Below are 71,838 nucleotides of genomic sequence, written 5' to 3'. Positions count from 1 at the left end.
TTATGTTTTCATTAATTAATTTCTGCAAACAGTCTGGGATAGCAAAGCTTGTTGACATGTCATATAGTTTATTGCTCCCAACTTGTCTCAAAGCAAGTTCTGAGATGAGATCTTCTTGGTATTCTAAAACACATAATTCTTAATTTTACTCTTCTCCCCAGCCCATGGCAACCATTTGGGTGTCCTTTATACACTCGTACTTGGTTAATATGATGTCGCTACTTAATTATGGTAAGAATTTTGATTTTTTATGTACATACCCTCATAAATATTGAAATTTACGTAAATATCCTTTCAAAATTGATACTTGCATGTAGACTATCATAAATTATTATTTTGTATGTATATTCTTCTTTTCTTTTTTTTTTTTACATATCTACCCATGCTATCTAACGCTATTAACAAGTTAGCAGTTTAAAATTGAAATGACGAAAATACCGTTAATGGGTAAACATGCAAAAAGAAACGTTTATAAGGGTATATATGCAAATAGCAACCTAAGAAGGTATTCATGCAATTTCATATATTTAGGAGGTATGCACGTAAAAAAATTCTTAAATTTTTGCATAAATATCCTTCTAAATATAAGAATTTACATGAATGCCCTCCAAATTGATATTTACGTGTAAGCCCTCTGAAAACACTGTTTTTGTATGAATATTTTTGACATAGCGACTCAGCTACCGTAATTAGCTAAAATTATATTTATTTAAATTAAAAATTAATTAAAATTATGAAAGTATCTTTTTATTTTTGAAGCGAGTAACAGGTTAACATGTCTTACTGGAAACTAATATCTCTATCTCCTTGAAGAAATTTTTCGATCTCTCTCGATCCTCTTTTTTACTTCTCTGTTTAAAATCAAAATTATTTCCTCAACTTCCTTCTTCACCATAGACAACCATTCATTGTTTTCTTTTCTATATGAAGATGGTTAGATCCTCTTTTTAGTTTGATAACTTATTTTTAAAAAAGCACTGTGAGAGATTTGCAATATTTATCTTTTAGAGTTAAAAATTTTTTCATATGCAGGCTGGTGGCTGATTTAAAATTACAGGACAAGATGACTGCCATACATCAGATCTTTTCTTCTTCTGAAAATTGAAGCTCTAAAGAAAAGTAGGCTTAAGGTACATAATGTAAGGGATGGCCTTCTACCACATGGCCACGGAGGTAATTAATAAGTCTGAAGGGTTTAAAGTCCTTCAATAATTTTATTTCAGATGATTAATATTGTTCTTCCACCCATGAGCATAGCAATAGTAAGAAAGCTTGATCATTGTAATCTAAGAGATTTTAATTATTTTCTATATTGTAATACACACCCTCATATATGCATCTATAATAATAAATATTATAAGCTATATTTCAATGAAATAAGATATAATGGTTGATATAAATGAAGAAGAATAAAGTAGAATAATTTCATGATTACTGAAAGAACTTCCATAACTTTTTTTGTTATCTAATTGTCGAATCAATCTTTTTCTTAAGCAATATTTTTATAAAAAATATTGAGGAGTAGGCAGTAAATAAATATAAGTGTTAAAACAGGTTGAAATAGAAAAAAATAAAATAAAATACTTTTTTTATGTAAACCCTCCTAAATAAATGAAATTGCATGAATACTCTCACAACGTGTTATTTGCATATATACCCTTATCAAATTTTTTTTTTTTGCATATTTACCCATTAAAGATATTTTAATTATTTTTAATTTTAAACCATTAATTTCTTAACAGTGCTAGATGGTATGGACATATATACAAGAAACAAAATGAGGGATATACACGCAATACAAGTATTTTATAAGGGCATGCATGAAAACATCAATTTTGAAACGACATTCATGCAAATTTCAATATTTACATACAAAAAACTCTAAAAATTATTATTTTTTATAAGTAGGGAGGAGACCATCAAATTCTATTAAAATCACAACAAAAAGATCGGCAAATTTTTTGCTTCCGTGAGATCTTGGGTCGGTTAGTCAAGAAAGCTGTGTAATTGATCTAATTGCGGGATCATCAAAATAAAATTTTTCATCAAGAAAGATAGCAAAGATAACTCCAATATTGTTACTAATTGTTGCATTGTTATTTTTCCCAACAAAACACTTTATTAAAAGATGCCGGTTAAAAAGAAGAACACATAAAAGAAGTATACTTTCAGACTCAAAATCATTCTAAACTATTATTCTCCACACCTAAATTTCTTCAGTTCTGCAAAACACACCTCTTTTTCAAATTGGGTGACATGAGTTTGGTGATTGTGTCCCAATCCAATTTGGCCCTTCAATTTTAAGGAAAAATGACCAAGGACTATGAGGTCAATCACAACAAGTTCTCACACACTACCAAGTAAATAAGGAATCAAAATGCAAAACTCAAAATAGAACCACCAACTTGATGCTCCAAGCTCCTGAACAAAGAAAGTCCCACTCCTACTTCTATGTGGGGCTCCACAGTCCCATTTTCCCACCATTCAAAAGTCCCATAAGGTCTTCAAGACCCCATAAAAGCAGACAGAAAGCCTATAAAACCCGCCCCTTTTGGTTTGGTCCATGGCTACCTTTTTGACAGCACGAATTGTGGGATCCCTCGCTCCATGAAACCCCGAGCCTTTTCAACGTCAAACCACCGCAATCCGTGCTTCTTCCCCCCCCCCCCCCCCCCCCCCATGGATTCCTCCCTCCCTTCCATTCCTTCACACCACCCCACATAAGCCAAAAAAAAAAAAAAAAGCGTGCCAGAGATTCTCAATATCCCCTTGGCATAGAAAAGGACTAATTTTGAGGATTAATGGGCATTGAGGTTGCTGCAAAGAACTTGGGGAAAGTCAAATAGAAGGGAAGGCGAAGCTTTGGATTTCAAACAAGTTGGGATTTCTTTAGATTCTCCTCCCGTTTTACCAATACCTCAGCATCTACTCTTACCATCTTATATCACCATTAGAGAGTAAAGACCTTGACATATGTACAAACGCCACCCATTAAATTCCATTTACCCCATCTATGTAGCTGCCCAGCTTTATTATATTGCCTTGCCTTCCCCTCCCCTTGACCCCTATCATAATTGAATTCATTTATTACTCCTTCCATTTGCTGCTATTCCAGTTGGTTCTCCACCCCCATCTCCCCTTCCTCTCCTCCCATTGACCTCGAAAAAAAGAAAAAAAATATCTTCTCCCTCCCCTGGTTGTAGTCCAGTTCCAATCCAGAAATCCCCATCCCTTGCCTGCTCTTCTTGCGTCACATCAGACAAGAGGCTCTTCATCCTTCTTTTTCTCAAAAAGATGGGATTTTGGGGTGCAAACAGGGTCTGGTGAGTCCTAATTTTTCTCATTCTCTCTCTCTCTCTCTCTCTCTCTATCTCTCTGCCTTTGTTTAGGCCAAAACATGGATTTGGTGTTGCATGAAAGGATCAAAGCCGGGGACTTTCTTTCTCCAGTCCCACTCCCATTGCCATACCTCCCACCACCACCTCCTGTTGCGCAGAGTAATTTAGATAACAAGATCAGTCCTAGCGTCCTTCTCATAATTGTCATCCTAGCAATCATCTTCTTCATCTCTGGGCTGCTCCACCTCCTGGTTAGATACCTCTTGAGACCCAGCAACAGGGACCCGGAGGACATGGACAATGTCACGGCCCTCCAAGGCCGGCTCCAGCAGCTGTTCCACCTCCATGATGCCGGGGTGGACCAGTCCTTCATCGATACCCTCCCTGTGTTCCTCTACAAGGCCATCATAGGCCTCAAGGACCCCTTCGACTGCGCCGTGTGTCTCTGCGAGTTCGAGTGCGACGACAAGCTAAGGCTGCTCCCGAAGTGCAGCCATGCCTTCCATATGGAGTGCATCGATACCTGGCTCTTGTCCCACTCTACGTGCCCTCTTTGTCGTGGGAGCCTCCTCCCCGACTTCTCCCCCAGCAACAGTTGCAGCCCTCTAGTCCTTGTTCTCGAGTCCGGGAGTGAGAGCTCCAGGGAGATTGCTCCCGATAGAGGGGAGCCTGGGAGTCATTCCCACCTTGGTTTCCTCGGAGAAGATGACTTCAGGCCTTCGTCGAACGATGCGTCGCTGAAGCAGGGGGCAGCCGTGGAAAAGGAAGAGGTGGCTGTGCCTGTTTTGGAGAATTCGGAGGCGAAGGTGGTTCCGGTGAGGCTCGGAAAGTTTCGGAACGCGGATGCTAATGGTGGCGAGGGTGAAGGTAGTAGCAGCGCTGGTGGCAATAGCAATTTGGATCAAAGGAGGTGTTTTTCCATGGGGTCCTACGAGTATGTGATGGATGAGGGCTCTGTCCTTAAAGTGGCCATCAAGCCACCCAAGAAGAGGCCGACGGTCAAGAAGCCTGGGCAGGGGCTCGCGATGTCCGAATGCGATTGCCATTCGAGGAGAGAGGGGTTTAAAGCATTCGAACCGTCTCAGAGTGTTGAAACCGGTGGTAATGGAGGTGGTATTGCGAGTCTGAACAGAAGAGAGAGCTTCTCTATTTCGAAGATATGGCTGCGTGCGAAGAGAGATCGGCCCGTCAGCGAAGACTGTTCAAGGCGGGCTCTTTCATTCCGATTGCCGTTGCCTCGGGGCGCGAGTGATGAATCAAAGATGAAGAGCAGCACCACCAGCCCGATCACAGTATCGGAATTCAGTGTTTCAGGGTGCGAGAAGAGTGGGAGCGAATTGGATTTTGATGCGGAGTTGGGGAGCTGCAACAATAGCGTAGGGTCTCGCGTGGATGAAACACCTTCGTTCGCGAGGAGGACACTGCTTTGGATAGTGGGGAGACAGAACAGGGTGGGAAACCATCTCTCATATGGATCAAACCCAGGTGTTTCTGTTGTTTAGATTACTTGTTCTTGAGATTCTTATATTTTGAAAGAAAAGATGTAGTGGAAGGGGATAAATAGAAGGCAAAGAATCATTTGAATACAGCAGTCCTTGTGTTTTTCTCTGTCTTTTCTGTTGGTTTGATGAATTCGTTTCCTCAGTTATGTATGTATTTTGGTTGGAAACTATTCCCTTCTTATGTTTTAGCCAATCTTGCATCTAAATTGGGAGAAGAAAAATGAGAAGAGAGAGAGAATCGACTAATTCATCTTGTTCTTATGAGCTAGTTCAGTTCACCACTTACCAGGGGAAATGCCCACTTATTGCTTTCGTACTTGGATCTCTTTGAAGAATATATTTTCCTCTATCTTTCACCCATTGCTTACATTCTTGAATCCCTTGCACAGTAAGATAAAAAGATAAAAAAGAACTGTGCCTGAAGAAAACTCATATAGCAGATTCTATTTTTTTATTATACCTTTTATCCTCTTCTCTTGAATCTTCCTCATTTTAAAAGAGCAAATATTCTTCACATAGCAGCATTCCTCATGCATGAAAAAGATTATCCAAGTTATTCTTTTGATTTTCCAACAATTATTTCCCATGTTTCATATACACACATAAAAATAGATAGGTGAATTGCTTTATAACCCTAAAACAGATGTTATGCTTCCTTAAATTAGACTGACAAGATTACTTGATTACCATTTATTTGCCAATCATTTGCTAAGCTCAAAGACTAAAGAAAATGATGTGAAACTCGAGACTTATATGCGTAATTTGTTTAATTCAAGAATTCTGGTCTGGGATAGATAATTTTTTTATTTTTTTTTTTTTTTCATTTAGGATTTGAGCAATAATCACCTAGGAATGCTACTCTGATACTCAGCTGCAGACTGTATTTTTCACTTCAAACCCCCCTAGAAGATAAGGGCACAAAATCCACTCTCAATTTCGAATGCCCTTTTAGTGCTCCCCTGCCTTCTCCTTATGGGATTGGTACCTGTCACTTTATCTGAAAGCTAATAAAACAGAATTCCTGAAAAAAAAAAGCTTCACCTTGTACTAAAGAGTCTACCTATCCATTGATCATGTGATGCAGAGGTAATCCATAAAAAGTTTTCAAATTCAAATGTTTGGCTCTATTTGCTTGTAGAGTTTGTTATTCTTTTCTGCTAGGGTGGCAGAGGTTGCCAAGCTGAGGCCTTGGTTACAGGCTGTTGGAGTTAATGCCATTGTCCAGAAGGGTGGTGTGTGGAGGGGTGGTCATGAAATCTGAATGGCTTGGAGTGGAGTCCTTCTTTAGTGGGCACTGCTTTATAATTATATTGGGGAGGGTCACAAGAACAGCTAAAAAGGTCTGGTAGTGGGGTTGGGTGCTGTGTGAACCCTTGAATCCCTCACAGCCTAACCTCCTCCTACCTCATGTTATTGTTCTTCCTCCACTCATTTTCTCCTTTTGAGCCACTTTTAAGACCATTTTTTCTTTTTTTTTTTGAAAGGAAAGCCACTCTTAAGACAATACCATGCCTTTTCATGGAACCACACCCTTCTTGTTTGTTTGGCTTCCATTCAGAGGACAATCACATGCATCCCATGTCACATGGGTCCTGTGCATTAAATATAACCATGTAGGTATGAATGTGTGATGGTGATCTCTGGATGCTAGAAGAGGCCAAATGCTGTTGAGGACCAAGTGTCCTCCAAACCAAGAGCCAGTATGGAAGCCTTATCTAAAGTATCATGGATTCAAGTAAATACTCAAGTTGACTACTAAATCTTCCTCTTGGTTGCAAGTTGCAACGTCTGCAAGTCATACTGTAAGAGCAAGTTAAAAAACTTTTTCTTGAATTTAACCCTTTAACTGTGTCGAAGTTTCTGCAGCAGCAGAAGAAACACCACCTACCAGGTGATTATGATCTTAAATGAATGTCTAGTACTCTTGATCTTTGGACTTAATTTTGAGTTGATTTGACCTACTGAAAGTTAATGGCTCATTTTTTTTTGGTTTTGTAACCATGGTGTGTCTGTGGTCCTCGAGTGTTAGCTGACTGTGGGTCATTCTGTGGAAAAAATAGATCACCAGACTTCTAAGTTATCACATGTAATATATAACAAAATGAATAGGTAAATATCTCTACTAGTGATCATATTGGTCCATCCTTATGTATATAAATGTTTTTTTTAGAGATACAATGCAGTTTAAAGGAGTGCAAATAAGACATCTTATTGCCCTCGAGCTTCACATGTGATTGACTTTACTGCTGTTTAGGTGTTGGCTTATTCAAACAACAATGCAGTAAATGAGCCAGCTCATGCTATGATTCAAAGGATAAAATAATGGGGTTTTCGAGGTATCACTTGAGAAACTTCAGTAATGTAGATTGGGTCTGTAGTTTGGATTCGCTCGAATGATTAGCCCAAAGGATTGGTGGTTTGTGGGAGATGCTTCCATGAATAGAAGTTCTTCGATTCTTAGTCCGAATAGGGAAACAAAACTTTGCACAAATCTCTTGTGAATGTAACTTAGTGCAAGGCCTATTCTACGCATCAGGCCAAGGTTATGACCAGTGAAATAGACAAGGTGGGTTCATGAGAGGGATGGAGGTAGGTGTTCGATGGTGGTCTCCTTAAATGATCTGAAAGTGATTAAGAGGACCACGAGGATAAATGTGAGTCAAATCCTTGAACCACCTTACCGTTATCTCGTTTTCAAATAATTCATGCTTTCATACCTTTTAGCAATAGTTGATAATTATCTTGTTGCATATTTGTGGTTCAATCCTTGGAGACTTCATTGTATCAAAAATTGTTACGACAGTGCTACAATTCTAAAGCTAATATGAACGGTCACTCTTCCCAAGTACCATAGCTGATATGAACTAAAGTCTACATCTATAAATAATGATGGTTGTTGAAACCTGTTCTCTTATTATAGATGACAAGTTGCAAATCCTCTACATATCTCTCCCGTCGCATCTGTGTTTTTATCAAATGTTTGGAGCTCTGTTCAGCCAACTATGGTCACATCTCAATTTGGATGGCTTGGGGACCATAAGGCCCATTTTTTGGTGGGCAAATCATGGAAAAGTTAATCAACTTTTTCATTGATCAACTATTTTATGTTCGCGTGCTTCTTTAAATGGGTAAGTTATTTTTCTATAAGTAGTATTTTTATCTATGAAATGATAAAAAAGTTACGTTTTACCTACCTGAAAGATGAATAGGTCTTTTTTCATCAACCGGCGAAGCAATCTTTTTATTTTATTCCTAAAATATACCTAACCCTAATATTATTATATTATATATTATAGTGTTATAGATATAATATATATATATATATAATGCATGTAACATGATACAATACGAATGTATAATAAGTGATCTCTGCTATTTAACAAGAGGGAGACTAAATGGCCAGATAAAACTTGAGGGTATCATTAAACTAGGGTAGGCTCCCTGTTGTTAAATGGCAGGGATCATTTATTAATTATTAGTTGGTGCATCTGTAAGGCCATTAACTGTTGAAGGAAGGTGATGAGTTGAAACAAAGATTTTCAAAACCAGAAGTTGATCAGAAACTTCAGAACTATTACCAGATTCTCTTTGAGCAGTGCAAATGATCCAAGTCTGACGATGTGGAACAGGACATGAGCAAATCCGAAATGCACTGTTACCCCTCGTAACTATCCTTCATCTTCCTTAAGTTATGTAGTACTGTGGTGTTTGTCCTACAAAACCCAAGAAGTTTGTGGTTTTGATTGGAAGCAGTGATGTACAATAATTTAACAGTAATTGATCATAATAGTTGATTCGTGCATAATAATATATGCTATCATAATTCCTGGCCATCATTTGGCCGTTCATCACTTTAAGTATTAGTTAAGAACAAAATACCTATCAATTATCCTACGGTTGTAATCAAATAATCAGAATATTCTTCTCTCTCAAAAATTGTGAAGATCCATGCGGGCATATGTTTAGTCCCACATCGGTAATTTACTAGTTAGATATTAAATATTTATACAAGATCAAGAAATCCAAATAATATATTCTAACTAGTTTTTTTGGATGAAATTCTCGGTTCTTACAAATGGTATTAGAGGGACTGATCATGGTGCTTGCTATTAATTTCCACTTTTGGCAATAATCTATAATCTTCAATAAATGTTTTATTATTTGAGATTTCTTTTTGAAATTCTGTATTTCAAAATTCTCTCTATTGGAAGCGGGGGATTGCGCCTACCCTCCAATTTCCACGGTTAAAAATATTTGGAACCGGCATGCACCTTGCACGATGCCTGGGCCACACAGCATGTGCTCGGGTGGGGCCCAGTACGGGCTCAACATCCAAGTACTGGGCTTGATGGTCCAAATGCTGGCCCACAATTATACTTTCAGGCCAAGACATGAGTCCTCTCTTAACCCAAAAGGAGTGATAAGAAACTCACTAATGGAAGTACTTTATGACTTGGCAAATGGGAACATGTAATGGGTGAAAGTTTTGTCGATGAACTCGGGTCAAATTATAGATGGCCAGTTTTACAAACTAGATTTCCAGCCTTATTACTCAACAACAATCGAAATATAAACACCAACCAGGGGCGGCCCAAGCCTTAGGCGACCTAGGCGGTCGCCCAAGGCCCCGGCTCGGGAGAAGGCCCCGCGACGGCATCCTACGCTCTACGCCTCTACCCTCCCAGCTCACGAAATATAGGTTCTACTAGCTAGCTAGCCGCAGCCCGCAGGATGGCAGGAGCCAATGGCTACCTCGACAAGACGCGGGTCGCCTCATCCTGCAGCTCTACTTCCTCCTCATCCGCATCCTCTGGCTACTTCTGCAGCTCTGCTTCCTCCTCCTCTGCTCCTCATTCCTATTTCCTCAAACCTCTTCTACTCTGTAACTCTGTTCGACTGTTCCGTGAAGGTGTGACCGTGTGACTGCCTGCCGGCTGCCGCCTGGGTCGTCTACTCGTCTCCTCCTCGCCTCCCCCCGCGTGGCCGCGCCTCCGCCAGTCCGCCTCCCCGCCTCCTCGGGCCCCGGCATCCCGCGAGGCCGCGACCGTCCCCGCCTCCCCGGCATCCAGCCATCCAGGCTCCTCGGCTCCTCGGCTCCTTGCCTCCCTCCCGCCTCTCGGGCCCCTGCTCTCGTGAGGCCGTGACCCCGTCGCCCGTCGGCCCGTCCGGCTCAATCCAGCGAGCCGGCGAGGTCGTCTCCTCCGCCTGAGCGCCTCCCAGTCCCCGGACCCCGCCTGTGACACCGTCAGCCGTCAGGCCGTCAGTCCGTGAGCCGTGACCTCCTCCGCTCCTCGCCCGCCCCCGGCCCCGGCTCCCGTGAGGCGTGAGGCCGTGAGCCCGTGAGCCCGTGACGGCACGGCAGACGGCGTGACCTCCTCGCCTCCCTCGCCGGCCCCGGCTCCCGTTGTCCCGTGAAGCAGTAGAGGCCCGGCCGTCCCCTCACCCTCAGCCCTCCCTCCCGTCCGTATCACTGAGAGACTGTCAGTCTGTGACACTGACAGTGACTCAGTGAGTCAGTGGGTTACTGCCTTACTGGGTAGTGGGCCTAGTCACTGTAGCACAAGTGCACAACATATGGTGTGATCCTTCTAACCCCTTTTGTTGTTTGATTATATTTTCAACCTCCAGTGTTTAATTTTTCTAATTTTATTGCAATTTCTATAATTTTGTTACAATTTTTCTCTTCTATTTTTTTTCTTTTATATTTTAATTTGTTTGTAGTAATTATCTTAATTGTTTTGTTTACTAATATAATTTTTATATTCAAATGTCTAATAGAAAATATGAATGTGGATATGAAAAACTTAAAAAAAAAAGAAAAATCGAAAAACTCATTCAATCTCAAAAAGGAGCAGCTATATTATCGATTGAAAATAATATTTTAATGAATCTTGAGTACAAAAGTTTGATTAGTAATTTTGCATCTCAAAAAGCTAGACGGATTATTTTTAAATAATTTTTTAAAGTATTTTATACTTATTAAAAATTTATTATTATTATTATTATTTTAAAAAAGGCCTCATTTAGTGAGTTCGCCCGAGGCCCCCAAATGCATTGGGCCGCCCCTGACACCAACAAACCAACCGTGCTTCTATGCTAAAATTCAACCATAACTCACTCTCATTCTCTTAATCTATGAACAGAACCTCAAACTCAAAATAAAATTTAAGGAAAAAAAAACCTTAATCCCATTGATAAACTCTATCACTCTTTTGTTAGGCTGACACTGAAATTTAGGACTAAACTTGTGCCAATCAGCAAAACATTTATTTTTTGCATAAAGATCATACGTTTTTCTCATTGTTTTTTTTAGCTCTGTTGTAATGGCGATGAGCAGAGTCTATTGGACAATGGACGATGGGTTTGGGAATCGGCCGGGGCGTTACTGGACTGAAATTTAGGAGTCACGTTCATCTCCAGTATCGAACGGCCTTATTGAAGCTCCAGCGCCCTAGAAACGAACCGAAGCCGAACCCCAGAATGACAATGCTCGGATGCTGTCAATTTCTTAACCTTGCTCAGGATCTACTGATATTAACCTGACATCAAATCAATTGCACACGGGCTAGGTTTTTTTTACCAAAGAATAAATAACAGTAATAATTATTAGAGTAAATTACAATTTTTTTTAGATTTATGTTTATTATATTCGATATTTTCGTCCAATTAAACCAACAGTGTTCGTAAAACTGTTTATGTTATGCGAAAAATTGAAATTGCATGTTTTTAATGTCTATGGTTGGTTCTTATATTACTTAATATTATTTGGGTTATTTTTAATTTTTTTAACATTGCATTTGAATTATGTTTAAGGTTAATGATTTAACTAATGTTTTGTTAGATTATGGATCAAAGTGTTGGATAAAAATAAATTTAGAATAAGTATACATTTTTAATTTATTAGACGTAAGTATAATTTATTTCTAATTTTTTTAAAATTATAATTTATTTTTATTATTATTATTAATATTTATTTTAAATTATTATTTGAAATTCTGGACGAGGCCCACCTGGCCTTTTCACGCTGTCTTTGGCTGTCTTTTGCAGCAAAATTAAATAAAAAATAAATATGCCCGGATCTGGCTTGCGAGGCTGCCATACTTCATAATCAAAATCTGTTTTTCGAACGTCGTTTACTTTAATGGGTAAATCACATCTGACTCAAATACCCATGTCGCAACCGTTGGACGGCGGCTTAAGATAAATCAAAGGAAACAATTCCACCAATGATTTCACTATTGATGTGGTAGGTATTTGGCCGCCTGACATCCGTTTCTGATCTTGATATTATTCCAAAAAAAACCACTCGGATTCAGAACTTGAAGAGATTTCCTCCTCTGATTGCTTTTCTTTCTATTATTTTATTTTATTTTATTTTATGCTTTAATGTGCCACATGATGAGTTAGCAGAGAGAAATCCAAGGATACTTTTATATGCCTTTTTGTTTTTTTACAACAATGGATTGTGCTGATCTGGCACGAATATATTCAAAAAAATTTAAAAAAAAAAGAGCTTTCGTAGAGGAAAAAGAGCAGCCTTATGATTCTCTCAGAGAACCCCATCCGACCCAGTCAGCAACCATGTTCATCTTCGGGTAGACATGAGCAGCCCAAAATGCACTATACAACCTCTCGTCAGCATGAAGATGTGCAGCAGCAGCGGGTGTCCATTGCTGGTCCTATGCTGGCTCTGGATCCACTCGATCGGCTCTCAGCTCCGCTCCGGAAATAAACGTGTCAAAAATGCGTCAACCCCTGAAAGCAACTAGTCTGGAATCATGACCCCAGATCACAAAACCAGCTTCTCCCCTGTTGCTATCGTCAGTCACGCTGCCGTCGAAGTTCACCTTGAGAAAGTTCGGAGGTGGGAGCTCCCAAGAGATGAAAACCACCCAGGTCATTTAATGGGAGTTCCTGATGTCCCTTGTCATCACAGGTGCAACCAAAGTAGTTGGTTGAGTGATTTTAGTAGCATGCAGAAGTACCTTGTGCGCCACGATCCTTAGATGCATCCTTTTGTTTTCGAAGATGTGGACATTTTTGTCTAGCCAAATATGGTAGGCCACATAAGCACACTTGACACCCCGAGCTACAATAATGGGGCTCTTCATAGAATCCTTTAGGTAGCCAAGGAAGTCTTCAATCGGGGACGGCAAAAAGCTCGAGACAACCTAGGGCCCCCTCCAAACCTGAAACACACACGGGCAACCAAATAAGACATGGGCGATAGACTCCTCCACCTTTGGGCATCCATCACAGGAAGGACTGATCCTCAACCTCTACCTAGCCAGTATGTTTCTGGTCGGTAAGCAACTCCATGCCACCTTCCAAATGAATAAAGCAATGTGAGGATGAATGCAAAACCTCCAGATCCAACCTCCGTTAATTTGTCGAGTCGCCTCGACACTGACTAAGTCACAAAAGCCTCGAGCACTAACCTTCGACTTGTCGGTCGATCTCCAGACCCTCCTGTCCGCGGTCAACTACATCCCAAATCGGTAGAGCCAAATCTCTCTCGGTCAACTATATCCCAAAGACTCGCCATATGGCATCCTCATCCTATCTTCTCTCCCTCGGGATGAACAAGTCACAAACTTTGCGGCTGACCACGCTCTCCAGATCGATCATGGTTGACCACAGACCAAGTAGTTGCTCCATCAGCCATCTATCATCCATCACATCAATCGATTGACTATCTTCCACAAGCCATTTGATCCTAGGGAGCACCATTGGGTTGTAAGCAAAAATCTCCATCCAAATGAATGAGTTGTGTCGTCCAGTCTGAAAATCGAGTGCCGAGGTCCGCATGTCGTATTTGGCCCTCATCAAGGTACTCCAGAAACTCTCAGGCTCGAGAAGGTATTTAGCAACATGTATGGTAGCAAGGAGCTCTCGCTTCATAAGAAAGGAGTGAATTTCCAGTCCTCCACTACTAAGAGGCTGATAAACCACCTCCCAAGCCACTAGGTAAACTCCACTTCTGTTCTTCCACCTGCCTCAGATGAAGCTTCTAAATATATGCTACAAGATCCTCAATGGTGCCACGAGCACAATAGTGTTGGACAGTGGGTACACCAGAATCAAATTGAGAATAGACCGTACCAAGGTGATTTTGCCCATCATCGAAAGAGCGCCTGACTGCCACCTCTCAAGCCTTTGCCTCATGCTTTGTTCAATGGTAGTGCAATCCGACCTGCAGAGGCATCGACTAGTGATGGGCACCCCCAAATATCTTAAGATACCCTCCTGCTAGCTCACATATAGCAATTTCTAAATGGTGGTCATGAGCCGCGGCTTGATCTTCGAACTGAAGTAGATGATTGACTTAGTTAGATTGATCTGCTGCCCAAAAGCTATGTAGTACTCCTCCAAGATCCTCCAAATCTCTAGTGTAGATTGCCTCGTAGCCCAGGCCAGAAGCATACAATCATCAACAAGTAGGATGTGCGAAATTATGACGAAATCCGGCACAGACCTATAGGCCTCCAGGACCTGAGACACTGAAGTTGTCCGGAGGGCTCTAGACAAAGCATCAGCACAGATGATGAAGAGGAATGGAGAAAGTAGATAACCTTGTCGAAGCCCGATCGAAGACTCGAAGAATAGTATAAGCGTGCTATTCACCAGTATGACGAAGGAAGGAGCCTGAACATAACCCATGGTCTATCTGACCCATGTCTTGTGAAAACCGAAGCTCTCCAAGGAATAAATCAAGAAACACCAACTCATATAATTGTAGGTCGTCTACATATCACGATTGACTCTCATCAAGCTCTTTCGGCATGGGGCTCTCTGGAGATCAAATATGAACTCCTAGGCAATAAGGACATTGTCAGAGATACTGTGACCCCCAAAGAAGGCTCCTTGCTTAAGACTAATGAGCTGGGGTAGGATTTTCCTCAATCTAGATGCCAGGATTTTCCCAATGGCTTTATGCAAAGTGGTGTATAGATTGATCGCTCTATAATGGCCCAGCTCCATAGCATTCTGTTTCTTCGAGATTAGAGTGATAAAGGTCCTCTTCTAGGCCCTAGGCATCAAGGTCGTCCTAAAAAATTGTTGGATGGCTGCAGTCACCTCCTACCGGATAATAAACCAATATCTTCTGAAAAAAAAGGAGAAAATCTATTCGGCCTTAGGGCCTTATCCTCGGCCAAAGACCAAATAGCCAACTAGACTTTCTTAGCTGAAATCGGGTTGACAAGGACAATATTCTCCTTCTTTGACACCTTCTCTATCAATGCTGGCCTGAAAAATGACCAACTACTGCTAAGTCGAGCCATCCATCTCGATCTAAAAAATTGTAGAAGCTCCCTACTGATAGTATTAGAGTCATTTGTCATCTGACCACTGTTATCCTTGAGGCTTCTGATTCCGTTTCTCTATCTCTTAATGATCGTCGATTGGTGAAAAAAATCTGGTGTTTCAATCCCCCTCTGAAATTCACCGTACCTTCGATTTCTACTGCTAAAGGATCTCCTTCTGATGAAGAAGCGAGTGATGCATGGTTAACTATGCCTTGGGCTCCACCAACTCCCCCTCGAACAGGCATCCACTCTGCTCCCCTCTAGATTGGAGGTTGGCAATAGAAGCTTCTTCCTCCTCCATTCTCCTGAAAATATTGCCCATCTCCTGATTCCACTTTCGTAGTTGGCATTTGGTCAGCTTTAGTTTGTGAGTAACTCCATACATGACATCGCCTCGCATGGCCATGTGCCAAGTGTCCCGTACAATATCCCATAACTGCAGATAGGAGAGCCAAATCTTCTCGAACTAAAAAAGACTTCAACATGGGGTAGAGGATGAAGTACTTAACTAGGATGGGGCAATGGTCTGAAGCGATGCATGGAAGGTGACACACATGATAATTCGGAAAGAGCTAAATCCATCTGGCTGAGGTGAGAACTCTATCAATTCTCTCTTAGACCCTCGCTCGGCTCATACGGTTATTGCACTAGGTGAATCTCAGCCCTGTGAATCCAAGATCAACCAGGTTGTTAGCTGTGTTAAATTCATAAAACTCTCTGACCTCAATCTTGCTAATGAAAGGCTTGCCCCTCCCCCTATTTCTCCTGAGGGCCATCTATACAGTTGAAGTCACCTACACTATAGTAGGAAAACCCTGTTGAACCAGGTTGCCACCTCGCCCCATAACATTCGACGCTTCCTACAGTTAGTGCTAGCATAAAAAACAGATAAAATCCAAGGAGGCCCATTTCTTTTAGAAATCATCATGATAATCACCTGTTGGTTACAATTATGAAAGATGTCAACGTTGCAGCTACCTAATCTCCAAATCACAACAATACCACCTGACAAGCCTTGAGACTCCACTACATAGAAGCCCCAAGAGATAGAAAAGGAGCGTTTGACATGTTGAAGACTCCAGCCCGAGAGACAAGTCTCAAATAAGACACACACCTTAGGATCATGCTGATGCACCAGCCTTCAGAAGGCAGTGCTAAAGGAGGCTTTTCCTCCCCCTACAATTCCACATGAAGATCTTCATTCTGCAGAGTGGAGATTGCCTCAGGCCTCTCTGTCAGCCTCCGTCCATGGCTCACCCGCCGCCACATCTTCCCTTGGCTCATCTTCCAAAATTGAGCCCAATACTGCAATCTTTAGCTGGTGGACTGCTAAGCCCTAGTCATCTTGAGTCAGGCCCAACCCATCCCCCATCATTCTTGATATCATCCTCACCCGTTGCCGGTCCACCAGAAATTGCGATGTCTGGGGTGAGATGGCCTTGCACCTCCCCAACTTGGCCGCCCACATCACACGTTGAAGCCTCCCTGTCGGCGACTGAAACTCCTCCGAATGGCTTCGATGTCCTTGATTCAACCGTTGACAATAGAGCAAGAACCAAACTTTGTGATGGAATATCACTAGCTGCGACCTCCTAGTCAGATGCAACACCTCCTCCCAAGGCCCTTGCCTCCTCATGCCTGACCATCTGGGATGGAGGGGTGCACTCATCATTGATGGGGATCGCTATCCCACTTCGATGGTGAGGATCTCACACTCGTGGGTGGGGAGCCGGGCTAGGATTGTGGGATCCCTAACTCCACCGGCCCATTGCACCCATGCATGATAGATAGGCTCCTAGCTCAGTTGAGTGGGCTAGAGCTGGACTTAGCCTCCAACATCACCGCATCGGCCTGCTGCCCTCTAGCTCGGCCCAACAGGCCTCTCCTTGGGCCCGACCCACATCGCTGCATGGCTCGAGGCTTGAATGAGGGATGGTGCTTGGATGACTCACCCTTTCGACGATTTGCACCAAGTCGCCTGCTTGAACCCCCTTCTCTGGTGATCTCCTTCGGGCCACCTTAGTAGGTTTTTGCCAGCCATCTGAATCTAGCGGTGAATTGGGTGAGCTCGGCTTGTTTCGTATGGAACTCGGGCTTGACTGGGAGGAAGCCGGCTTGGATGCCGACTCAGGAATGAACTTAGCCGCCTTCTTCGAGCGCGTCCCGCTCTTGGAAGCCCTAGGTTGCTAGATTCCGGATGTGGCAACTATGGACTAGAAATGGGGCGTTGCTCCCCGCCAACTGCCTCCTCCTTCGCCTGATTCGAGGCCTCTAGAGGAGTCTCCACCACCATCAGGGTTGGAGCCGCCCTCCAACGCCCCCTCCGCCGGTGCTGGCATGAGATGAGGGTGTTGACACTCTTTTTCTTTGTGGCCAATCCTGCCACATAAGTAGCAAAAAATCGACAACTTCTCGTATATGAACATATGCCAGAACATCCAAGATCTTCCTTGATGAAGACCCCTGACTTGAGTGGATCAAGGGCGTTTAACTCCAGCTTAACCCTAGCAAAACTGAGCTTCCATTACTGATCTGTGAAGTCCTCCAAAGCCAATGACCAACTAGCCGCCGCAATGTCTAAGTCCGCCGCAATGTCTAAGTTTGACCCCTCCCAATACTCTAGAGGAAGACATGAGAGGCGGAGCTAGACCACGACCCTGTTCACCACATTCGTGCCCAGGACGAAATCTGGCACCTATTTTTCTATTGCTAGCAATTGGCCTACCACCAGCCAAGGGCCACTGGCCAAGGCCGTATTCCAATCTTCTTCACACTTGAACTGGAATGCATGGTGATCCTATGACATCAAAAATGATTCAACATTGTACTCAAATTTCTTCTTAAACTTCAACTCTCAAGCGACTCACTCCGCTGGAACTCTCTGGGCAAGGTTGTGAACAATGATTGTTGTCGATTTCCCATATCTTTCTAGATGCTTTCATTCTCTCCAACGGTAGTTTGAGAACCTCCGAGAAGTGTCATTGGAGGTCCTCGAGCTCCTCCAAGATCTTATGATTGATCCACACTAGCTGCTAGGAGAATTTTCGAACCACAGTCGACCATGAGAGATTTGTCTCCACTCTTCTTGGAAGGGGCTGATCCTCACTGCCAGTCGATCCTTTGCTAGGTCTCTACCATCGATCCTCACTATTGGAGTAGAGATGATCACGGACCTTCTGGCCCGCCCAGCCGGGTCCGGAATTTTTCGGCCTTGGGCATTAACAAAAAAGCCCATGGGTCGGGCCTGGGCAGGAAAAGCGGCCCGACCAAAAAATCGGACCGGGCCTGGGAACTTTTAAAAATGGCCCGGCCCGTGTTTTATATATAAGGTAGAAAAATGCATACAATTTTAGAGAGCCCAATAGGCTGTTGGGTCATTCTGGTCCATTTCCAGATTCCAAACAAAGAAAAAATCAGACCTATCGGATCGGGCCTGGAACCAGATTTATAAAATTAGGTCGGACCTGGACAAAATTTAAGCCTGACAGTTGGACCGAGCCAGGCCTGGACATAGCCATCGGGCCTAATTTCTGTTGTAAAATCCGACCCGAATTTTGATCAGGTCTATACTGAAGGACCGCACCAGCCACTCTCGTACTCTAATCATGCATCCACCTCCGCTCACCAGCCATTCTAGAAAAAGCCCCAATTACTGCACGAAGATTAAAGCAGAATCCCAGATCGTCGATCGCCTTGGAGAACATACCTTTTCCCATACTATCATGGCTCTTCTATTGATGGTTAAAATCTGTGAACAACAATTTTTCTTTTTATCCCTTTTTCTAACTATCATTTATTTCAGTCCACAATTTATGATCTGCGTACAATATAAGTTATGAAATTATGGACAAGATAGACATAAATTAAGACATATATCGGGATCTAGAAGGAAGACAACATGACTATAATCCCTCAATAAAATGGTTGCACGACCAAGACATATAAAGAATTTTCCCACATAAACAATCAGATAAGATAAAACAAAAACTATTTAAAGCGGACCAATGTTACAGATCCATCATCAGTTCTTATATGCAAAAGTTTTATATTAATACATTCAACGCAAACAACCAGAGTCCAGACAACAACGACCGGTCAAAAAAGCGACCTTTTTTTTCTTCTTTTTTTTTTTTTTTCTTTTTTTTTTCCCTCCGACCAATGCGGTCGGAGATGATGAAAACACTTGTGGAACCCACCACTTCAGGTTGTCGATGGACTTCGCGACGGAACAACGCGGTCCCACCCCCTGAGCATCAACTATGAGGATGATCTCAACCCCTCAGCTCCCAAGGCTGCAGAAATGGGAGCTACACAAGGAAACCAATACCGGCGCTTCCCATCTCTATGACCATCATCAATCATGGCGAGACCCTCCTGTTTTGATTCGATAGAACATATGATAAGGAGTCATCATAAATAACTGAGAAGGGAAAACCCAAAAAAAAAAAAGGACTTGGTCAATCTATCGAAGCAGTGCTCACTTCTAGCAAAGTTTCGAGGGCATCGATTGCACGACCCGAGGGCCAGGAATGTGTCTTCTCGATCTCCTCTACGGTCACATAGCCTTGGGCCTACAAAAGCATATAAATTTCATGACAGCAGCCACAGATGACAGGAGTCCAGCCCATAACATTATTAAATAACAACTTCCTATCAATGCATTACAATCAACCACAAAATGAAGTCAGTTTGAATCTTATCATTAGCGAACAACTAACATAACAATGATTCTAAAGCAAGTATAGAATCAAAATGGAATATTATATGCCAAAAGGTTCCCAATTACTTTCCCTGTAGGCCTGAAGAGGTTTGAGAACAACAAACATCAATAGAAAATGCAAATTAAGTTTTTTTTTTTTTTGAATCATAAGAATCATTAGGTTTGAGAACAAAAGATGCAGAATATGACATTAGATGCCATCTTTAACCTAATTAACCCATTAAAAAAAAAATTCTTAAGGAAGATCCTTGACCATGGATTAGGTGCACAGTACTTATTCTGATGATAGCTTGCAACATGGTACAGAAGCTCGATGCTGCCGTATTGTGCTCGTCGGACCATACTGGTCTGTGTGACAACATCGACATGGACTATGTTTTTTTTAAATGGGTCCTGGCATGACTCTGCACATAATTAACATGGCATGGCATAGCAAGCAAGCATACCATACTCACCTATGACCAGCATGGCTACAATGTTTGATGCTAGATCCTTGAACTTGACTAGAAACTTTTCCAATCACTAGCCTCCTTATAAGGTGTGAAGAGATCAAAAAAATAATAAGGGGCTTTATCCACACTGTATAAAGCTTGGATTTAAAAAAATGGAAAATAGAAAATGAATCAAGATGGTATTTGCATGCATCAGATATACTTGTTATGCATGAAGTAAAAATAACGAAGAAGAATTTTCTAAGAAAATGAACAAAAATAAGGAAAGAAAGAAACTTGTATTAATATAGGATCTAGACTTGTCACATGGACGCAGGATTTAATGCTTATGACTGGACTGAGAAGAATCGGTTCATTACACCAAAGTCCCTGTTGAATTGGAATTTTTGCCATAGGGCACTTCCAAGTATTGGAAATTCATTCTATCAACCTTTTGAACACATCAATCTCTTCCGTGTTAGTTTTCCAGGTAAATTGAATATGTAGAACTTATGAATTAGCGCATGAAGATGTGAAAAATCAACTAGTGCACACCTGCCCATCAACTCTTTCAGTAACGACAATATTGTTTTTAGTAGAGTCTAGTTCAACTTAAACCCAGAAGATCCAGATCTTCTACACATGTAGATGAAAATTCTTACAACATGCCAACATAACATTGCCACAATTCTTCTCTCAAAATGTTGAGGCAATTATAGTAATAAAATATACTGTTATGCTATGCCAGTCAAACTATTTAAAAATTTACAGATAGACATTTTTTTGCCGTAGGAAGTTGAAGAGAGGGCCAATATGGCATTAGTTAAATTCCAACAGATCTTATACCCTAAACTTGTCACTATAAATTTTAAGATAGCGATGATGATAATTTCTCAATTTTGTTTGCTTCAAGGATGATCACATCTGCATTTCTTTCCCATCAATGTTTTCTTTTACCCTTCCTTTTCTTTCATTGCTTCTTTTCTTTTTAGGTAATAAGCAACTTGCTGAAGTCAGTACAAAGAGTAAAATGACTTGAAAGGTTTAAGAACTCCAAGGCCAGAAGGTAAGAAAACTACAAACGACAAAGTCTAGGTTGAGAGGTAGCGTTACAGAGACGTACACAAATGCAACAAAAAGGCATCTCAACATACCCCCCTGAGCCCCATGAAATCCAATTCGTAGCTTTAAGAATATACCACAAGAGTTTAACAGGATAATTATATACCAGCAAGAGTACTTGTAAAACAAAAAACATACCTGAGCCACTTCAAGAATTTCATTATGATCTTTGTTCAACTCAGTAGGAACTGACCGGACAAGCTTTTTCTTCCCAACAGTAATTACTTCAAAACCACTACCGAGGACCTGAAAGTTCATATATCAAGCATCAACACCACCTAATGGGGAAATACATGTCGTGGAAGAAGATTATAAGAATCTACTTTAATTTAAGTTGTAAAAAGTGATACTTAAAAAGAGGGAATTGTTACCCAGTCTCCGAAAAATGCTTCATTACACAGATAGTATAGACATTAAATCTTCTGTTTAATACCTTTAACTTACTTATAGCACGCAAGCAGTCATCCTCCGATACTGCTTCACGAGCGGTTTTTCGCCTCTGACACAGAAGACTGCAGAGCTCCTGCAAGTTGATTAAACCTCCATTGTGTGATCTGGTTGCCAAACAAATCTCAACTATCTGAACCCCTGCCTCATCAAATTGGTTAATTAGAAAAGAAATTGGATGCTAAAAAGTCAAATATGATACACAAGTATGCCACCTTTGTGGTCTGAGATTCACAATAAATAAACAACAAATCTGAATCTACATATGTACAACTTTTGAAGGAAGAAGACATCTGTAGAGTGGAAATTGTATGTGTCAGGAGGTGAGTCATATGCTTATCTTCTCACAACAGATGGAGAGCAACCATATACAATTGAAAGGAAATTGTTCACGTTAGCTTGTTAGGGATCGGGAGATGATGCATTTAGGAGTAAGAAACTCTGCTCAGATGAAAACCTATATCAAGCTGGGGAAAATAATCTAGAATTTTGAATTAAAATGGAGAAGAAATGAAGAGAATTATTCCTGGTAGAATTGCCTTTAGTTGAGGTAGATCCTGGGACCCCAGTGCACAACCAAGTGATTCCCTTTACATGGATAATCCAGATTTGACTTTTCTCTGCCAGAAAATATGATTCAAGTCTATGTTGATACCTTTGAAACCAAGTAGGGTTGCATATAAATACCCAGTATGCATAAATCCCAAGCCAAGTATCATGAGAAACCTTGCAACCAAAGGATATAAGAGGGCAGTTCAAGGTTCTGATGTTTTTCACCAAAACATAGAAGACCATTTATCTAAACTAAAGAATAACAAAGCCTTCTCTTAATCTTCTAAGAAAAAAAAAAGTATTCATCTAACATATGGTAAAAAAGGTTGAATGTCCCTCATCAGTATGGGTCCAATGAAGTTAATTTTGACAATACAGACAACACTATGCATAAAGAAAGCAACACTATGCATAAAGAAAGAGTATGAAAAACTAATATGCAACCTCTCTCTTGTAAAATGAAATCGAAATATATAAACAAAAGCCATCATCAAAAAATGAAGAGCAAAAATGATTAAATTAGAATGAAAACTACGTATAATTAGAATGAAATCTTTTCAAACTTGTATGAATGCTAAAGAAAACAATAATTTCAAGAAATATGAAGATAGGGATTAATACCAACCAAGCTCATAGTAGAAGTCGCCAATCCCTAACAACTCTGCCCAAAATCCTTTGTTAGAAGCTAGGGGATCCACTCCAACTTTAGCACACATCTCATGGAACTGTGTTCTGAACGTAGGGTTTTTACGGATGTCATTCTGCACTGCTCGAATAAATTAGTACATACTTACATACTGACTGCCCGAATAAATTAGTATATATATATATATGTATATAGGAAATCCTGACATCCAATGTAATGCTTTAAGCATTTTCACATTTGAATATATAGCCAACTCTCAAAAGTTCATTCTCCTGAAATAATGGGTATTATATGATCATCAACAATGATAATGCCAGGCTGTGAAAGGCAAAACAAAGCAAGATGAATTATTTTGATCCCAATCATTAACTTGTTAAGTATCATCACAGTATCATTATATTAAATAAAAATTAAATTTACAACTTGTTTGAATTTTTGGCTGTCTCTGCACTTAGTCAGAGCTCTTGCAAGTTCATTCAAACAACTATGTTGATGAAGCCCGTTACCTTGACAAGAAATTTAGAATAAGAATGCCAAAATCCTCGTTTCCAGTTGGCATATTCATGACAGAACATGATTAAAGCATTTATTGTTTATTTTCTCAACCAGTATATACACTATCTAGGTTACAAAATCTCCAAACCTCCTTTGATTGAATATCATCCTTTTACTGCAACTGCCTTGTCTGTTAAGGGAAAGTCTCCCTAAGTGTGGAAGCTTCAGCATGTGATTTTATCCTATCAAAGACAAGGTATATAATGGTCGTAGTACACACTACAAATGTCGAAAATCAGCGAATGTAGCATGCATGGGATAGAAAATGGTGGTGAAACTTTTCAATAAGGCAGGGAAAAGTCAATTGATGGGATGGCACGTGAGGCATAGTCTCCAACCCAACTTCACATTAGGTAAACAGAGTACGATTGATTTGCTGGCAAAATGAAAGTTCCTATTTAAATTAAATGACTGCATCTCCTAGTTGTAAGTTGTCACCCTAACCATAGCCACAGGACCATCGCAGCACACAAATGACACCAACCTAAGATGTAAAAACAAATTTTTTAGGGTCTTAGAACCTTCCAAACGATATACCCCCTTTCTTTGAAGCAACACTGATCACTCTCCAAGCTGCAAATGTGTAAAAGCTTATCCTCACTCTAGGAGCCACCCACACGAAACCAAGCAAATCAGTGCACTACATTATTCCATCTCCAAATTTCAGCATTGCCTTGTTCAGCAAAATAGTTACTTCCCTGTACAAGACAGATCAAGCATTCTCAAGGTTCATAATACAACTAATCAAGGTATGCAATACTGGTACTGGCACCCATTCTAGTTGGCCGGTACGATACTGTGCCATTCCATTCCAGCATGTACCGACAAAGCGAGAGCCAATGAGGAAGGGAAGAGGCAGAATGAGAGAGAAGAAGAGAGAGAGAGAGAGAGAGAGAGAGAGAGAGGAAAGAAGGGAGAGGGGGAGGGCAGGAGGAGGCCTGTCGACTTTACTTAAAAATTGCAAAATAAAAAAAGTCCCTCCCCCCCCAGCCTCTGTTTCATTCGAAACAAGGGAATCTGGAGTAGAAGCCCTCTTTCAATCCTCACGTCCCTCCCTCTCTCCTCTCCTCTCCTTCTCCCTCTCCCCCTCTCTCATCGGCTTTTCGAATTGAGGGGTGAAACCGTGCCGGTCCGCCCTCGGTACACCACGAACTGGGCGGTTCAGGGCGGTACAACAAACCATGCAACTAATACACAATCAATAGTACAATGTAAACCACAACCCATATTATTATGAATGTATATTTAGTTAATTTGATAGTCTAATAAGATGATAGAAGGAATGAATGATGCAATGCACTCTGAAAATTTCCATGACAAGCCAATATTCACTTGCCTAGCTTGCATGATAACAAAGAGAAGCGAGGACCATATACATTTCGGTAAACTTAGCATTATGAATCTCCATTGCGGTCTTCACATTTTATAAGCATTTGTTTCAAAAGATATACAAACAAGTGATAGCACTCCCTCTAAGCATTGAAAAAACTTGTCCATAAGTTCTAGATATGCATAAAATGGAGTGTGCGCATTGTTTATGGTACCCAACCTTCTACCTGCATGATGGACATCATGGCTAAAATCAACTCTACCAAGTGTTGATCATGGAAAAAAAATCATACTATTGTTTCTCTTTCTTGAAATTATATTTATGTCATTAGCATCACAAGGACCACAAAATGGGTTTCAGGTCAGTGTTTCTTAAAGTGCTAAGTGTCAACCAACTCCAATTGTCTTGCAAGGAAAATTATTATTTGTTTTGTTTCTTCATACACATCTCCTAACCATGAACTTATTGTTAAACAACTAGGAAGTATTGGCACTAAGAAAGAGATTATATATCATATTTCTGATATTATCTTAACTTTCCACTCAGTCTTTTCCCACTTTCTCGCAAAACTACTGTTTTTAGCCCTTACCACGTTTGTCTCAAATACCAGCCATATTTGATGCAACTAACCATCCAAACACAACCATATAACTGGTCATTCAATTTTGGAAGCAAAGATGATGTGAGACTGGTCATTCATTTTTTGAAGCAAAGATGATGTGAGAATAGGCAATAAAGCAATGGAACCATTCATCTGAAGCCTCACAAGAAGCCAGACATATAAAGACTTGCATAAACATAAGCAGTTGCATCCACATGCAACAATATCACATAAAAAAGCTAAAGGAAAAGGTAAACTAAAGCCAATTTCTTACCTTGTGTTTGCGAGCAAATTCTTCTAATTGAGATCGAAATGTTGCAAGCTGTTCTTTCATGAGATCTGTTCTTATCTTGGCTACATTTTCGCCAACCAATCGATATTGATCCTAAGAATATTGATTAAAACAGACACAGTGGCGATGAAATATCAAACGAATTGGAAATCAAGAATAGTGCCAAAGGACTAGATTGAAAAAAAAAAATCAATCTCTTATAAAAAATAAACAACAAAAGAAATAATGTGGGACTAATAATGAGGGAAATTTTGAAAATTTACCCGAGCAGCAGCTGCACTTTGCAAACCAGAAATTCCAGGCCTTCTCCTCATGGTTCTTAATCAGCACACTTACTAAATTCAGAAATGAAAGTATTTCAATAACTTTATGTGAAATTTGTTTGGAACATCCAAATGTAATCTGAAGAACTCCACAAAACTAACTGACTTTTAATGTAAATTAATACATATAGGACGATGAGGCATATGGTACATGTGAACAAAAGAGACTAGCAAGTTGATGTCAAGAAGCAACTCATAACACTATAAGCTTTAAATGCAAAACTAAGGAAGCTACTCAGATGAATGCAACATGTGCATTGGATGGACCATACGTGCAACAAAAGCTTAGGGTGCAACGCACCAGCTAGCTACCATCTAGCAACCAAGCGCAAGGACTTCTTTGCACATAAGTGCCATCATATGCACAAAAAATGCACATACAAGTGGTGTGACTACTGGGTCACCAGATGGGTCGGCAGCCCATCTGGAGACCACCACCTCCGGCTTCAGCGAGGCGGAAGAGGGTCCAACTGCCAGGCGGAAGGGTGGTACAGCTGCTTAGCCGCTAAAGTGGTTACCACCGCCCTCGAAATTCTCCTATTTGTAAGACCCTCTCACCGTTCTCCTCCTTCTTCCTCAGGGATTCCTTGAACCAGCAACGGAGGCGCTGGAGCAGGGGTCATTGCAGTTCATCCCCGGAGCTAGGTAAGCCCCCCTGATCATGTTATTATTTTTTTCTGCTTTCCTCTTCCCTGTTTCCGAAATGAAACAGAGAGACTCCTTGGCTCTCGGCCGCTGCCTGCTCTCGGGCGGGGGCTGTAGTCAGGTCGGAGTCCCATCCCCTTCTTTCTTTTCAATGGGGCAGAGGGCCTCAGTGAAGAGAAGAAGGGAGATGGAAAGAAAAGATGGAGAAAGAAAGAAAGCAAGAAGAAGGGAGGGAAGAGGGGACTCACCCGTGTGTGGCCGCGAGTATCGCTGGCGTCACGGGGAGTGGCCACGGACGTCGTAAGAGCCGCCGGCCTTGGCTTGGTCGCGCGCACAGGCCACGGACATCAGTTTGATGGAGGGCGGCTTTCGGCCTCAAGTCACCACACCAAATCCTTGCCTCGCGCTTCTTGCGCGCACCTCGTTAAGTTGCTGATTTGGGCTGATGCGGGTAACGTCAGTTGATATCCACTCCTTTGGATGGTCTCGGATACAAGTCAAGGGGTGGGCCTATTGGCTGCAGCTTGGCCCGACCCTTAGCTTGTTGCAAATGAAAAATGCACTCCTTCAAATGGTTAGGGAAATCAAGACAAGGGGCTAGTCTACTGGTTGCAGCTTGATCCGTCCTCTGGCTTGAAAGAGACAACACAACAAGTATGGACACAAGTATAAGATAGAGGAATGCTTGATGGTTGCTTCTATTCCCAAAGTAAAGAACATACAAAGATCTAGTGGAAACTATGATTGGTCTCCACTAGCCCAAGTCCAAGAACAAGTTCAAGGACCGAATACAATAGGCGTAAGCCTTCCCAAGCCAAAGGATGAAATACAAGAAGAGAATACTAGTCCAAAAGGCCCTCTCCCAACTTCTCTCAATGCATACTTATAGGCTCTTCATGGGGGGACAAACCATTAAGGAAAGGTGGCTAATAGACTGGCCTAAGCCGGCTGAGGTGTGGCATAGGCCGGCCATGGCTGTCCAAAGCTGCTGGTGGCTGGGCAGGCCTTTGGCTGGCTTGCTGGAGGCTATGGCATTGTCCTTGGCATGGCTGGCAGCAGGGCTGGCGGGCAGAAGGGCTAGGCAGGCGGCTGGCAGGGCCTGGGCACGGCTGGTCTGAGTGGCCTGATCGGCCACAGGCCCTGCAGGGCTCTGGGCCACTGGCCTGGGTGCTGGGGCGCGCGGCAGGAGGCGTTGGGCGCACGACAGTGGGGTGGCAGCAGGTCTGGAAGCACGACAGCAGGCGCCTGGCGCGCGGCAGGCTGCCCAGCAGGGCGCTGGCGCGCGTGGACGACCGTGGCAAGCCGCTATCGCGCGCGCATGCGAGCGCGGTCGGCCGCAGGCGCGCGTGGGCCGACAGGCGCCGCGTGGCCGTACTGTTGGAGGGTGGCTTTCGGCCCCAAGCCACCACACCGAGCCTTGCACGTTCGCTTCTTGCGGATGACTTAAAGTTGTAGGAAAAGGGGCCGAGCGGGTAACGCCGTGATAGTTTGAGCTTGCTTGCGCCACGGTGTACCAAGCTCTTAAGTGACCATGGGAACCAAGGCAAGGAGAGGGTCTACTGGTTGCAACTTGATCCGACTCTTGACTTGAGAAGAAAACAATCAAACTCAAGAGGATATTTGTAGAGATGTTTAGAGGAACACTTGATTGATTCTATTTTCCAAAATGAAGCTTACAAGCAAAATATCTAGAGGAAACTATGATGGATTTTCCGTAGCCCAAGTCTTGGACAAACCCCAAGGCCGGCGAGGCCCTACGGCCGGCGAGGTTGGCCAGGCCGAACCTCGCTCGGCCGTGGGCGCACTGGGCGACGCAGGCGCACGAGAGCACGCGGGCACTGTGCGCACCCGACAATGTAGCGGGTGAAGTTCCCCGCCCATGGCATTGTAGTAGGTGAGGTTCTGCATCCCGAACCTCGCCCGAGGCACTATAGCTGGCGAGGTTCTTTGGCATGAACCTCGCTCGGCACACTGTAGCTGGCGAGGTTCTGCGGCCTGAACCTCGCCCGCAGCATGGGTCGCGGCAGAATTTGGCCGCGGTACGGCTCGGGGCTACGTGCGGTGGACTCGGCCAAGGTTGGGCGTGCTCGGCCGAGGCTTGGCATGCATAGCAAGGGTCGACCATGGATGTGCTTGGCCAAATGAAGGACTTGGCTAAGGCTCTCCAAGCAAAGTAGTTGGCCTTAGCTTGACCCTCCGTTGGCCTCTTTATAGTCCGATGCCCTTCTTGGTTGGTGGCGCTTGCGGGGGTCCTCAACACAGCTGTAGGTGCGGCCGAGAGCGCCACGGGCTCGGCCGCGGAAGCTGCCGGCCGTGGCCCAGCCCCTCCCGAGCTCGCCCTCCTCCCTTCACGGAAGAAGAAAGGGAGGAGAAGATTCGGGAGAAAGTTTTGGAGAGAAGAAGAGGAGAAGAAAAAGAAAAGAAAAGAAAAAGAAGAAAAGAAAAGAAAAGAAAAAGAAAAAAAGAGAAGAAAAAGAAAAGAAAAGAAAAGGAAAAGAAAAGAAATACATAAATAAATGGTGAATAATATAGATGTTGAAATAGAATTAGGAGAGAGAGGTCATTTTCAGGATGTACCCCCTCTCTCTACTTGATAAGTAGTTTTGAGTCAAAGAACAGTGGATAATTCACTTTTAATCATTTGATAGGTACGGAGCATTCGTTGGCTGAGATTAGAATTTCGGGAGCGAACCGAGGTAAATAACTCTAGCATAATCTTATTGATTTCAAATCACTGTTTAATTGTAACTATGCAATAAAGAAATATATATTTATTATGATTTATATTAATAAAAGTACGATCAAGCATATGATTGTATGTGATTCATGAATTTGATTAAATAGCATTCTTTCATGAATATGTGATTGAGTATGAATTATGTTTACAATAGATTGCATGAAAAATGAAGTTTGCAGCATGATTATGGATATTACACATTACGATGCCATTATTCATCTTTCAAGGTACTTATGAAGTAAAATTTATGAAAAATATGATATGATTTAAAAACTCTTAGATTGCTATGTATGAACCCGCCAGTGGATAATAGTAGCTCGGCATAGGACCCCCGCCAGCAGATAATAGTAGCTCAGCATAGGAGCCCCGCCAGTGGATAATAGTAGCTCGGCATAGGACCCACACCAGCGGGTAATAGTAGCTCAGCATACGACCCCCGCCAGCGGATAATAGTAGCTAGGCATACGACCCCTGCTAGCAGGTAATAGTAGCTCGGCATACGACTCCCGCCAGCGGGTAATAATAGCTCGGCATACGACCCCCGCCAGCGGATAATAGTAGCTCGGCATACGACCCCCGCCAGCGGATAATAGTAGCTCGGCATACGACCCCCGTCAGCGGGTAATACTAGCTCGGCATACGACCTCTGCCAGTAGATAATAGTAGTTGGTAAAGGTCTTGCTATGAAAATAAGAGCGGCCATAGCTGCACTATCGTCTGAGAGTACGGATTCCAAAGCATGGAATAATGGCAAAGTTTTATGATGCATAGTCATATTTATGAACTCGCATGATTGGACATGCATTTCTTTATGACTGTTTTGAGTATATCATCTATGAAATGCTTTATTTTGCTATACCTGTTATATTCTCCAAATGATGCATTGGCATATAAATTATTATGCTTGATCCAATAAGATAGTACATGATTACTTACCGAGCCGCATAGCTCATATTCCTCCGGTTGTTTTTTTCAGATATATAGGGTTGCTAGGAGCAGAGAGCCTAAAAATTTTTGGGTTGGAAAATTTATTTTGGATGTACAAATTTAGAGCTCTGTATTGTTCCATTTTTGAAAAATACTTAATGAATAAAATGTTACTTTTATATGAATTATTAATGAGGCTTCGTGTTACTGTGGGTAGTAGCTTGTGGTAGCACGACTGTGTCACAAGCCTGATCTAGGGCATGACAAGTGGGGTCCCAATAGGACAAGGATTAAGTCCCTTAAGATGAAGCTTTTTATGTTCTTCTGCCAACTTTCACCAAAAGAGGGGGGAAATCTACCTGTAGACTACTAAATGGAAAGAAGTAAACATATTTATAAAGAGAGCTACAAACAGAAAATAAGTTGTGATTTCTAAATATAAAATTGATCACTAAAGAGAAAACCTATTGTCAAACTGCTCTAGAATATAATCACATGAAGCAAGAGATGGAGCAGGAACAGATTCAATTGCGTAAGTGGTGAGCTTCAAAACTGATGGCCAGTGCAGGAGCCAAAGAATGGTTTTATGCATCTCTTTTCTATTTTACGAACATATCAAATGTTGCCATTTAACAAGGTCACTACCATCTATGTTCAAATGCCACAAACTTGCAAAGGACCAGAAAAAACATAGTCAAACTAAAAAGTGATATCAATACCTTTATGATAACAATAGCTAATCATAAACGAACTAGAAAGCTTGGAACTATTTAGGATTGGGAGCCTATAAAAGTTCCTATAACAGGTGGGGATCATGAGAAAGACTATTACACTTGGTCTTCAAACAATTGCAATAAGAAATTTTGGTGCAATCTCACTTTGTGTTTATCCAAGTCTGTTTGCTAGTAGTGCTGAGTTCTACTCCAGTCTCAACAAGTCAATGTCTAACATGACATGGATTAGATATATCGATCAAGATGGAACAAAGAATCTTTAGTGTCCAATCTTTAGTTATTATCCTTTCTGCTGAGAATTAAGTTCTACATCTCTCTATCTAATGAACTTTCTGTTTCAGTAATAGATTGACCACTCTTCATGGCCATCATTTTAGCAGTTTACCATGACCATCCGGAAGGCACTCCATTGATTGCCGACTCAAGGCTCGTTAATGTTGGTGGTAAATTACAATTTTCTGAGGATGGAAAAAAGTGACAGGCCCCTTTACAATAACAATTAATAGAACTTGTGGAATGAGTTCTTCCGTACTCATGCAAGGTTAAATAACAGCCATTAATTGTCTGTATCGATCTACGCATTTCATCAAATAACTCCATCAGAAAACTAGAGGATTTCATCATTAGAGCTTGCATAGAGCTTAAAACATCATCAGTATTTTATCTATGCAGCAAATATCTAGTTATTGTAGTCAATAACAAACCAAGGACAACCCACAATTCCATTAATGTCAACACTCTACCAAAAAAAACTGCAACCTCCAGCTACCTGCCAACAAATTCATTTGCCAAAAAATCATCAAACCAAGGAACTAGCCTAATCCACAAACAAATCATGAGTTTCTCTGAAAAAACAGCATTCCTCCAAAAGCTCCAATTGTATTCACAGAAAGATGAAGGAAAAAATAATCACATTATGAAGTATCCACAGGAAATGACCCTATGAACTATCCACATTTTATGTGACAAGCATATTTAAGATGATAAACTTAAGATTTTAGTTGTTCTTTTGTTCAAAATTATTGTGCTAAACCATTCATACAACTGACCGGTACTATTTCTTTAAAGAAATGCAAAACCTTGCTCATGCACATCATTAAAAAAATGAAAGAAAAGTTTTATCAACTCCAAATCAATACAATGAATGGAGGGTTATATAGGTAGCCTTATTTATTTAACTTGACTGTTCAAACTCATTGTTTATTGTTATTAGTTCAATGGGAAATTTCAGCAGTCAATATCCATTCTTTCTTGGAAAGAAGGTCCAGTAAATCCATTAGCGAGCTCTTGCATAGCATGCATTTTTCTTTTTTACAAAGGAGAGACTATTTCATGGATTGATGAAGAAAAGTAAGAAAATTTCTGCACAATTCAAAATCTAGGGTCTTTTCTTCTTCTTCTCTTTATTGTTACCACAACATAGCCCCAATTGTAACTCATCATACAAAACTTTTTCCGCAAGAAACTAGAAAAAAAGAAAAAAAAATTCTTTCTTTCAAGAAAAGTTCGTAAATATTGTGATTTGATAGGAGAAAATTAGAGACGTGTACCTCACTTTCAGTCCCCCGTCTCCGACGCTCCCTTTCTTGTTCTTCCTATGCTATTCTGTACGCTTCTATATGTGTGCTCGGGTCGTCCGCTAGCGTTTCCGTGAGGGAACCCGACCTGGCCGTAACCCCTTGAAGACCCGCTTCTTGATTCGCTGATACAGAAGGGGAAGAGCAGCGAACAGATTGCTCGCCTCCTCCCGCGACTGCAGCTCCTCGCCGCGCCGCACCTTAATCACCGTTCTTTCCTATGTTGCGGCCGACAGAGTCCCGCGACCAAACGCTTCCGCGACCCTTCTTTCCTGAAATCTTCTTTGGGGATGATTGATGATATTCACAGAAAAAATCTGTTCAATTCACTAGTTTGATACAAGGATGCTCTGCTACAATATCAGATACTACTCCACATATGAAAGCCCCTTTCTCTTTAAATCCTTATTTTTCACAAGTGACGATCATCATTGTTGACAAAGCATGATCATCATCGAGTTTATCTAACTGAATCGATTCAAGTAAAAATTCCTAAAATTGACCTTCAGCAAATCATCCAAATCAGATTACAGATCCAATATATGAGATATAATACCAAATAATAGTTCAAGCCAGGGATAGAGATGGCTTAGGGCTAGGACTGGAGATCTACCTGAGATGGCAGAGATTTAGATGTGATGACAGAGGAGACGCCGGATTCGTCAGAGATCCAACCGGAGGAAGTTCTCTACCACCGGATCGAGGTGAAGGTCAGCTCAAGCCGGTTCCAGTGGAAGTCTTCCACCGCCGCCGCCTCGCTCAGCAGGCCGCGACTCGGCCTCCAGGAAACTGTTGAAGGGAAGGTGTCGCCGGAGGACGTGGTGCTAGTGCTGCCCGGCGGTGATCTGGGATTCGAACGCCACCCCTTTGGCTTCGGGGTGTGGCTGATTTGAAGGAGTTGGGCTTGGAGAGTGGGAGAAGATACGGGAGGGGATGCGATCAGGCCGGGTTGAGATTTCCCGGTCCAAATTGTCGAGCCGAAAAAAAAATTTGGTCGGGCTCCGGTCGACCATTTACAACCCTAGCTTCACTTACCTGTTACGCACGTGCCTCGCTCAACTTCATACCTATAAAACCTTCCACCGCCTCTTAATTCCTTTTCCCGTATTCCTTTTCCACTCAGAGTTGCGAAGCCGTTCTTCTCTCCTGTCGGTATCCAGCGGAAGACGCGCGGAGGCCGAGCAGGAACAAGGTATGCCCTTAAACCAGGTTCGGTTCGATGGATTTTCATAGGAATCGATCGATTTCCCTCCCTAGAATCTGCTTCTGTTTAGATTCATAGCTAGGGTTTTATATCTCGATAAAGATACCGTCTCCTTTAACCTAAAAATTATTATATTACTTATTTTCTTTTTAGAATCTAGGTTTTTGACGTAAATATTGAATTTTCCGGTGAACATTGGGGTATTTTCCCTTCTAATATCAAGATTTTTTTTAAAATACGGATGTTAGGGTTTATTCTGTTGAACTATTTATCTATTTTTTCATTTCTAACTCTGGCAGCTTGAATTTTTAGGGTTCGTTTGATTCAAGAAATAAAGAGCAGGAACCATGGCTTCTCGTTTCTGGATGCAGGTGATCTTGGGATCCAACCTTGATGTATATCTTCTTTTTTTTATTTTTTTGGTTAAAAAAGAGAAAACTGTTCTCTTGATTCTCAGGGCGGTGGCAGTGAGTCTGAGGAGGAGGAGGAGGAGGAGGAGACCAGTGAGTATGGTGATGGAAGTGATGCCGGGGCGGGGCCAGGCGAGACTGCCGGGGTCTCTGCCGGGAGCCGTTACCTCAAGGGAAACGCAAGTGACAGTGATGACTCGGATGGGCAACATCGTGTGGTCAAATCAGCTCGCGACAAAAGGTTTGATGAGATGGCAGCCACTGTTGATCAGATGAGGAATGCGATGAAGATTAATGACTGGGTCAGCCTCCAGGAGAGCTTTGAGAAAATCAACAAGCAGTTGGAGAAGGTGGTCCGGGTAACCGAGTCTGAGAAGGTCCCTAACCTTTACATTAAAGCCCTTGTGATGCTCGAGGACTTCTTGGCTCAGGCGCTGGTCAATAAGGATGCCAAGAAGAAGATGAGCAGCAGCAATGCAAAAGCACTCAACTCAATGAAGCAGAAGCTAAAGAAGAACAACAAGCAGTTTGAGGAGCTGATAGTGAAGTATCGTGAGAAGCCAGAGAGTGAGGACGAAGGGGCAGAGGAGGAGGACGAGGAAGAAGAGGAGGATGAGGATGAGGTAGAAGAGGACCCCTCAAATATTGCAATGTCTGACATGGAAGACGAGGATGAGGAGGATGGTGATGAGCAGGCCGAAGGTGGTGGGGCCTGGGAGAAGAAGATGAGCAAGAAGGATAAACTTATGGGCAAGCAATTTATGAAGGACCCCAGTGAGATCACATGGGAAATTGTTGACAAGAAGCTTAAAGAGATAGTGGCGGCAAGGGGCAGGAAGGGAACTGGGAGGGTTGAGCAAGTTGAGCAGCTTACATTCTTGACCCGTGTGGCAAAAACTCCTGCCCAGAAGCTCGAGATCCTTTTTAGCGTGATCTCGGCCCAGTTTGATGTCAACCCGAGCTTGCTTGGGCACATGCCAATTAATGTGTGGAAGAAGTGTGTTGGCAATATGCTCCTTGTACTCGACATCCTGGAGCAGTACCCTAACATTGTTGTTGATGACTCAGTTGAGCCTGATGAACACGAGACTCAGAAGGGTGCAGACTACAAGGGGACAATCCAGGTCTGGGGAAATTTGGTTGCATTCCTTGAGCGGCTGGATTCAGAGTTTTTCAAGAGTTTGCAGTGTATTGATCCACATACGCGCGAATATGTTGAGAGGCTTAGGGATGAACCCTTGTTTTTGGTTGTTGCACAGAATGTTCAGGACTATCTTGAGAGGATAGGGGATTTCAGGCCAGCTTCCAAGGTGGCATTGCGACGAGTTGAGCTCATATATTATAAGCCTCAGGAGGTCTACGATGCAATGAGGAAGTTAGCTGAACAGAGGGAAGATGGAGCTGAAGGTGGTGGGGAGGATGGTGATGCTGCAGCTGGTGATGAACGTCAACCAGCTGAAGAGAATAGGGGCCCACCACCTTTTGTTGTAATTCCTGAGCTCGTTCCTAGGAGGCCTACATTTCCGGAGAGTAGTAGGACACTAGTGGATGCATTGGTGTCTCTGATTTATAAGTATGGGGATGAGAGAACAAAGGCTAGGGCTATGCTTTGTGATATATATCACCATGCTATCTTTGATGAGTTCCCTGTGGCTCGTGATCTGCTCTTGATGAGTCATTTGCAGGATGGGATTCAGCTCATGGACATATCATCGCAGATCTTATTCAACAGGGCAATGGCACAGCTTGGTTTGTGTGCCTTTAGGGCAGGGTTGATAACAGAAGCTCATGGGTGTCTCTCTGAACTGTATACAGGAGGAAGAGTGAAAGAATTACTTGCACAAGGTGTATCACAAAGTCGTTACCATGAGAAAACTCCTGAGCAGGTACTTCTTCACTTATTTGAGATCTTCTTTTCCATGGTGATCCCATTATTGGGTTTTGTAGGTATATACATTCTTGATTATATTAAAGATAAAGAGATTTTTAGGAAAAAAAAACCATGGTGTGTCTACTATCGTTCAAGTCCTCATATTATTAAATTTGATTCTGAACTAGTGTTTCCTAGTACAAGTAATAATGGAGATAGAATTTCTTTTAATGCATGGATTGATTTAGTTTGCCCTGTTACAGTGGTGATCTAAATTTGCATTTTTTTGTGATTATGTTGCATCCCCTTCTGTTTTAAATTCTTCCCTTCCATGTTGCTTGCACGCTCTAACCTAATGATCTTCTGGTACTATATTTAATTTTTCTTTTACTATTTTTATTTGTCAACAGTTTTATTGAACAGTGAAATTCAGATTAACAATTGTATACTTTTGCCATGGCATAATGACTATCACTTAGGAATTGGAAATTTGATCAGCTTGTGGTGGTGGTTTATCATATTTTAGATTGTATGAGGCCTTCAATTGGAGAACTGTTGCTTTGTCAATCATTCTGTCATGCCTAGTACCATGTTGCATGCCCATCTCTTTCATTTAGATTGTTAACCGACTAAAGTATTTCTTGAATTAGACAGTCGCTGAATAAATAACAAGATGATTATTTTTCTTGGTCTGTAGAAGGGCATTTTTTTTTTTTGCATTAGTAGCCAAAACCAAAATCATGTTTCAACTATACATGTGAGTCATCTACATGTGCTATCTGCTCTTTAGGGTTGCAAAATGGTCAGTCCAAGGTAGCTGGACTTGGACATTAGGTGTCTGATGCAGATGATGACAATTAAAAAGTAGAATTTGATTTGCAGCACCGGAAGAAAGCAAAATATGATCACCATTTCTTGATAATCCTATAATTCCGTAGAGATTTAAAGCTTTGAGATTGATAAATCCCTTGCTTTTATTGGAGAATGATAGGAGTTAAAAAGGGGAAGTGCACAAAAAGTCAATAGTACAAGTGCCCATATTTTATAAAAGATGGACTAGCAGTCTGACCAAATAATTTGATTCAAAATGAGAAAATATGGGAAAAGGATTTATTGATTCAAAAGAGCTTAAATTACAGTTATTGTGACGGTAATTGTTGGTGTAAGCCAAAAATTCCTTCCGATATCCAGCTGTATGATCAATTTTAAAAGAGCTTTTTTTGTTATCTAAGGTGAGTTGCTAGTCATTGCTTTCTCATGCTGAATCTTTCTCTGAATTGCTGTGGCCAAGTGTTAATTCAGGTCTGTCATTGGCCTGCAACTGACATCTTACTTACAATTTGTTTGTTATTATGACATACCCTATCTGCAATTTGTCTGGGACGAAGTTTTGTTGTTTTTTGGTTTGATTTTGTTTTGATTTTAGTGGTTCTCATCTTTTTAAAGATAATGATAATTGTGCAATTGTGAATGTTCCACAAGTATTTGAGAGAAGAGGGAAAAGAATGAAAAGTAAGATATATTACAAAAAGGAGAAAATGGAGCAAAAGAGGAACACAATGAAGAAGGAAGAGAATGGGTGAGGAGAGAAGCAAATAGAGAGTTAAAATAAGAGGAATAAGAGAGAAGATGGTAATTGAACTAAGATAACTGGAATACTTTTATCTTTTCTTTCTAGTATTTTTGGAAAGAACATTTGTCGTTTATTGCAAAATTAGTGATCGGGTTTTGGGTGCATGCACGTTAGGTGACTTTTCTCTTATCAAGATTTTAGTGAGTACTTACATGCAACTTGTTATCATGGAATTACTTGAAAGGAAGCCACACTAGATCAATTAAAGATACTAGATCATGATATATAGTTATGATAAATATTATCTTAATCATTTTGGAAACCAGTACGCACTAACTATTACATCATCTTTTAAACTGAAAAAATCCAAGTAAACAGCTATATAATGCTAATGTTGTTTCTGCCTAGTTGTTGGTGATCTTAGCTGTTTAAGCAACTAATTCTGGTAAATTTGGTTTTGCCTACATGGAAAAAAAACATATTAGGAATGATGTAGGAGAACAGTTTGTGGCATCTAATGATCAATTGTGCGTGCTGTTTTATTTGTTCAAATTCTCTTTTCCCTCATCCTTTTTGCTGCCTTCTCTTATCATTTCTAGCATTTTATGGGGATTGCTAAGGGAAAATAGGACCTCTTAAGTGATTAATCTAGGATAGGTAGGTTGAGGTGTATCATGGGCCTGAAATAGATTAATCAGGGCCATCAATTCTTTAGATGAGGTGAGTGGGCGGAAATCATTTAAGTGATAAGCGATAATGATCAACAAATGCTTTACTAACAATCAATAAATCAAAAAAAACTCTGTACTCTGGAAATGCTAGAAATAATCCCGACTTGTGTAGGATCTTTTGAGCGATAATGTGCAACAAAAAATTCATGGTGCCTCACCAAAATTCAAAGAGCATCTACAAGCAAAAGGAATGATAAGACATTGCTAGAGAACTTATCATGTTGTTCTCTCTCACCTCAGGATGATGCATTTGCTTAGGCAAAAGGGAGCAGGTCACACCAAAAAAATCTAGAATTGATGGAGGGCAAGCTCCAAAACACTGACTGTGCCCTTGGCCAATAAATGTCCTTCTCTTTAAGCTGCTATTTATCATCTGTTTTATTTATGGAGCACCTTGCTCATATTTCCTAGGTTTTTTACATTGGAAAAAGTAGAACATGCCTAGCATTGTCACAGCCACCCACTGCCTAGGGACTTATTACATGCTTGGAACCAAGTTGAGAAACAGCTTCAGGGCCCAACAAATGCATGGTGTTTGGGTTGTCACCTTCACACATGTATGCATGCATTTATGTAAGCTCTGATGCATGCTTGAATGCATGTATTGTATGCAGATCTGTATGCACTTGCATGCTTCCTTGCTCGTAAAAACAATCCTTGGGGCAAGCTTTTGAAAGTTCTGCACACTGTGTTCATTGAAGGTCTTGACTAATGGACATCTAAGTGGTTGGAAGATCTTTTTGAATATACTTTATGTTGTGCTCTAATTGATTATGTGGTGTTCAATCTGCTTTGAAAGAGTGTGAATTGGACAAAATTAAGTAGGCAGCTTTTGCAGTTGCCAGGGACAATGATATGGTTGTTGATGTTTATTCTATTCTTTTGGTTGAATTTTTGATTCTTGGTTAAGGATTTGGTGAGTATTAGAGCATGAAATGTGATGTGATATTGTGTGATATTTGATAAGTTGGATTCATAAGCTGGCTCCAAATGGTTGGAACAATGCTTGTTGACTATATTAATCATTCAGGATGTAGGTCTCGATGCTTTGGCTATATTTATCATTCAGGATGTAGGTCTCGATGCCTTGTCCTGTCTTAGGACTGAAATGCTTGTCCTGAATGAAATTTTAATAGTTTCAGACTTACTTTCTTCGAAGTTTCTTTCATGAATTGTTTGGAAAATGTAGGCGATAGTTTGTACTTTTCATGCCAAAGACTTTCCAAGTTAAAAATAGTTCACAATCATTGTTGTTGGGATCTAATGATCCATGATTGGGATAAAAATGGCTTTGCATGATCCTGAATATCTCTGGATCATAATCAATTTGGATTTATGTGGATTATGGATTTTAAGATTCGTATCCAGATCATGTTATCACACATCAAAGCAATTAGATTGCTGATTGTTTTAGGGTGCATCTGTTTCTTTGACTTGTATGGTGACAAATATAACTAAAATAAGCTTTTCCAAAGCATACGATTATAAATGTCCGTCAGGAATTTAGCTAGAAAGAGTTAAAAAAAAGGGCTTTAGTTGTTTAGGAGTTAAAACTTAGAGCTGTCCTATGTTCTATAATAATTAATGATTCCTTGTACAATTTTCCACAGAGAAAGATAAGTTGATAAATTTGGAGGGCAGGACATTCTTTGTTGGACATATTTAACAATATGATGTAGTTTATTTTTGAAGCTGAGAAAATTGCATAGGTTTTAATAAGTGGATGATGGAAAAATTGTTTGTTCATCAAGAGGAAAAAGGAAAGGAGGCAATTTTGTGTGTTATGGCTGATAATGATTCTGGTGAAATGCTTCGTCTTTCTTTTTTATGTACATTTTTTTTCTCAAACAAGTCTGAATAAATGTATACCGATAGATGATGAATATGATAGTAATCGTATTAGGCATTGATGAATATATGTTGTGTCAATGGATATATATGTCCAAGATGTCTTGAATATGGGTTGTCAAAGAGTATAACATGCCTATCTTATGGGTCTATGCTTTTCTAAGTCGTTAATGCAGAACGGTCCATTAATGAAAAAAGGAAGTGCATGCATATGCCTGAAATGATAATTAGAAAATATACAAATTGGATGCTGGTTAGGTCTTATTAAATTTGTGTTTGCTTGTGTATTCACTACTGATACCATCTGTATTTCTATCTTTGAAATCATGATCATATCCATGTTTAAATCAAGGTCAGATGAAACTGTATCTGTATCTATATGTGAAACTTAAAAAACATAGCTATGTTTATGTCCAAATCTGAATGACTTAAAAATCACATCAGTTTCTTGTGTCTGAATTTGAAACCCTTTGTTTTAGCTTTAGCTGTATCCAGTCGAAACAAGGATCTTGTGTTACTTTCTCTGGGAAAGTTGGATATCAAGCTGTTTGAGTAGATTCTGAGGTTCATTGTTCTTAGTAAAATATGAAGTCAAATAGAATGTGAAGAAACTAGTAATGGTGGTTGGATACGAAGCTCATGATAAATTTGTGAGGTCAATGGGAAATTATTGTTTCTCGCTGTAAGTCAAAGTTTGTGTCCTGAATCTAAGATCATGAGATGAAGATTGTCACAAGTGATTTTGAAGTTAATTTTGGAGTTCATAAAATTTGCAAGAATTGAGGAAAAAACTTTGTATTGGCAATCTGAACTTGAAGCTGTCTTGTGAATTGTTGGGTAGCATTCTTAACAAAGAAGGCAAGTGAGATATGAACGTGCATTTTAGGGTTGTAATGAAGTGGTCTCCAAATCTTGTTTCAGAGATAGCATCCTTTGTACTTTGCAGCTCTGTTTCCATAATTAGGTTTGGATTTTCCTGAGGTCATTCAGATTAGAGCGTAAATGATGTAAATAAATTAGGAGAAATGTACAATTAAGGGATGTAAGCACTGCAGCATTTCTTTTTAACCTGCTAAAGTTTCTTCCAGAGCGCTGGTACAATATCCTTTCTAGGGGTTGTCCACTATTTCTTTCCTATTTGTTTATCCCCCTCCCTCTCCGTGTGTGTTTGTGTCTAGATGATACTTGTTGTGGTTGCTGACTATGACATTTTTGTTATCCAAGAAACTATTGTTCTTAATATCTCTTGGTACTTTGATGTTTTATTTTTTCAATCATATGAATTTTTTGGTCTTGTTCTTTCTCAACATGTTGCTAGGGCCTTTTTGTATGTTGTAGTTTTATTCGGTGATTAGAGCAAATCATAAATGGACTGTTATTTTGGTTTCATCAGGAAAAGCTTGAACGGAGAAGGCAGATGCCTTACCATATGCATATAAACCTTGAACTTCTTGAAGCCACACATCTGATATGTGCCATGCTTCTTGAGGTCCCCAATATGGCTGCCAGTACCTTCGATGCCAAGCGCAAGGTTATAAGCAAGACATTCCGAAGGCTTCTAGAAGTGAGTGAAAGGCAGACTTTTGTTGGTCCTCCTGAGAATGTAAGGGACCATGTCATGGCTGCCACCAGAGCCCTAAGCAAGGGAGACTATCAGCAAGCTTTTGATATTATCAATTCTCTTGACATCTGGAAGCTCCTCAGGAACAGAGAAACTGTCCTGGAGATGTTGAAGTCCAAGATCAAGGAAGAGGCACTGCAGACCTACCTCTTTTCATATTCATCCTGCTATGATTCCTTGAGCTTAGACCAGCTTTGTGCAATGTTTGACCTCTCTGAGGCCCATGCCCACAGCATTGTGAGCAAGATGGTGATCCTAGAGGAGCTCCATGCAAGCTGGGACCAACCAACAAGGTGCATCGTGTTCCACAATGTGGAACACACCAGGCTGCAGGGGCTTTTGTTCCAGATGGCAGATAAGCTCAACATTCTTTCTGAGATCAATGAGAGGGCCTATGAGGCAAGGACCGGTGGGGGTCTTGACGGGTTGCCACCTAGACGCAGGGGAGAGGGTCAAGACTACAGTGGAACCGCTGCATCTGGGAAATGGCAGGATAACTTCATCTCAGCATCCCATTCAAGGCAGAGCGGGGGGTATGGAGGGCGCACTGGTTACAGTGGGAGGTTAGGGGGTTCAGGGCAAGGAGCAGGTAGAGGGTTTTCGAGGGACCGAACAGGGCAGGGGCAACGGGGGACTGGTGGGTATTCTGCTGGTTACCCGAGCATGCGATACCAGGATGCTTATGGGAGTGTCAGGAGGACTCCGTACCAGCAGGGCTCATCCGTGAGAGGCTCGCAGGTGGAGACGTCGCGCATGGTGAGTCTCAACAAGTCTGGTAGAGTTTAGAGGAAGAACACAAATTTGAGAAGAGGCCTTCGAATTTTTGATTCTTAAGTTCTGAGTACAAGTTACCCCTTTTTCTGAAATATTTTGTTGAGAACTGTTTTAGTTTGTTATGAATGAATGATCTATTGCTGTTTTGGTTTAGAACCATGGAGTGTTAGACTATGTACTCCGTCCTTTATATCAGTTTATGTAACATTTGTCATTTCTGTTTTATATTTTTTTTGTTTTGTTCGTTCGCCGCTGGGGAAAGAGAAACCCAATTTCGAATCGCACTAGGCCCAAATAGAGCTAACGAGAGCCGCCTTCGTCCATGAAAGAAAAGCTCCAGTTGTATCTCCTTGCTCTGGGAGCTCAAAGCCCACTAGTACTGTCGACCCTAGAACTATCAAACATATCTCAGTAAAGCATGGATTTTAAAAACAACCTGATGAAGCAATCGGCAAACTCCTCGTTGGATTCAGCAACATCATTGACATTGGCATTATCTTCAACAGCTAATGATGGTTCTAAACAAAGCACATTTGGTGGTAACTGGTCATAATTGGAATCCTGGCAATGGACAGAAGGAGATACTGAGGGCTGTGGATATTATTCAAATTTATTGACCTTAGTTGCTGGCAAGAGCTATGGAGTCTTGACCAAAGGATTTTTTTTTCCTGGTGGATGCACTTCTTTTAGTGTTGTGGACCTGGAAGTTTTCCACTCTTTAGACATTCCATATTCACCATACCATGTTTTTTGTCCTTTTCATTTAAAGAACTTGTTGAGAAGTCTATGTAATATGCTATTATCTATTGATTACCGAAGACCATAAGAAGAAACGACAGACAATCTGATTCTCTTCAATTGCCTCATATTAATTAGGTGATTTCCAGGGGAAAAAAAGGGCAAAAAACATAGAAGCTTTACCTTCAGGAAATTAATGAACGAATAATACGAGCAACCGGAAACAATAACTTAGCAAGGATGGAAGAAACACTCGTATGCTTTTCTGAAGTATCTCTTATTTTCCTATAATTTTCTTGTTTTCTAATTTTTTTTATGCCGAATGGATATTCTAATGTGGAAACTAGGGACAATAAAAAAAATTTAATATATATATATATATATATATATATATATATATATATATATATATATATATATATATATATATATTCTCGATGCATTTCTCGTGTGGCTGTGAGCTTCAGTCTTAATCTTTGAAGAAGGGGCGCAGGGCATTTCTAGGCCTTTTGTAGGTACAAGAACGAGTTAAGTATTCATTAAACTCACCCTACTGTATATGTTATGCTTTGATTTGGTAGCCTTGACAAATTAAACCAGTTGGCTTAATGTATTCCTAAAATAAAAAACAGCAAAACTGCACACTTCATTAAACAATTTCAAGTATGTTGGTCTTGGTCAAAACGTAGACATCTTTTTTTCTTTTTTTTTTTTGAGGGCCTAGAAAGTAAGGCAGGTCGCTTTGATCTCTATTTCTACTCCATTATCAGAAAAGACCATTTAATGGACCTCCCAGTGCGTACTTATATATCGAGTTTCCTCTTTCTAAGCCATGTCGAGAAGCCTAGTTAAACATGGCTCGGCATAAGGAGCTTGGCATCAGGAATTCTGAAGGAAGCCCTTCTCACCTTTCTTGAAAATGGAAAGCTGGTGGCCTCAATCAAGCTCATGCTTATTCCACTAAACCTTCTACTTATGATTTCCAAACTTAATCCACCCTTGCTGGTTGATGTCACCTCCATACTATCTCTTCTTCCTTCAAGCCCGTACTCGGCCCTTGGAGCTCATCATCCCCATGTTCTCAATGTCTCTCGTGGTTTACTTGTCAGCCATGACATACACTAGTCATGAAACAATAGGAGGAAGTGTAAGGGGTTTGCGATCACCATGTCATGAGTTAATCTCGTCACCTTGACGTATCTCGTGCTCTTTGCCATGTTTGGAGCCTTAATTCATGCTATTGTTTGAAGTCTTCTCTTTAGTGTCATTCCTGATTCTGTTGATGCTGTTCATAATGTTTATTGTCTCAACAGTGATCCGTGTTTATCTCCTTATAGTAGGGGAGGTGAGCCTTGTGGTGTCAATATTAGAGGAGGGTCGTCATGGGGTTGCTGCACTTGGAAGGGCCCGAGGGCTCATAAGAAAGAAGAAATCTTCAAGGTTTTGTTCTTATGGTGGTATTACTGCTTCTACAGGAGGCACATTCGAGGGTACGTGGTCATTGGAAGCGCAATCATCCAAAGGAGACGCCCATGGCCGCGGATGTGGTTCAGAATTTATTGGTCATGGTTGCCGGCAACTCCTTTGACGTCTTCAGTCGTCTAGCGTTTACGGTGTACTACCATGAATGCAAAAGGAACCGTGGAAGAGGCAAAGCAGCTGGGGAAGAAAGGATGTGTAACCTGCTGCCCATTACTTCCACTGTTGATGTTGCTCTTCCTTGCTTTGAATTCGACCAACCATGAAAGAAATTGTATGCTTTTTATAGAGCTTGTAGTTGATACTAATTTTGTTTTTCTTTCAGAAGGTGGGGAAAGAAAATTTCTGCTCTTTTTTTTTTTTTTTTTTTTTGGGAGGCAAATTGATACTTCCCTTTTTTAAGTGGAACAATTTCTTTGTCCTGTAAGGAACAAGCAAAATGACACCAATATAGTTAACTACAGTTTGCCAATTTGATTGATAAGGTTCTGGTTCTGCTTTAGAATTGGCTGAGTCAAAGCTCTGCTTCAGTTATATCTCTTCCTGGTTATCTTTTTCTCTGTCTTCGGTTTAGCTGGTTATTTGTAATTTCTTTTCCTTTCCATTTACTGCTCTCTCTTCCCTCCTGTTTTAGGTCTCTTGGGAATGCATTTCTCTTATGTCTATGGGCTTTGAGTGTTTGGACATTTCGACTTCTATGTAATAAGTTGTTCTTTTTTTTTCCTTCGGGGGAATATGGAATATATACTAACGCATCGGATCCTATCAAAGCTCCGCATTTAAGCAAACTTGGGTGAGAACAGTACTAGAGTGGGTGACCCCCTAGAAAGTCTCAATTGTCCCATTAATTAGCTGATTTCAGAAGAAAAGGAAAAAAGTTTCATTAAATTTTTTTTTTTAAGTAATAATTAAAGCTTTACTTCAAAAAAAAAAAAGAATGATATGAGCTAAGGCTCTTCTTAAGAAAACCCAGAACCATAACTTAGCGAAGGTAGCAGCTATTCCAGACTTGTTTGGATACTAAAAGATCTCATTAGATCAATAAGATCTTCTAATATGAGATATTAGTTACCAAGATGAAGGAGCATTAAGAAGAAGAGAGAGAGAAAAGTGGGAGAGAATGGGCAATTGAATGAAACCAATCATATAATCATTTTTACAAATATGTTATAATACCTCTCAAATGGCTTAAATTATTCCAAAAACTAGGATAATTTGTTCTTCACTTTCCCACTTCTCTTGTTCTTTTTCACTTCAGATGGTCGTCTGGATGATTCTATATATGTACCCCTTCTAAAAGATCTTACTGGAGTGGCAAAGTCATCCAACATCCAAACAAACATAGGCTTATATTTTTTCCATAATTTTCTTTTCTTAATTTTTAATGCTACACAAATTCTAATATGGGAGCTAGGGATGAAATTTTTTTTGTTTAAAAAAATATTTATAGACATATTTCTTACAAGCTCTTTAAAAGTAAATATTTCATTATTTCTTTATTTTATATAATTTTTTAAATTTTAACATTTTAATACAAATAGGTCGGACTAATAATCTAGATCCTTGACCAAGTCAGTCTTATTGTGGGTTTAATAACTATGCCTTAGATCCTTAATTACTCATATGTTGCATGCAATCTGCATAGTAAATTCTTTTCCCCTTTTTTAAAATTATATAATTAACATCACTTTTTATCATCGAATTCTGCAAAAATTTAGTTTATATTTGAATAATATCTGATTTATATATGTATTAGGATAGAAAAATATGAATATAATTAATATCCGACTTATACTCGTATCTATTCAAAACAAATATAGATATGCTCAATATCCAATTCGTATTTGTATCTATGTAAAACAAATATGCATACTAATTTTAGTATCTATTTAATATCAAAATCCGATTCATATTCATTAAAAAAATTATGAATATACCAGTATCCAATTCCTTTTTTAGCCCTCATGCCAAAAGTATTGGCAAATGGATTAACATTTGTAAATGCAAGCTTGTCATTTAGCATTTGTGGCCTATATTGTTATATACTTTGAGTGAAAGAATAGCCATGGAGAAGAAGATATACCTTGGGTTGTTGAACAACTTTTCCTTGGCTAGTTTAAGTGCGAAACTGTAGGGATCATGGTTACAATCTCGGTACTAAAAAGCTTGTGTGGAATTTTGAGCTGGGATAAAATCAGACCGGATGCTTTCGTCAAGGTTTGAATCAAAATTGATCAGATTTTTAAGTGGTAAAATGACTATACCACGATCGATATGGTATTAAGCTTCATTGACATGAGATATGAAAAGCCGAAAGAAGCTTTATCATTCAATTGGTATAATAAATCCATCAAGAGAAAGAAATGAAGTTGGTAACCAGTTTGGCTTGGCACCACATTTGCATGTAAGTGCTGAAAAGTGACCCTCGAGAAAGCGTTGCTAAGAGGAGTAGAGCCAATGAAATATCTAAACAACTTAATCTTGTGAGCTCCGTTGATGGGCCTCTTGACTCGCTGCCTTCCACTCGATGAGATCCTATCCACTTTGGTTTGTATCATCTTCTTTGATCAATGCGCCCAACAACAACTCAGTCAATCAAATTCATTATCCGGATGGCCCGTGACTCACATGGATTTGGAAAGACACAAGGATTTTTGTCGCCCAACCAATCCAATAAGTACTTGGACAGAAACATTTGAGCCAATAGTGATTAAACTTCTAAAGTGGCATGGAAGATGCTACCAACATCTTTAGACTCGTTTGGTTCGCGAAAATATTTTTTTCTTACTAGAAATTTTTTTCCAAAAAGCTGATGCTTGCAAAGAAAAGCGAGTTTTGCATGTTTGGTTGACCATGGTAAAGTAACATATTTTAGGATAGCTTATATTTCGTTGAGCATATTTTATTAAAAAAGTTGTGTAAAATATCCAGTATGCCCTTAATAAAGAAAAAGATCTTATTTCATTCGATCTAAAAGCTTAAGGATATTTTTGAAAAAAAATAGTCCTAATTTTCAGCCGATAGGAATTAAACTTTTCTATGTCCTACATGAGTTCTTCTTTTTTATAAAATATAGAAATCTTATTCTCATAGAAAAGTAACTTTCCTATCTCTCTATTTTGAAAAGTAACATTTCTTCATTTCTTTGTTCTTTCGCACCACTCAAAAGCTTGGAACTCCTGTAACCCTAGCTGATCCTTTATTTCTCATTAATTCTATATCTAGATACAAGGCAGTAATTAGTTGGATCAATGGCTAGTGCCTCGTAACATATGTTACACTAGCTGATGATATGCTGTTTGTGGTCAATATTAGACTAATTTAAAGAGCGAATTTGAGAAGTTGCAATACTTAACTAGATGATATTTCTAACACTTCTCAAATATTTTGAGGTGCATACCATACATTTATGTACAAACTAACAGACATATATTATACTTGCATCTATAGTCTATTATGATCTCACTGTTACTAAGACATCTCATCTATTCCATGCGTTGTATGAAGGCACCTTTCAATGTTGGAGGATAAGAGATGGCAAAATTACTCCTCTGTATTTTTCAGTTTCATTAAGCAATTAAAATGGATGGGTGGAATTTATACTAGAAAAAAATAAAAAAAGCTAGGTGGAATTACCTCTCTTACCATCAAAAGAGAGAGATTATAGCTGACACCACATCCATTTATGTGGTCGTGCAGTGTGCCAATTACCTAATCTCCTTGCAATAGATCAATCATCGAGACACGTATGATGAATGAAGCTTATAGAAAAGAGATGAGGTGACTAGCATGGATATTGGTTCAGATGGCGTAGGGTATGATTTTTAGAGAGAGAGAGAGTGAGACAAAGGTTAACAAAAATGGAGAATTAGAGGGCAAGATGGTTACTCAATTGTGGCCATATGTTGGTTAACCTTGCTTGATAAGTCACATCACGTGAGCTGCTATTGGCACTTGGCACCATCTACTTGAATTTAGTTTCATATCATGTTAAATGTCTAAAAATGATGAACAGATGCTTAGTTTAAGTTACTGTTCTATGAATTTTCTCAAACAGAGACTTACTCTTTTTCCGAAAATAGTCTTCCTTGCAAAATAATGGATTATTAATGAAATCAAGTGTTGTCACACCTGCTCTCGTCGTGTGTGGAAAATTGGCACCAACCAAAACTCGATAAGACGTGGTTGAAGGGTACACATGAGGAGCCCAGTCCGCGTGCATCATTTTCTACAAACACTTGCATTCACCTGACGTTTATCTCTTGAACACTTTGTTTTGTACCCAACTCTTTGATTCACCCATTCAAAAGCACCTATTCTTGTCTGTTCATTGATACTTCCACAATACGTGTGATCCTATTTCCAAAACTTACAAAATGTGGAAACTGTCACGAAGGAACTTTAGCGGTCTAGCTGTTTCTCTTCCCCTCCTTTGATCTAAAAGACAAAATAATGGATGGATCATGAACTAGTTCCCTCATGCTTATGGATGGAAGAAATTATATCCTACACGGCATATACCATGTGGCTGTGCACGCCACCAATTATAGTTGCTGCTTGTTTCTATAGCGGTGCATTAAGCTGAGCGCTTGATGAACGAGATAAATGAGCTGCAGTGATTGGCGGCATACACGGCCATGGTGCAAGCCTTGTAGAATATAAGTTCTCCTTGGACAGGCCCAATTTTTAATATATGAGGAAAATATTTTTCTCTTTTTTGGGAGGTTTTTGCATATATACCCTCTTAAATATTAGAATTTACATAAATACTCTTTCCAAAATTTATATTTACATATATACCCTTATAAAATACTTATTTTGCTTGTGTACTCTTTTTTTTCTTTATTTTGTATGAGTACTCATACCATCTAATACCGTTAAAAACTTAATGGTTTAAAATTGAAATAATAAATATTCTTAATAGGTAGACTTGCAAAAAAGAATATTCATAAGGGAATACATACAAGTAGCAAGTTTGCGAGGTATTCATGCAATGTCACATATTTAAGAGGGTATACATGAAAAAAAAAGTTTTATTTTTATCTATTCCAACTTGTTTTAACACTCAGATTAATCTAATGCCTGCTCCGCAATGTTTATTATGAAAACATTGCTTATGAAAAAAATAGATTTGGTGATTAGATAACAAAGAGAGTTATAAAAATTCTTTCACTAATCATGAGATTGTTTTATTTTATTCTTCATTTTTATAACAACCATTATATCTTATTTAATTGAAAACTAGCTTGTAATATTTATTATGATAGATGCATGTAGGAGGGCATGGATCATGGATCAGAATATAGAAAAGGACTAGAAAAGGACTAGCTTATAATCTCTTAAAAACTATGTGATAGATTGCAATAATCAAGCTTCTTTACTACTGTTATACTTATAGATAGAGGAACAACATCAATCATCGCCGAGCAAAGCCATTGAAAGACTTCAGAACCTTTTAGACTTACTAACAATCTTCACGCCCATGTGGTAGAAGGTTATTCCTTATATTGGGTACCTTAAGCTACTTTTTTTTAGAGCTTCAATTTTCTAAAAGAATAAAAACCTAGTGTATGGGGTCCATTAAGTTGTCTGTCTGCACACAAAAAGTTTTCCAGCTTTAAAAGATAAACATTGTAAATCTCACACATTAAAGGATAAACACTGCAAATCTCTCACAATGCTATCCTTTAAATAATCCATAGAGCTGAAGGTAGAATCTAATCAAAAAAATTTCTCAAAGAAAGTAGAGGAATTAGGGCGATCTTAAGTGGAAGAGAGCAATTGCATGAGAAGAGAGAAAGTTCAACAGGTTGGATAAGTTTCCAGCAAGACTCATTAATCTGTTGGCCACTTTAGTTGTAAAAAGATAATTTCATATTTTTAATTTAAATAAACATTGTTTTGGCCAATGACGTCACCTAAATCATTATATCAAAAATATTCATGCAAAAATAGTGTTTTATAAAAGTATACATACAAATATCAATTTTGAGAATGTATTCATACAAATTCCAATACTATGATTTTTTTTCATGTATATCCTTCTAAGTATATGAAATTATATGAATACATTTACAAAATTGCTATTTGCATATACCTTTATAAATATTTTTTTTTGCATGTTTACTTGTTAAGAGTATTTCAATCATTTTACTTTCAAATCGCTAATTTCTTAATGGCATTAGATAGTGTTGGGGGAAAAACCCCAAGTCATATCGCCACGGAGGCGCTCGGCTAGAGAGCGCCGACCGGAAAGGCGCTCGGCCAAAAGGCGCCGACCAGAGAAAGCGCCAAGAGGCGCCCAACCGAAATAACCAAGTAGGGATGCTCGGCTAGAAAGAGCCGACCAGCGGGCGCCGACCAAAGAAGCGCTCAACTAGAAAGCGCTGACCAGAGACAGCGCCAAGTAGGGGCGCTCGGCTAGAAGGTGCTCGCCCAGAAGGCGCCGACCAGGAATACTTGAAAGCAACCCCGCCACAGGGTGCCCCATTGGGCGACCAGCTCGGCTCGGCACCCTTGCCGAGCCGATGCCTTCACCAAATGATTCAACTCTCGCTTGACCCTCTAAGGGACCTGACAACTCCACTATAACCTGCCGCTATCTTCAAGCCATCAAGGCATAAGATCTCCGCAGGTATTCAGCACGACCTGCCATTAATGCACGAGGCTCCCTCAAGTCTCCGATGCACCCAGTCATTTAATGAACACGGCCCAAGACGATCTCCGGATCACTGAACCATCAGAGCGTATGGCTCTCCCTGACCGCCGGTTCATTCGGTAATAAATGCACTTACCATCTACGGACCCCAGGCCCACCACGGCCGGCGGTTCAGCCACTTCAACAGGTCCGATCGACCGTGACAACTCCCTGATTCCGGTCTGATCCGGTCCCGTTCTCCATCACGCCATTAATGGGCCAAATCGTGCCCAATTATTACAGAACGGGACAAACCTACTGTCACCTCCCAGGTAACCAAATCCTCCTATAAAAGGAAACCTGGGGGGAAGAGGAAGGGGGACTCGGACTGGACTCGGACTGGGCTCTGGTAACTAGACTCTGGGGTCTGGACTCTGAGGACTTCAGGACCCTCGGGACTGAACCCTCTTGGACAGCACAGATACAATGGATGACATCATCTTCTTCATCTTCTTGATCTAATCTAAATATTCTGGCTGTCTTCTCCACAGACTTTCTTCCCTGCTCTCTCCACATATTCGCCCCCTCTGACTTAAGCATCGGAGGGCCGGCGCCGGGGAGCCCGGCCACCGGTTCTTCCTGCAGGACTCGCACCCCACAGTGGAGGACGCGACCAGCCGGCGCACCGTCGACCACCCTTCCAGCGGTGGAGCTCTGCCCCTCCAGGAGGACGCCACCAGCCGGCGCACCGTCGACCACCCTTCCAGCGGCGGAGCTCTGCCCCTCCAGGAGGACGCCACCAGTCGGCGCGCCATCGATCACCGCCCCTGCGGCGGAAGCCCCTCCTTCCCCGGCTTCGCGGCGGCCCCCGGGTCCAATTTCCAGCAACAGTTGGCGCTAGAGGAAGGGCCCGAGTTCGCTGCCATGAAGCTAAGAAGCAAAGGGGCTTCCAATGCCTCTCGACGTCCTCCACCTAGCCCGGAGCGTTCCGTCCGAAACTCATCACCTCCGACCGAGTCAGTTCATCAAGTTCGGCCGGAGTAGTTCGATGCCCTGGTACAACAGGTGCAGGCCCTTGGCTACCGCTGTCCAAAGCCTGCAGCCCAGGGGCATCCCAACGGCATCGCCTCCTCCGGCTCCAGTTCAACCGGAGCCTCCCACAAGCGGACTTCCCCTTCGAGGTCAGGACTCCCAAGTCCAGGCCTCCCTCTGGAGAGAGCACCCAGCCAGAGGCCACGGAGGCTGGCCACAGCCTTCAGAAGCTGAATCGGTTCTAGGGCAACCTGCGCTCGAACGAACCGCTGCAGCGATCCTCCAGAACGATGAACTCGACCGGAAGGTCGAGAGGCTGGAACGTCAAATCCAGGCACTCCACGGGAGGAAGTCAGGACATAACGGCGACTTCGAGTTCAATACGAAGTCGCCCTTCTCCCAGGAAATTGAAGATGAACCGGTCCCGTTACGGTTCAAGATGCCCCAGGTGGAGCCCTACAACGGCAAGGCTGATCCCCTGGACCACCTGGAAAGCTACCGGGTCTTAATGGCCCTACAAGGAGCCTCGGAGGCCATGATGTGCAAAGCTTTTCCGGCGACACTCCGAGGACCAGCCCGGCTGTGGTTTACCGGGCTAAAGCCGAGTACTGTCTCCTCCTTTGAGCAGCTCGGCAGACAGTTTGCTGGCAATTTCGCCGCCAGCCAGCCCCAGCGGCGGACATCCGACTCCCTCCTTGATATCAAACAGAAGGAGGGAGAATCCTTCAAGGAGTATTTGGACCGGTTCACCGCCGCAACATGGGAGGTCCGGGAGCTTGACCAGTCAATCGCCATGTCGGCGCTGAAGACTGGAGCCCGGTCCTACAGATTTCTCTTCTCGATTGAGAAGAATTTTTCCGCGGACCTCACCGAGATGTTCGCTCGGGCGCGGAAGTACGCCAAGGCCGAAGAAGCCGTGGCAGTCAGGCGGGGCGGGACCGAGCAGAACCTCAAGAAAAGACGCCGCGAGGAGCGCGGCCAGCCCAGAGGCCCGTCTCCGCGACGAGCTAAGAATCCGCCCCGCCCGAAGAGTCCACCCCGGCTGAGGGGACCGCCACAGCAGAGGTCACCACTCCGCCCGAGGTTCCCACTGCAAGCCCCTGCACCCGAAGGGAGGTATGAAAGATATACTCCCCTCAACGCTCCTCGGGCTGAAATCCTCATGGAGATCGAGAGTCGAGATCGCATCCGGCTCCCACCTCCGAAGCCAGACACCCGAACCCGGCGTGATAACCGGAAGTATTGCCGTTTCCATCGGGATCAAGGCCATGATACCGAGGAGTGTTACCAGCTCCGAAATGAGATCGAAGCACTCATCCGCCGAGGGGTGCTCGATCAGTTTGTGCAAGGCCGGCGTGAAGAAAAGCAGCCAGCCGAAAGAGCCGCGCAGCCTGAAGGTTCAAATGCCAACAGGCCCATCGCTGGCATCATCAACACCATCCGAGGCGGGGCCTCGGCAGGAGAAGCTTTAGGGGAAGAAACCTCCCCGAAACGCCTGCGCGCCTCTGAAGCTATCTCCTTTTCAGACGATGATCTAGAAGGGGTCGAAACTCCCCATGACGATGCCGTGGTCATCTCCATGATCATAAATAGATTTGATGTAAAATGCATCTTAGTTGATAATGGAAGCTCGGCGAATGTTTTGTACTTTGGTGCATATTGTAAAATGGGGATGACCAAAGAACAGCTGCGGAGGATGAATGCTCTGTTGGTTGGGTTCACTGGGGATTCAGTCCCAGTAGAGGGCGAGATCGACCTTTTGGTCACAGCCGGGCTCGCCCCCCGTGAAAGTACCGTGGGGATGAACTTCCTCGTGATACGCCTTCCCTCGGTCTATAATGCCATCCTCGGAAGGCCAGGCCTCAACGCCCTCCGAGCGGTGGTCTCCACTCGCCACCTGCTCATGCGATTCCTCACTAGCCAGGGGGTCGGCGAAGTCCGAGGGGACCAAATGGTGGCAAGGAGATGCTACCTGGCGACCCACGAGGCAAAGCGACCCGCCGAGGTGCCTGCCCCAGCGACTGACCAGCCCTCAACTGAGGTCATGGAGGCACGGGTCGACCCTCAGAAAGAGCGGGTACAGCCTGGTGAGTTAATCCAAGTTCCCTTACGAGAGAGCTTTTCTGAGCTAACCGTGCAGGTCGGTTCTGGCCTCGATAAGCACGAGAGGAGTCGTCTCGTCAATTTCCTGCGAGACAACATGGATGTCTTCGCATGGTCGCCTGCAGACATGCCGGGGATAGATCCAGAGGTCATGGTCCACCGGTTCCAAGTAAAGCCAACCAGCAAGCCTGTGCGGCAGAAGAAGCGAGGCGCCGCCCCTGAGCGCCAGCGAGCAGCAGCCGAGGAGGTCAGTAAGCTCCTTGGAGCTGGCTTCATCCGGGAGATAGCCTACCCGGAGTGGCTCGCCAATGTGGTCCTCGTCAAGAAGGCCAACGGGAAGTGGCGTATGTGTGTGGACTACACCGACCTGAATAAAGCCTGCCCAAAGGACAGCTTCCCACTTCCCAGCATCGATCAGCTCGTAGACTCCACCTCGGGTCACGAGCTGCTAGCATTCATGGACGCCTTCTCCGGATACAACCAGATCCGCATAGCGCCGAAAGACGAGGAAAAGACCGCCTTCATCACGGAGGGGGGAACCTACTGCTACAAGGTGATGCCATTCGGCTTGAAAAATGCCGGGGCAACTTATCAAAGGCTGGTCAGCCGGATCTTCAAAGACCAGATAGGCCGGAATATGGAGGTCTATGTGGACGATATGCTGGTAAAAAGCAAGGTGGCACAAGATCACGTAGCCGACCTCAATGAAGCATTCTCCACACTCCGAAAATACCAGATGAAGCTCAATCCAGCCAAATGTGCATTCGGGGTCACCTCCGGCAAATTCCTCGGTTTCATCATTACACAACGAGGAATTGAGGCCAATCCAGAGAAGATCCGAGCTCTCCAAGAGATGACGCCTCCCAGGACGGTCAAGGAGGTACAACGGCTCACAGGCCGAGTTGCAGCTCTCGGAAGATTCATCTCCCGCTCGGCTGAGCGCTGCCTTCCATTCTTCGCAGCCCTCAAGAAGCCGAAGAATTTTTTATGGTCGGACAAGTGCCAGCAATCTTTTGAAGAGCTCAAGCACCTCCTGGCTTCTCCTCCCCTGCTCACAAAGCCTCAACAGGGCGAGCTTCTCTACCTGTATCTGGCCGTCTCCCCTGTAGCAGTAAGCTCGGTCCTGGTCCGAGAGGAGGGCAAACTTCAGAAGCCAGTGTATTACACCAGCCGGGTCTTGAGGGACGCCGAGACCCGATACACCAAGCTTGAGAAGACTGCCTATGCCCTGGTCATCTCAGCTCGGAGGCTCCGACCCTACTTCCAAGCCCACACAGTGGCTGTGCTGACCGACCAGCCGGTCAAGCAGATCCTGCAGAAATCAGATCGCGCGGGACGGATCGCCAAATGGGCCATCGAGCTCGGAGAATTCGACATCGAGTACCGACCCAGACCGGCGATCAAAGCACAAGTGCTCGCAGACTTTATTGTCGAGTGCACTATACCGGATGAGATCGAGCCCGAACCTGAACCACCAGTGGAGCAGACCCCGAGTTTGACATGGACTCTGCATGCCGATGGCTCTTCAAACTCGGGGGGTAGCGGGGCAGGGCTCATCCTCACCAGCCCAGAAGGGGTGGTCGCCGAGCAGGCCTTGCGCCTCGAGTTCCCTGCTTCCAATAATATGGCGGAGTACGAAGCGCTCGTCGCCGGGCTCAAGCTAGCCAAAGAGCTAGGAGTGAAGGACTTGAAGGCCTTCAGTGATTCTCAGCTCGTCGTCAACCAAATTGTGGGCGACTTCGAAGCCAGAGACCCGACCATGCAGAAGTATCTTCAGAAGGTACGGGATCTCACCTCGACCCTGGACTCTTTTCACATTCAATATGTTGCCAGATCGGAGAACCTCAGGGCCGACCAGCTATCAAAGCTGGCGTCCTCTCGCATGAGCGAGCTTTCCAAGGAGGCAGTACTGGAGTATCTCCAAAAGCCCAGTACAGATGAGCCCGAGCAGACCCTCTGCACTGAGTTCGAGCCAAGCTGGATGGACGAACTCATCGGCTACCTGCAAGACGAAGTCCTCCCCACCGACGAACAAGAGGCTCGCCGGATCAAATGCCTCGCTACCCGGTACATAGTGTACGAGCGAAAACTCTATCGGAGATCCTTCACCTCTCCCCTCCTCAGATGCCTCCGCCCAACGAAGGCTGATTATGCCCTACGCGAAGTCCACGAAGGGATTTGCGGGAACCATCTGGGAGGGCGAGCATTGGCCCATAAAATTCTGCGCCAAGGATATTATTGGCCGACACTCCAGAAGGATGCTATGGACTTCGTCCAAAAATGTGACCGGTGCCAAAGGAACGCCAATGTTCAGCGCCGGCCCTCGGCCCCTTTGACTTCTATCAGCTCCCCTTGGCCCTTTGCCCAGTAGGGAATTGACATCCTAGGGCCATTTCCACTGGCCACCGGGCAAAGAAAATTTCTGGTCGTCTCCATCGACTACTTCACCAAGTGGGTGGAAGCCGAACCCCTTGCCCGGATCACCGAGCAGAAGATGCGGGATTTTGTCTGGAAGTCCATTATCTGCAGATTCGGGCTTCCCCGCATCCTCATCTCTGACAACGGTCGCCAATTCGACAACATTCACTTCAGAGAGTTCTGCTCCGAGCTTGGCATTGACCACCGCTTCACCTCGGTCGCGCATCCTCAGACGAACGGAGAAACCGAGGTAACAAATCGTACTATTTTGCAGGGTCTCAAAGCCAGGCTCGACAAATCCAAAGGGCAATGGGTCGAAGACCTATATAATGTCCTGTGGGCTTACCGGACCACGTTCCGTGTCCCCACCGGCGAGACTCCCTTCAACCTAACATATGGAACGGAGGCCGTCATCCCACTGGAAGTTGGGCTTCCCTCTCCAAGAGTCGAGCATCATGATGCCAGCTCCAACTCTTCGCAGCTCAGAAGCAACCTCGACTTGATCGAGGAAACAAGGGAGGCCGCCCGAGTTCGTATGGCGAGGTACCAGCAAAAGACAGCTCAGTACTACAACGCCAGGGTCAAAATCAAATCTTTCAGACCAGGGGACCTTGTCCTCAGAAGAGCTGAAGCCTCCCGACCAACTGAGCAAGGGAAGCTGGCCCCAAACTGGGAAGGACCATACCGAGTCACGCGCATCCGCCGACCCGGGACTTATCAGCTAGAGTCTCTAGATGGGACTCTCATTCCGCGGAGCTGGAGCTCTGAAAATCTCCGCGTGTACCATCAGTAGAACCCTAAGGGGTTCCCCATTATTCAATTATTGAATTTCATTTTATGAATTCCATTTCATAACGAACTTATGGTCCGCATACTCATTTTGAGCTCGCCGATTCTCCTGATTATCTCATGGTGTCAGGTTTATTTCTCCTACCCTGACCACGGTCAGGATGCCCCGCCACAACGGGATGACCCGATTCGTCGGGATGGCCCGAGACGTCGGCTATGAGTTAGCGGTCCTCTCTGACCGGACGAGCTCGGCTCGTGCTCCATCGGCTATGAGTTAGCGGTCCTCTCTGACCGGACGAGCTCGGCTCGTGCTCCATCGGCTACGAGTTAGCGGTCCTCTCTGACCGGACGAGCTCGGCTCGTGCTCCATCGGCTATGAGACGTCAGGATGCCCCAATATATTGGGATGCCCTGCCACAACGGGATGCCCCGATTCGTCGGGATGGCCCGAGACGTCGGGATATGAGTTAGCGGTCCTCTCTGACCGGACGAGCTCGGCTCGTGCTCCATCGGCTATGAGTTAGCGGTCCTCTCTGACCGGACGAGCTCGGCTCGTGCTCCTACCCTGACTACGGTCAGGATGCCCCGATCCGTCGGGATGCCCCGATCCGTCGGGATGCCCCGGCTATAGGGATGCCCGAGACGTCGGGATATGAGTAGCGGTCCCCTCTGACCGGACGAGCTCGGCTCGTGCTCCATCAGCTATGAGTAGCGGTCCTCTCTGAAAGGACGAGCTCGGCTCGTGCTCCATCAGCTATGAGTAGCGGTCCTCTCTGACCGGACGAGCTCGGCTCGTGCTCCATCGGCTATGAGTTAGCGGTCCTCTCTGACCGGACGAGCTCGGCTCGTGCTCCTACCCTGACCACGGTCAGGATGCCCCGAGACGTCGGGATGCCCCGGCTATAGGGATGCTCGAGACATCGAGATGAGTAGCGGTCCTCTCTGACCGGACGAGCTCGGCTCGTGCTCCATCAGCTATGAGTAGCGGTCCTCTCTGACCGGACGAGCTCGGCTCGTGCTCCATCTGTTGCCCAAGGTGACAACCCAAGAGGGGGGGTGAATTGGGTCTTTTAAAACTTTTAAACTACTTCTAAAACTTTTTGATTAACTATGCTAAGTTGTCTAGATGCACAGTGAAAGTTAAACTTAGCAAGGGTTTGATGTATAGACTTCGACTTGATTAAATATGCTTGCAACTAAAGGATGTGCGGATAAGAATTAAGCAAGCAATTTATCTAAGTAAGTAAGTGTGTTAGTTAGACAATAACTAGAGGCATTACAAACACAAAGGACATATAGTGGTTCGGTGCACCCCAGCACCTACATCCACTCCCCAAGACCTCTTGGGAATTTCACTATAATCCCTTAGATTACAGTCGGTTGTTTTACAAGCTCACAACCCAACTTGTTGTTTTGCGAGATCACAACGAACTCGGTCGGTTTTCCCAGGCTCACCGACTAGAACCAACCTCGATTGTTTTCCCGGGCTCACAATCAAACCCTTACACGTTGGTTTTACCCTAGGCTCACCAACAAACCTAAACACCGTTGGTTTTCCTTTGGCTCACCAACAAACCTTAACCTCTTGATTCAATCCCTTGATTGAATCAAGTTACAAGATATTTGACTAAGAATTTAAAGCAAGTACAAGCTTCTTAACTAAGCAAATATATCAAATATAAACAAATGGAGTAAAGAGAAGCTCTCAAACGAATTTTGAAGATGAAGGAACTCGGCTTCTTCTTTACTTGACCCTCTTTTGATTTGGCACGAGGTAGAGGATGATTGAGGCAGCACACGGATGGAGAGGAAGCTTTGGGATTCACTTGGATGCTCTTCTTCTCTCTATTTCACTTTGGATGGCCCTTTTGTGCTTATGGGAGATTTCCCTTGTAATCTCTTTGAAATCTCTTCCCTAAATATTTTCTCCCACTTCCATGCATTCTCCCCTAGCTCTCTTCTTGTTTTTATAGCTTTAGATGGAGTGGAAACAAGAATATAGCCGTTAGAGACAAAAATAGAGCCGTTGGAACCAGTCTGCAGCTCCTGACAATATGACCGTTGGGTTTGGAGTCGACTCGCGCGATCAGGAGTCGGCTCGGCTGTAGCAGGAGTCGACTCGAGCTTTTCCGGAGTCGACTCGGCAACTGTTCCAAGTTTGAATTAAAGTTGCCGTCTTGACTGGGAGTCGACTCGACTTAACCCGGAGTCGACTCGCCAACTTCTGGCGCTGACCTGGCAATTTTGGAGTCGGCTCATCCTCTGTAGTCCGTGGATCCAAATTTGAATTTTGTCCACTCGACTCGACTCGACTGTCCTGGGAGTCGACTCGAATCTCAAAGCCCGAACTCCCGATTCTCTGTCTTTTGGCTCATCCAGTCTTGGAGTCGACTCGAACTTCCTTGGAGTCGACTCGGCTCTCAGTTTCCGAAAGTTGGTCTTCTGCCATCTTAGTGTAGCGCTGCCTTGGAGTCGACTCGAGCTGTCTGGGAGTCGACTCGAATCTCAGAGTCGGAAAACTGATCCTCTGTATTTTGGAGCCGCGCTGCCTTGGAGTCGACTCGACTTGTCTTGGAGTCGACTCGCCTCTCAGAGACGAAAATACCGTCTTCTGTCTTGGGGTTGCGCTGTCTTTGGAGTCGACTCGGACTTTGTGAGAGTCGACTCGAATCTCAGTGTCCAAAAACTGCTTCTCTGAGTTTTTCCTTGTGTACCACTGAGAGTCGACTCTCGCTTTCTTTGGAGTCGACCCGGCAACCATTGGAGTCGACTCGAATTCCTCAGGAGTCGACTCGAAGACTATTCTTTTGAATTTTCCTTTGAATTTGCTCCTCCAATTTGAATCTTTTGAACTTTAAAGTTGGGCCAATGAATTGTAGCTTTCTTCTAACTTTTCTTGAGTGCTTTTGGAGGCCTTCTTGTGTTCTTCCAACTTGCTATGTTCCTTGCAAAATAAATATCTTTCTCCTTGCAACATAAACATTAGTATCTATACTTCAAGGTGTTGTGATCATCAAAATCAATCTATGAATCAATCTTTGGGTCATCAATCTCCCCCTTTTTGATGATGACAAAACTTGGAGTATATGCAATATAAAAGATATTGTTTTCTAGAAGTAATACATAGCAAAGTTGCATGAAGTAGACAACATGTATATTTAAAACAAAACATACTTCATGATAATGCTTTAGATTTAATCAGCTTAACACAATCAATATATTTCAGTTCAAGCTGATTATCACTACATAGCAAAGTTGCATGAAGTAGACAACATGTATATTTAAAACAAAACATACTTCATGATAATGCTTTAGATTTAATCAGCTTAACACAATCAATATATTTCAGTTCAAGCTGATTATCACAAAGCATTATAAGCATATACTTAGATATTTCTCCCCCTTTTTGACAGCATCAAAAAGATAGTGAAACATTAAGCACAAAGATCAGAACACTCAAATATTTCTTTCCCTTACTGTACTCTGGTTTGAATGTTATATTATTGCCAGGATATGAATCATTTAACTCAAGGCAATAATATTGGAATCAGATTAGTGAGCACAGATCAGAGCCAATTAAGATAATTTCAGAGCAGAACACATTGAATGTGATTTCAAGAAGTTTTCTAATTTGATACCACAGATAGTTTTCTAATCAAGTGTGGGTGGAATCTCTCTTAGGTTAATTCAAGAAGTACCACAAATGATATTCAATGAAAACACGAGTGGAAATCTAACCTCTCTTCAATAATAAGTATGAAAGCTTGTTCAATTAAGACCTTTTGCCCAATCTATTAAGTATTTTATCAAACATGAGAGCAATTTTGATTAATTTTCAGAGTAAAAGATCAAAACTTATATATGTGAAAGACATATCATCATGTTGGGTCATTAATTCTTAATGACTTCAAAGGTTCTTTATAATAATAAGTGCATTTGAGCACAAATACCAAATTATGAAATCATGCAATTTGTGATACATCTTAGAGCTCTTTTAAAGACTTTCTTTTATTCCTTTAGAAAATAAGCACAATTTGATACATAAAATAATGAATTGGCACAAAATAGAAGTTCTAAAGAGTAAGCCAATTAAAACTCATTAGTGAGGTTCAAAATAGATTTTCTAAGAGATACTCAAGAAAATTTAATACATTGTTCTCCTCCTTTTTCATTAAATTAGAGGCTCTTAAGATTTGCAATTTGGTTCAAGAGTGATGCATGAGATATACTAACCAAATAACACGCCTCAAGGTGTATCATAAAGATTTTCAGATTTAAATTTCAGATGATACATATTGGAGAGTATTAGAATCACTTTTCATTTAGTATTCTTTCTCTCTCCTTTAGTTATAGATTTATGTGATTAAGTTCCATAAGACCTCTCCTTCTGAAATTTTCTTTCTCCCCCTCAATTGATCATTCCATTTAAGAGTTTAGAATCCTAAGATAATGTTCAATAAAATTGTCAATCTCAAAAATATATTTTCTATAAGTTTCAGCTTATTTTCATAAGACTCAAGGTTTGAGATAAGACAACCTTTATAGAACTCATCTCAAGGTAATTTAAAGCATGTCTTGCAATATAAGGAAGTTCATAAAAATCAATCCATAAGATTTAAGGTATACATCAAATTGAAGTAACTTTAGGATAAGATACTGAATATCTAAAGCTCCCCCTCAAAAGATGCGTACTTCTTTAATCATTCTTAATTGTTGAATTTCAGACTTTAGTGATAAACGTGAATAACACTAAAATTCTGTAATATCAAGAATGTAGAGTAATCTAGTATTATTTCAAAATTTGTAGTAATTACTCTTTCTAATCCTTTACGAACAAGTTATGCTTTCTCATAATCTTAGAGAAAATGTGTAGAAATATTAATCAGAAAATGATTCATTTGAAGCTTAGTTTCTTTCAACCGCATTTACATTTTCTTTCTTTTAGAATCATTTGAGTGAGCTGAAATATTTCTAGCTTTAAGATCATTCACTCTATTGATAGAAGTGTTTAATAATGTAGGGGAGAAAAACATATAGATGATTATTGAAATATATATATTTTTAGAACTCAATTTCTTAATCATAGTTTTTCACCAATGTATTCATGAAACACAATAAATCTTTTTAATATCAAAATAAAATCATATATTTAGAAATTTTTGTTTGCAATCAAGATCATCGAAAAACACATCATTTGGATCAATATTAGTACACTTTGAAGATAAGAAATGATATGTTTCGGATGCGTATCGGAGCAATCAACCAAAGGCATCAGAATTAATTCTGTTTTTCTTACATTAAGATTTTATTTAGAAATCATATTGAGTTTAAGCTTGTATACAAAATCAGATTCTGAATTACATAGGATTTTCAATTGAGGCTTTCAAAATCATAATTTGAGATATGTATCTTCCACATTATAGCTCATCTTAAATCATTACGATTGAAAATACATATTTCAAACATATAAGAGCATATTCAGAATCTTTGTATTAAATGTTGAGTTTTGGTACGAATTTGAACATTATATACCAAATTTAGGCAAGTTGAAGGATAGATCAAGATTAATTCATTCTGCCTAAATAGAGATATCTTTCTCTTCTCCTTTTTACAAATTTATTTAACTTTCAGATTTTAAAGATGATTGTGAACGACAAATCTGAAATTTCTTTTCAATAGAACCAAACAAAAGATGTTATGTAGCAATTCAAACATTCAAACAAATTGTCCAAGGATGAAGCATTACAAAACATTGAGAACCAATAAATCAAGACATCATACCATATGCAAAATAAATCATGTGTTAAATCATGCATTAAAATATTAAGAACAAGCATGTCAAGGATCCAAATCAATATTTTTCAAATAAACTCCCCCTATTTAAATATAATCTTGCAATGATTTTATCCTTAAAGTGTGTTTTCAAGTGATTAAAAAAAAATTGACTTAATTCTACTTTCATTAACTTTGTCTTTCATTTATAACTTTCTTATGCTCTATACTCTATTTGCTCCCTATCCGGTGGAGTTGGAAGGGGCACGAGGTACTACCACTAGCCTCCCTCTTGTGCCGTCCCTAATATGCCCTACACCGAATAGTTGGGTCAAATAGTGCCGGGTACTACCACTAGCCTCCCCATTGGCACCATCCCTATGATGAGCAATATAGAAAATTTATAAAGTTCACTTCAAACTATTCCTGTTTAAGTGTAATTAATTACGAATTTTATCCCTTCCAAATGTGCCGAATATATTATGCTTGTTTTGCTTTTCCTTAAGATTGGGGTATTTGCCTCTACTTGGATTTTACTTCTCTTGAATAATATCCATTTTCTTTTATTTATCTCTCTCTCTTTTTGTTATTCTCAAGTAATTTACACGAAAGAGCAGAATAAAGAATTTATCTTGTGTATCATTTATATGTGTATCATGCAAACAACATTTTCATTATGCTCATGGATTCATAACTTCTCATAAGTTATTTTACATCAAAATTTTAAGCATATACTTGTGTATTTCATGGTTATGACATATGCAAAGATATATTCTAGTTTTGGCAAACCATGAAACACTCTCTAAAAGTACAATTCAATCAATTATAGACATGATATCAAAAATTAATAATTAAAGACTTTAATCATGTCGTAATAAGACTTAAGTTATTGACTTTGCTCAATTAATTTATGAGAGAAGTATCTAGAATTACCATTTCATTCTGCATTCTTCAGTCAAATACCTACTAGATTTCTTATGTATGAACTTTTGGCTGAAGAAGGTCCTCTCTCTTGTTTGCATGTGAATGTTTATTGTATCTTACATGGAGATATCCTTCAAGTTGAGATCTCTCATTTTCTTGCTCAAGGATCCTGCATTATTAACAAACTCCTTTTCTTTCTTGAAAGGAGGTCATTAGTTTCTTCAAGATACAAAACATTCAACCAACATATTTTTATTTAAACTAGATGACTCAATCATAAGATATGACAATAATCAAATGTTGAATCACTTTACTCAAGAGATTGCCTAAATATAAGCAAGCACATTTCACTTGAACTAAAGAGATAGTTTCATTAACCAAGATAGTTCAAGGACAAGCATGTGAGGCAATAGAAGATTTATCAAGGTCAATTCAATTTCTTATTTTCAAAAATAATTTAGTTTAGATTCTATTTGTTTAAGATAATTATCAATAAGATATTTTAGCTAAGTTTTAATCAATTTTATCTTAAACAGTTGTTTCTATCAGAAATTCAGATTATGATTTATTTGTTATCAATAAAATAAGATTCATTAAAGTTAGATTGAAGTCTTGCCCAAGTGCACATAATGAGCATACATTCTGGTCTATTAGCTGTATGATGAAATAATTATTCTATCAATCTTCAATACAACTTTAAACAATAGATCTACTTTGCTCATCCTATTCAAATTCTACAAGATGGGGTCTTAGATGTACCTTCTTCATGCCAATCTTCTATAAGAGTGTTCTTGTGGACTAACATTGGTCAATGAAGATCCCCTTTCTTGTTTGTCTTAATTTGGAGTTTGAGAGAAGATGTTAATTCATTCATCACACATATTTCAAACTCACCTTACATGAGCTAAGTAAAATCTTCATATAACTCTTCATTAGTAGAACCAAAACTGATGTCATCAATGCATTCTTTGAGCAAATAAAATATTACAAATTCTTCTTTTTGATCCATAGATTTATCACTATTGCTTTCTATCAAAAAATTTACTTAAGCTTTTATATATTAAGTTTTTGATGCTTGTATCAAATCTCATATTGCTTTATCATATATGTAATGTGTATTTTTAAGTATGGTGGTTATTTTACATAGATCTCCTTTTTAATGAAATAACCACACAAGAGTGTGTTCTACACATTCATTTGATAGAAAATAACGCTCGTAAAGCAAATAAATGATAAAGGTGATTTTTACTTCTAATTATGCAAGAATCTTATCAAGATCTATTTTATCTTTTCTTAATTTAGTCTTTTAATAGTCAAAAATTTTTTTTATTAAGAGCATATCTGAAAAATCCAATTTGGTTCTAATTATTAACAAGTTTTTCAGATTGTTATATGTAAAAGATTAACCATATAATTTTAGTATCTTGATAATAAATCACTAGTCTCATAAAGAATCAAAATGAATTGATACTTCTACAACTAGAATCTTTTCATGAATGCTCTATATGCATTGCTTGATGAATGATATCCAAGAATAGAAATATCTTTATCAGATTTGGCATTATTTTCATAAGAGCATATCAAGCATAACATGTACGACTGAAAAGGATATGCAATGGTTCATTTTCCATTTTTCAGAAGATCAAAATTTTCATCAAAAATAGATTTAATAGAAGTCATATGTATGACAAGCAGTGATGATAGTCTTTTAAATAGATGACTATCATACATAATTGTCTTTTTCATTTCTTCAAGAATTCTATTAATTCTATTTTACTTATGGTGTCCTTGGTGCTGAAATCATTGGATTTAATATTATTTTCTGTATAACTTTTATCAGGATTTTGGTTTTCAACACTGTGTCATGATTCTTCACAGTTTGGAAACCTTTTTCATTTGAAACACTTTTACAGGATTTAGCAAATACAGAAAATACTTCAGTTTTATTTGCCAAGAACAAATCCAATGTAAGCTTTTGAAAACTCAGTGATAGAAACAACATCTTTAGATTTAGAAATTGATTCTTGTTTGTTTCCTTAGTTAACATGCATAGCAAACTTTGACCTTTCAGAAGATACTCTAAGTAAGCCAATGCCAAAGTCTTTTGAAATTAAATCCATACTCGCATGAGTTGATATTATATGCCAAAGATGGTTTCTTTAATCTTGGTATTTATAGTGCAATATTCAAAGGCATACCAAGTACACATTTTCATATCTATGATCAATAAACAATAATGCCATGGATAAAAGCTCTCAATCAAGCATATAGAGAATTCATAGAGTTAATCTTAATAAATTGATTAATCATCTAGCAACTTATCCAACAATAAGTAAAGTATAATATAGAAAGATGGAGAAATTTGAAGTTATTTCTTCTATTTTAATTATTTTTCTTGATTACATTTAAGTTTTATTCTTTAATATATGTCTAGAGCACCCAATGTCCAATTTAACATCTTTTGTTGGAGCCTTGAGTGCTAGACACACCTGCAGAAAATATTTAGATTTTCAACTTAGGAACCCAAGCTCTTTTGGGTCCTTGCAGGTTAGCTATTATTGTTCCTTTTGGAACCCATATTTTCTTAATAGCTATTTTGTCCATAGGCTTGCAGATTTTTGGACTACAAGAAGTGTATTTCTGCATCTTCTTATTAAATTTAACAAACATGGATTTAACATGAGTGGTAGATAATCCTTCAGTTTTCTGTTTTTGCCTTTTAGGTTTATCAAATTTGTAATGTACAGATTTAGGAACAGAAGAGATTTTGCATAACCTTTGTTCCTGTTTATCAGCATTATAAGAATCTATTTTAAAATGATTAGAAACTGTTTTAACAAACATATTCTTGAAAGATTTTTGGGTGTACCAAGGTTGACATCCCAATCCAATATTATCAAATTCAGCTCTTTGATTATTTATCATTAGATTCAACTTTTCAGAGCTCAAAGTAAATCTTTCAACAACAGGTTTTAATTTGTCAACTTCTTTAGTTAATCTTTTGTTATCTTCTGAAAGCAATTCATTATTTTTCTTAAGTTTATCATGGCTTTCAGTGAGAAGTTGGTTTTTCTGATTTAGTTCTTGATTTTCTTTAATTAAGATTTCAGTTTTACTAGTTAGTTTCAGTTTTTCATCTATTAGAATTTGATTTTCATTCTTCAAGTTCTTGTTCTTACAAACAAGTTTCTTATATTCTAAATACAAATCAGAAAAGGCATCGTGGAGTTCATCAAATGTAAAATTGCTTTCAGTTCCAGCATGTACCTCATGTGCCACCAAGCATGGATTTTCAATATGATACTGCTCTCCTTCTACACATGATGTTTCAGATTTGTTAGTGCATTCATATTTGTCTTCAAGCATATTCCATATTCCTTTAGCAGTCATGCAAGAAGATATGCAATTAAACTCATTCCTATCTAATGCACAATATAAAAGGTTCATGGCATCAGCATTCAATTGTGCTAAATCCTTTTCATTAAAAGTTTGAGAGAGTGTGTGAAGATCATTTATTATGATTTTCCATAAATAATAGTTTTGTGATTGAATAAAGATGCGCATGCGTATTTTCCAATGTGTATAGTTTATGCCATTAAATAGTGGTGGTGTATCAATTGATTGTCCTTCTCCTAGAAAACTATCTATTTGAGTTGTCATGATCTTTGGCTCTAGTCGGTTAAGACTACAAATAATATTTGAGCACCTGCTCTGATACCACTTGTTGCCCAAGGTGACAACCCAAGAGGGGGGGTGAATTGGGTCTTTTAAAACTTTTAAACTACTTCTAAAACTTTTTGATTAACTATGCTAAGTTGTCTAGATGCACAGTGAAAGTTAAACTTAGCAAGGGTTTGATGTATAGACTTCGACTTGATTAAATATGCTTGCAACTAAAGGATGTGCGGATAAGAATTAAGCAAGCAATTTATCTAAGTAAGTAAGTGTGTTAGTTAGACAATAACTAGAGGCATTACAAACACAAAGGACATATAGTGGTTCGGTGCACCCCAGCACCTACATCCACTCCCCAAGACCTCTTGGGAATTTCACTATAATCCCTTAGATTACAGTCGGTTGTTTTACAAGCTCACAACCCAACTTGTTGTTTTGCGAGATCACAACGAACTCGGTCGGTTTTCCCAGGCTCACCGACTAGAACCAACCTCGATTGTTTTCCCGGGCTCACAATCAAACCCTTACACGTTGGTTTTACCCTAGGCTCACCAACAAACCTAAACACCGTTGGTTTTCCTTTGGCTCACCAACAAACCTTAACCTCTTGATTCAATCCCTTGATTGAATCAAGTTACAAGATATTTGACTAAGAATTTAAAGCAAGTACAAGCTTCTTAACTAAGCAAATATATCAAATATAAACAAATGGAGTAAAGAGAAGCTCTCAAACGAATTTTGAAGATGAAGGAACTCGGCTTCTTCTTTACTTGACCCTCTTTTGATTTGGCACGAGGTAGAGGATGATTGAGGCAGCACACGGATGGAGAGGAAGCTTTGGGATTCACTTGGATGCTCTTCTTCTCTCTATTTCACTTTGGATGGCCCTTTTGTGCTTATGGGAGATTTCCCTTGTAATCTCTTTGAAATCTCTTCCCTAAATATTTTCTCCCACTTCCATGCATTCTCCCCTAGCTCTCTTCTTGTTTTTATAGCTTTAGATGGAGTGGAAACAAGAATATAGCCGTTAGAGACAAAAATAGAGCCGTTGGAACCAGTCTGCAGCTCCTGACAATATGACCGTTGGGTTTGGAGTCGACTCGCGCGATCAGGAGTCGGCTCGGCTGTAGCAGGAGTCGACTCGAGCTTTTCCGGAGTCGACTCGGCAACTGTTCCAAGTTTGAATTAAAGTTGCCGTCTTGACTGGGAGTCGACTCGACTTAACCCGGAGTCGACTCGCCAACTTCTGGCGCTGACCTGGCAATTTTGGAGTCGGCTCATCCTCTGTAGTCCGTGGATCCAAATTTGAATTTTGTCCACTCGACTCGACTCGACTGTCCTGGGAGTCGACTCGAATCTCAAAGCCCGAACTCCCGATTCTCTGTCTTTTGGCTCATCCAGTCTTGGAGTCGACTCGAACTTCCTTGGAGTCGACTCGGCTCTCAGTTTCCGAAAGTTGGTCTTCTGCCATCTTAGTGTAGCGCTGCCTTGGAGTCGACTCGAGCTGTCTGGGAGTCGACTCGAATCTCAGAGTCGGAAAACTGATCCTCTGTATTTTGGAGCCGCGCTGCCTTGGAGTCGACTCGACTTGTCTTGGAGTCGACTCGCCTCTCAGAGACGAAAATACCGTCTTCTGTCTTGGGGTTGCGCTGTCTTTGGAGTCGACTCGGACTTTGTGAGAGTCGACTCGAATCTCAGTGTCCAAAAACTGCTTCTCTGAGTTTTTCCTTGTGTACCACTGAGAGTCGACTCTCGCTTTCTTTGGAGTCGACCCGGCAACCATTGGAGTCGACTCGAATTCCTCAGGAGTCGACTCGAAGACTATTCTTTTGAATTTTCCTTTGAATTTGCTCCTCCAATTTGAATCTTTTGAACTTTAAAGTTGGGCCAATGAATTGTAGCTTTCTTCTAACTTTTCTTGAGTGCTTTTGGAGGCCTTCTTGTGTTCTTCCAACTTGCTATGTTCCTTGCAAAATAAATATCTTTCTCCTTGCAACATAAACATTAGTATCTATACTTCAAGGTGTTGTGATCATCAAAATCAATCTATGAATCAATCTTTGGGTCATCACCATCAGCTATGAGTAGCGGTCCTCTCTGACCGGACGAGCTTGGATCGTGCTCCATCGGCTTCAGCCAACAAGCTCGGCCCGCTCTTCATCATTGGATTTCTCTGCCGACGTCCCCAAAGAACGGAGTCCGAGCAGAGAAGCGTCTTCAGTCGCCTCGGCGCAAGGACGCACACGGTACAAGGTACCCATTTACTTAATGTTTCTACATTAATTTCTCTATATTGTCTATTCTATTTTTGGATTTCTCTGCCGACGTCCCCAAAGAACGGAGTCCGAGCAGAGAAGCGTCTTCAGTCGCCTCGACGCAAGGACGCACACGGTACAAGGTACCCATTTATTTAATGTTTCTACATTATCTATTCTGTTCTCGGACTTCTCTCTGCCGATGTCCTCCAAGAATGGACACCGAGCAGAAGAGCGTCTTCGATCGCCTCGGCGAAGAAGTGCTCATGACACCAGCACAATATTATACTAAGTCCGGCGAATCCCCGTCACGAGCTGACGGGCATTCGACCCATTCGTTGGAAACGAATCTGGTCCGCCCCGGCAACGCGAGGATCGAAACTCGCTAACTTCGCTGAAGGTCAAGTCCTGGTGACCGCCTTAGGGCTCGGTCGAGTCCTGGACTAGGCTCAGAAAAACTCTCCGAGCCCAAATCCTTGGTATAAGCACAAGCGTTGCTATACCACTGGTTGAAGGACCGAGCAATGGAGCTCGGCAAGCTAAACTTAAACTCAAACCCTGTGGCGGGAAAAGCTGAGGCCCTAGAGCCCCTATCCTCGGAACCTAAAGCGGATCCGAGTAGGAAAACATGGACTACGACAGACGAGTTTCTAAAAAAGAAATGTATATTCATTTCAAAAAGGCCCGTAGGCTAAGTACAAAATTCGGGTTTGGCCCTTACAAGTACGGGAGGCCATCCCGACTTTACAAAACGAAACAAAAATTACACTAAGGCCCGCTCCCGTCCACTTCGGCTTCGGCAGTGTCGGGAGCGGCGGGCTCAGCTGTCGGGACCTCCTCGGCCTTGGCAGCGATGGGAGTAGCCTCGGGGGCGGCTTCGGTCGCCTCGGCCTCCGGAGTCTCTGCCTCCGCATCCGGCCTTTCGACCCCTGCTCCCGGTTGGAGCAGGTTCACATCGAAATCCGGGAGAAGCCGCCGCAACTGGTTACGGAAGTCCCGGAAGCCTTGGATTAGCCCGTTCACGCCCTCCTCTTCTAGGAGGTCGCGGAACTCCGCCGATTCGCGAAAGAGAGCCACCGCGCTCTGAGCCTGCTCCCGAGCCTCGAGCTCCCGAGCCTCGTGGTAGGTGGCCTTCTTCTCGAGGGTTTTTATTTCCCGCTCAAGCTCCGAATGTCGGAGGCGGGCATTCTCCACCTCCT

The 71,838-nt window shown here is 41.5% G+C and overlaps 4 protein-coding genes across 10 annotated transcripts; 2 read left to right on the top strand and 2 right to left on the bottom strand.

The window, feature by feature from the left end:
• The first annotated feature begins 2,804 nt into the window (after positions 1 to 2,804).
• LOC103700086 (RING-H2 finger protein ATL13-like) lies at positions 2,805 to 5,019 on the top strand. Its single transcript, XM_008782060.4, has one exon. The coding sequence runs from the start codon at positions 3,398 to 3,400 to the stop codon at positions 4,838 to 4,840; it is 1,443 nt and encodes a 480-aa protein (XP_008780282.3). The 5' UTR covers positions 2,805 to 3,397; the 3' UTR covers positions 4,841 to 5,019.
• Positions 5,020 to 14,110: 9,091 nt separating this feature from the next.
• LOC120109632 (uncharacterized mitochondrial protein AtMg01250-like) lies at positions 14,111 to 14,500 on the bottom strand. Its single transcript, XM_039123634.1, has one exon. It carries the CDS (start codon positions 14,498 to 14,500, stop codon positions 14,111 to 14,113), a length of 390 nt encoding a protein of 129 aa, XP_038979562.1.
• Positions 14,501 to 19,036: 4,536 nt separating this feature from the next.
• On the bottom strand, positions 19,037 to 33,703 carry LOC103699497 (vacuolar protein sorting-associated protein 22 homolog 1). 7 transcript variants are annotated; one of them, XM_026801914.2, is made up of 9 exons: positions 33,400 to 33,703; positions 32,760 to 33,065; positions 26,107 to 26,174; positions 25,826 to 25,936; positions 23,045 to 23,180; positions 21,854 to 22,008; positions 21,559 to 21,666; positions 19,629 to 19,718; positions 19,037 to 19,521 (listed from the first exon to the last, which is right to left on the bottom strand). In XM_026801914.2, exons 3-9 carry the CDS (start codon positions 26,155 to 26,157, stop codon positions 19,405 to 19,407), a joined length of 768 nt encoding a protein of 255 aa, XP_026657715.2. In that variant the 5' UTR covers positions 26,158 to 26,174; positions 32,760 to 33,065; positions 33,400 to 33,703; the 3' UTR covers positions 19,037 to 19,404. The 7 variants fall into 7 exon arrangements, with proteins under 7 accessions (XP_026657715.2, XP_008779749.2, XP_008779739.2 ...); XM_008781527.4 differs by having other exon boundaries at positions 26,107 to 26,178; positions 32,760 to 33,068; positions 33,400 to 33,702; XM_008781517.4 differs by having other exon boundaries at positions 26,107 to 26,178; positions 33,400 to 33,702.
• Positions 33,704 to 33,867: 164 nt separating this feature from the next.
• Positions 33,868 to 43,042, top strand: LOC103699488 (eukaryotic translation initiation factor 3 subunit C-like). The gene is made up of 4 exons (XM_008781510.4): positions 33,868 to 33,978; positions 34,303 to 34,361; positions 34,448 to 36,286; positions 41,816 to 43,042. Exons 2-4 carry the CDS (start codon positions 34,338 to 34,340, stop codon positions 42,827 to 42,829), a joined length of 2,877 nt encoding a protein of 958 aa, XP_008779732.2. The 5' UTR covers positions 33,868 to 33,978; positions 34,303 to 34,337; the 3' UTR covers positions 42,830 to 43,042.
• Positions 43,043 to 71,838: the final 28,796 nt, after the last annotated feature.

The sequence above is a fragment of the Phoenix dactylifera genome, chromosome 1, assembly GCF_009389715.1.
Source record: "Phoenix dactylifera cultivar Barhee BC4 chromosome 1, palm_55x_up_171113_PBpolish2nd_filt_p, whole genome shotgun sequence".
NCBI lineage: Eukaryota > Viridiplantae > Streptophyta > Magnoliopsida > Arecales > Arecaceae > Phoenix > Phoenix dactylifera.
The sequence above is the reverse complement of the archived record's forward strand: the minus strand, read 5'-3'. Positions and strand labels throughout refer to the sequence as shown.

Coding starts and splice junctions, on each gene's coding strand:
- LOC103699488 (XM_008781510.4), top strand. CDS start 34,338: ATGGCTTCTCGTTTCTGGATGCAG. Junction 34,362..34,447: donor CTTCTCGTTTCTGGATGCAG/GTGATCTTGGGA, acceptor CTTGATTCTCAG/GGCGGTGGCAGTGAGTCTGA. Junction 36,287..41,815: donor ATGAGAAAACTCCTGAGCAG/GTACTTCTTCAC, acceptor TGGTTTCATCAG/GAAAAGCTTGAACGGAGAAG.
- LOC120109632 (XM_039123634.1), bottom strand. CDS start 14,500: ATGGGTTATGTTCAGGCTCCTTCCTTCGTCATACTGGTGAATAGCACG.
- LOC103700086 (XM_008782060.4), top strand. CDS start 3,398: ATGGATTTGGTGTTGCATGAAAGGATCAAAGCCGGGGACTTTCTTTCT.
- LOC103699497 (XM_026801914.2), bottom strand. CDS start 26,157: ATGAGGAGAAGGCCTGGAATTTCTGGTTTGCAAAGTGCAGCTGCTGCT. Junction 23,181..25,825: donor AATTTGCTCGCAAACACAAG/GTAAGAAATTGG, acceptor CGAGCAGTGCAG/AATGACATCCGTAAAAACCC. Junction 22,009..23,044: donor CGACTTCTACTATGAGCTTG/GTTGGTATTAAT, acceptor TTGATGAGGCAG/GGGTTCAGATAGTTGAGATT.